Source organism: Vitis riparia, chromosome 1 (assembly GCF_004353265.1).
Source record: "Vitis riparia cultivar Riparia Gloire de Montpellier isolate 1030 chromosome 1, EGFV_Vit.rip_1.0, whole genome shotgun sequence".
In the NCBI taxonomy this organism is placed as follows: Eukaryota; Viridiplantae; Streptophyta; class Magnoliopsida; order Vitales; family Vitaceae; genus Vitis; species Vitis riparia.
The window spans coordinates 10,324,497-10,390,867 of record NC_048431.1 but is presented as its reverse complement, the minus strand read 5'-3'; the positions used below and the strand labels follow the sequence as shown (position 1 = coordinate 10,390,867).

At 32.9% G+C, this 66,371-nt stretch overlaps 5 protein-coding genes across 7 annotated transcripts; 3 read left to right on the top strand and 2 right to left on the bottom strand.

The window, feature by feature from the left end:
* Positions 1-13,695: 13,695 nt before the first annotated feature.
* On the bottom strand, positions 13,696-22,839 carry LOC117915414 (DNA polymerase lambda). 3 transcript variants are annotated; one of them, XM_034831002.1, is made up of 14 exons: positions 22,648-22,838; positions 22,258-22,395; positions 21,403-21,750; positions 21,097-21,190; positions 20,871-21,001; positions 20,098-20,160; positions 19,346-19,525; positions 19,194-19,247; positions 18,350-18,438; positions 17,555-17,645; positions 15,398-15,478; positions 15,138-15,205; positions 14,766-14,850; positions 13,696-14,680 (listed from the first exon to the last, which is right to left on the bottom strand). In XM_034831002.1, exons 1-14 carry the CDS (start codon positions 22,756-22,758, stop codon positions 14,582-14,584), a joined length of 1,632 nt encoding a protein of 543 aa, XP_034686893.1. In that variant the 5' UTR covers positions 22,759-22,838; the 3' UTR covers positions 13,696-14,581. The 3 variants fall into 3 exon arrangements, 2 of the variants coding, with proteins under 2 accessions (XP_034686893.1, XP_034686900.1); XM_034831009.1 differs by lacking the exon at positions 20,098-20,160; XR_004651388.1 differs by lacking the exon at positions 13,696-14,680 and having other exon boundaries at positions 14,827-14,850; positions 15,398-15,465; positions 22,648-22,839.
* Positions 22,840-23,050: 211 nt separating this feature from the next.
* LOC117915405 (DEAD-box ATP-dependent RNA helicase 22) lies at positions 23,051-34,365 on the top strand. Its single transcript, XM_034830991.1, is given in 10 exon segments — positions 23,051-23,449; positions 24,441-24,728; positions 24,903-25,025; positions 25,107-25,422; positions 25,425-25,566; positions 32,041-32,368; positions 33,230-33,382; positions 33,714-33,765; positions 34,005-34,071; positions 34,182-34,365. Coding segments are annotated over 9 exon segments (1,779 nt in total). The 5' UTR covers positions 23,051-23,116; the 3' UTR covers positions 34,049-34,071; positions 34,182-34,365.
* Positions 34,366-48,519: 14,154 nt separating this feature from the next.
* Positions 48,520-50,872, bottom strand: LOC117920122 (UDP-glycosyltransferase 74B1). Its single transcript, XM_034837484.1, has 3 exons — positions 50,808-50,872; positions 49,563-50,304; positions 48,520-49,385 (listed from the first exon to the last, which is right to left on the bottom strand). Exons 1-3 carry the CDS (start codon positions 50,870-50,872, stop codon positions 48,642-48,644), a joined length of 1,551 nt encoding a protein of 516 aa, XP_034693375.1. The 3' UTR covers positions 48,520-48,641.
* A 775-nt stretch (positions 50,873-51,647) lies between these two features.
* On the top strand, positions 51,648-59,713 carry LOC117920108 (serine/threonine-protein phosphatase 7 long form homolog). The gene is made up of 5 exons (XM_034837469.1): positions 51,648-51,925; positions 57,609-58,442; positions 58,554-58,641; positions 58,728-59,129; positions 59,210-59,713. Exons 2-5 carry the CDS (start codon positions 57,622-57,624, stop codon positions 59,711-59,713), a joined length of 1,815 nt encoding a protein of 604 aa, XP_034693360.1. The 5' UTR covers positions 51,648-51,925; positions 57,609-57,621.
* Positions 55,448-57,501, top strand: LOC117920113. Its single transcript, XM_034837476.1, has 2 exons — positions 55,448-56,438; positions 56,510-57,501. The coding sequence occupies exons 1-2, from the start codon at positions 55,448-55,450 to the stop codon at positions 57,499-57,501; spliced, it is 1,983 nt and encodes a 660-aa protein (XP_034693367.1).
* Positions 59,714-66,371: the final 6,658 nt, after the last annotated feature.

Below are 66,371 nucleotides of genomic sequence, written 5' to 3'. Positions count from 1 at the left end.
GTGTATGAATTAACTCAAATGGTTTCGTTGCAATAGATTGGGACAAAAAAAAAGGGAGTGTAGACCCTCAATTTTGTCCCTTTAGCACATGTTTTAAAGTTCATTACCAATACTTTACAGTAATCTCTTGGTAGCCCATAGCTACTCACGCTACTTACCTTTCTTGAGCCACCTCGGAGACTTTAGTTGAGGGGTTTACCCAGCTCCACATTATAACCTTGGCTGCCCTTCAAGTTTAGATTAGGTTTCACTTAAGTGCACTTCAGGTTAGACTTAGTTAGGCCCGCCTAGTCTCACCCTAGGCCCACTTAGGTCCACCTTGACCCACTTAGATTCACCTAAGCTCATTTAGGCACATCTAGGCCCACTTTGGTTTGCTAGGTCCACTTAGGCATCCTGGCTCACCTATGTTACCTTTTAGATAACTCCTATATGACTTGCATAGTTCGCATGATTTGTATTTCTTAACACTTGCATGAGCTTGATTTCTTATTCATTTATCTATTTATTTATTTAGTTATTTATTTATTATATTTGTTTAGCTATTTGTTTATTGTTATCTATTTATTTGTTTTTACAAGATTGCTTGTGATCAATTATCTTATCTCTTTTTATGATTACTATTAAATGTTTTTACTAATATGTACGTTAATAAATTTTTTTAGTAAGTTATTTTGTATTTTATTTTATTTTATTTGGTTATTTTCTTAAAGTGCTTTTAATATATTTTTTTGGTAAGTTAAGTTTTTTAATATATATATATATATATATATATATATATATATATATATATATATATATATATATATATATATATATATATATGTATATTTGTTTATACCAATTTGATAAGTTATTATTATTATTATTACCTTTAAAAAAGTTTGTTAATTTTTTTTATTTTTGAATTATGATATATATAAAATAGAAAAACACTTTCCATAAAAGTTCAAATACCACTTTGCAATTAAAACATCATTTTACATATATCCACGTACATATCCCAAAAGGAAATAAAATATTCCATGAAAAGGATAGGTTGCCATATAAATGGGACAAAAAGGAATAAAGGAAGGACGGTGAGACTTTTTCTTTCGGCATGGAGACTTTTTCTTTGAGGGGAGATTAACACACGCAAGAGTTTTTTGGAGGGAGCGGTAGAGGACTTGAAGGACTAATTGGGCTGCCATTTCAACAGATCAAGAGAGTATTTTTCCGATACAATACAGGTTAGTTTTTGGATTTTTGATACAATATTTCTTTTTAGTTTGGGTTTTAGTTGATTGGTTTAATTAATTGTTTGTGATAAATTCTTTTAAATCTCGATTTCGAACAATCTTTTATTTTTCTTAGATTAAATGTCTCTTTTTTATGATTGCAATTCATTAGTTCTATGCTAGTTTATTTTAATCTACATGAAAGTTTAAATAAAGTTTATATTTTTAGTTTAATTTTAGTTTATTTTTAATTTAAATGACCTATTGATCTTAAATCTATTGATTTAATTGAACTTGTAAGGTAAAGTTAATATTTTTAGTTTAATTTTAGTTTATTTTTAATTTGAATGAGTTATTAATCTTAAATCTATTAATTTAATTGGACTTGTAAGGTAAAGTATATATTTTTAATTCCGATTAGTTTAAATTCTAGTTTATTTTTAATTTGAATGAGTTATTGATCTTAAATCTATTAGTTTAATTGGACTTGTAAGGTAAAATTTATATTTTTAATTCCGATTAGTTTAAATTCTAGTTTATTTTTAATTTGAATAGTTATTGATTTTAAATCTATTAGTTTAATTGGACTTGTAAGGTAAAATTTATATTTTTAATTCCGATTAGTTTAAATTTTCGTTTATTTTTAATTTGAATGAGTTATTGATCTTAAATCTATTAGTTTAATTGGACTTGTAAGGTAAAGTTTATATTTTTAATTCCGATTAGTTTGAATTCTAGTTTATTTTTAATTCGAAGGAGTTATTAATCTTAAATCCATTAGTTTAATTGGACTTGTAAGGTAAAGTTTATATTTTTAATTCCGATTAGCTTAAATTCTAGTTTATTTTTAATTTGAATGAGTTATTGATCTTAAATCCATTAGTTTAATTGGACTTATAAGGTAAAATTTATATTTTTAATTCCGATTAGTTTAAATTCTAGTTTATTTTTTAATTTGAATGAGTTATTGATCTTAAATCTATTAGTTTAATTGGTCTTGTAAGGTAAAGTTTATATTTTTAATTCCGATTAGTTTAAATTCTAGTTTATTTTTAATTTGAATGAGTTATTGATCTTAAATCCATTAGTTTAATTGGACTTGTAAGGTAAAGTTTATATTTTTAATTCCGATTAGTTTAAATTCTAGTTTATTTTTTAATTTGAATGAGTTATTGATATTAAATCTATTAGTTTAATTTGTCTTGTAAGGTAAAGTTTATATTTTTAATTCCGATTAGTTTAAATTCTAGTTTATTTTTTAATTTGAATGAGTTATTGATCTTAAATCTATTAGTTTAATTGGTCTTGTAAGGTAAAGTTTATATTTTTAATTCCAATTAGTTTAAATTCTAGTTTATTTTTAATTTGAATGAGTTATTGATCTTAAATCTATTATTTTAATTGGTCTTGTAAGGTAAAATTTATATTTTTAATTCCGATTAATTTAAATTCTAGTTTGTTTTTAATTTGAACGTGTTATCGATCTTAATTCTTTAGTTTAATTTATCTTGTGAGGAAAAGTTTACATTTTTTAATTCTAATTAGTTTAATTCTAGTTATTCATGTGTTTCTTGAAATCTAAATGTTAGTTTTTGGATGATAATTTTGTTAATTTATTTGATTAGGAAGTCATAAATTTGTTGTCTTAGTGATTGTTGGTCAATTTTTTATTTTATTTTTTATTTTATTTTTTTTTTTGTTTTGAGGGCCACTGGAAACCCATGAAGGTTAGCCTTTACTCTCACCACTTTAATTGACAAGATTTCCTAAAATCTTTATTTTGTGATCTTTGTTTCCTTTTGTTTTGATTGATATTTTGTTTTCTATTTTTGTTATTTTAAAAATTAATTTCCTTTATTTTAAAATAAAACTCTTTTTCTAAAAAAAAACCCTTTTAAGAGATTTTAAAAAAAATTCATTTAAAGCCTCTATAATCAAAATCTCTTTTCTATTTAAAAAATAACATGCAACCATATCTTAATCGATTTGCATCCTTCTCAATTTTCAACAAAAATTTTGGTTTTAAACAAAACGCGAATCAAAGCTTGTGGTCCCAAATAAATGGAACAATTTTAGGCTAAATTCGTGTAAATTAATTTGGGGAATTGGTGAAACCCCTACATAAGAAAGTCTTTTTCAAAATTTATTTTTGCTACCACCCTGCTATTTATTGTAATTATATTTACATTTTTCTTTTTAGGAATTGTATACAAGATATGTATGATAATTAATTATTCCGAATTCTAATAAGTTTTGCTAATTAATTAGATAAGCATGCTAGGATTTATTATTTATTATTTATTATCTAACCCCCATGTCCTGAAGAAGTGCATTAGGGGTTATATATGCTATCTAGGTACGTCCCCAAAATTTCATGAATGTGCATGTCATTGCCCTTGTTTGATGCCATATATACTTGATTGTCTCGATGCTTGTTTGATCATCCTTGATAAAATGCATGTCCTGTGTCATATTTTTGAATTAACCATTGATGTTTTATGATAGCGCTTAAGAAGTGGTTCAGGTACGCCCCCTAACTCTCCTTTATTGTGATTGATCTCCTTATTTAGCATGCTACTTTCTGAAATCACCTAGCTTACTTAGGTATCTACAATTAATCAATTAATTGCCCCATTTCCCCAATTTAGTCAGTAAAGACCTCTTTAGGGCTTAGAGGGGTGCTACCTCCTAGAGGTACCTTCCCAATAAGTAACCTGATCCCCAGACCTAGACTCGGGTTTTTCAAAGACATGCTTTTTCCAAAATTATGGAGTCACATTTTAGGGTTTTTCTTTCTTATTTTATTTTCCCTTTAAAATAAAAATAAAATAAGTGGCGGCTCCAACTTTTCCAAAACTAAATAATTTTTCACAAATAAAAAGCGAGTCTCGTCGATCGAGTGGGGACACACGTGAAAAATGCGGGTCCACAAATTATTTTATTTTTATTTTAAAGGGAAAATAAAACAAGAAATAAAACCCTAAAAAAAATGACTCCATAATTTTTGGAAAAACGTGTCTTTGAAAAAACCCGAGTCTAAGTCCGGGGATCAGGTTACTGATTAAGAAGGTACCTCTAGGAGGTAGCACTCCTTTAAGCCCTAAAGAGGTCTCTACTAACTAAATTGGGGGTAATGTGGTAATTAATTGATTAATTGGGGATACCTAGATAAACTAAGGTGATTTCAAAAAATAACATGCCAAATATGATCAAATTGCCATAAAAGAGAGTTAGGGTGCATACCTGGACGACTTCTCAAAGCGCTATCATAAAACATGAAAGTTAGTATTGAGATACATCACATAACATGCATTTTATCAAAGATAATCAAACAGTCATCAAATATATATCAAGACAATCACATAGGATAGTAAGCATGGACATAGTACGCAACGACAATCATATTCATAGGGTTTAGAAAGTGAGTATTAGGGAACGTACCTGGATAGCATATATAACTCCTAATGCGCTTCCTCATGACATAGGGGTTAGATAATAATTCATAAATAATAAATCCTAGCATGCTTATCTAACTAATTAGCAAAAATTATCAGAATACGGAATAATTAATTATCATACATGTCTTGTATACAATTCCTAAAAAGAAAAAATGTAAATATAATTACAATAAATAGTAGGGTGGTAGCAAAAATAAAATTTGAAAAAGATTTTCTTATGTAGGGGTTTCACCAATTCCCCAAATTAATATACACGAATTTAACCTAAAATTATCCTATTTATTTGGGACCACAAGCTTTGATTCGTGTTTTGTTTAAAACCAAAATTTTTGTTGAAAATTGAGAAGGATGCAAACCGATTAAGATATGGTTTCATATTATTTTTAAAAAAAGAAAAGAGATTTTGATTCTAGAGGCTTTAAATGAATAATAATAATAATAAAATTTAAAAGGGTTTTTTTGAGAAAAAGAGTTTTTGTTTTAAAATAAAAGAAATTAATTTTTAAAATAACAAAAATAGAAAACAAAATATCAATCGAAACAAAAGGAAACAAAAATCACAAAGTAAAGATTTTAAAAAATCATGTCAATTAAAGTGGTGAGAGTAAAGGCCAACCTTCATAGGTTTCCAGTGACCCTCAAAAAATTTGACCAACAATCACTAAGGCAACAAATTCATGACTTTTTAATCAAACAAACTAACAAAATTATCATCCAAAAACTAACATTTAGATTTCAAGAAACACATGAATAACTAGAATTAAACTAAATGGAATTAAAAATGTAAATTTTACCTCACAAGATCAATTAAACTAAAGAATTAAGATCGATAACACGTTCAAATTAAAAATAAACTAGAATTTAAATTAATCGGAATTAAAAATATAAACTTTACCTTACAAGTCCAATTAAACTAATAGATTTAAGATCAATAACTCATTCAAATTAAAAATAAACTAAAATTTAAACTAATCGGAATTAAAAATATAAACTTTACCTTACAAAACCAATTAAACTAATAGATTTAAGATCAATAACTCATTCAAATTAAAAATAAACTAGAATTTAAACTAATCAGAATTAAAAATATAAACTTTACCTTACAAGTCCAATTAAGCTAATAGATTTAAGGTCAATAACTCATTCAAATTAAAAATAAGCTAGAATTTAAACTAATCGGAATTAAAAATATAAACTTTACCTTACAAGTCCAATTAAACTAATAGATTTAAGATCAATAACTCATTCAAATTAAAAATAAACTAAAATTTAAACTAATCGGAATTAAAAATATAAACTTTACCTTACAAGACCAATTAAACTAATAGATTTAAGATCAATAACTCATTCAAATTAAAAATAAGCTAGAATTTAAACTAATCGGAATTAAAAATATAAATTTTACCTTACAAGACCAATTAAACTAATAGATTTAAGATCAATAACTCATTAAAATTAAAATTAAACTAAAATTAAACTAAAAATATAAACTTTACCTTACAAGTCCAATTAAACTAATAGATTTAAGATCAATAACTCATTCAAATTAAAAATAAACTAAAAATATAAATTTTACCTTACAAGTCCAATTAAACTAATATATTTAAGATCAATAACTCATTCAAATTAAAAATAAACTAAAATTAAACTAAAAATATAAACTTTATTTAAACTTTTATGTAGATTAAAATAAACTAGCATAGAGCTAATGAATTGCAATCATAAAAGAGAGACATTTAATCTAAGAAAAATAAAAGATTGTTCGAAATCGAGATTTAAAAGAATTTATCACAAACAATTAATTAAACCAATCAACTAAAACCCAAACTAAAAAAAAAGAAATACTGTATCAAAAATCGAAAACTAACCTGTATTGTATCAGAAAAATACTCTCTTGATGTGTCGAAATGGCAGCCCAATTAGTCTTTCAAGTCCTCTACCGTTCCTCCCAAAAAGCTCTTGCGTGTGTTGATCTCCCCTCAAAGAAAAAGTCTTCCTCTTCCTAGAAAAAGTCCCACCGTCCTTCTTCTATTCCTTTTTGTCCCATTTATATGGCAACGTATCCTTTTCATGGAATATTTTATTTTCTTTTGGGATATGTACGTGGATATATGGAAAGTGATGTTTTAATTACAAAGTGGTATTTTAACTTTTATGGAAAATGCTTTTCTATTTTATATACATCATAATTCAAAAAAAAAAAGTTATTAACAAACCTTTTTAAAGGTAATAATAATAATAATAATAATAACTTATCAAATTGGTATAAACAAATATATATATATATATATATATATATATATATATATTAAAAAAATTAACTTACCAAAAAAATATATTAAAAACACTTTAAGAAAATAACCAAATAAAATAAAATAAAATACAAAATAACTTACTAAAAAAATTTATTAACGTACATATTAGTAAAAACATTTAATAGTAATCATAAAAAGAGATAAGATAATTGATCACATGCAATCTTGTAAAAACAAATAAATAGATAACAATAAACAAATAGCTAAACAAATATAATAAATAAATAACTAAATAAATAAATAGATAAATGAATAAGAAATCAAGCTCATGCAAGTGTTAAGAAATACAAATCATGCGAACTACGCAAGTTATACAGGAGTTATCTAAAAGGTAACATAGGTGGGTCAGGATGCCTAAGTGGACATAGCAAACCAAAGTGGGCCTAGATGTGCCTAAATGAGCTTAGGTGAGTCTAAGTGGGTTAAAGTGGACCTAAGTGAGCTTAGGTGAATCTAAGTGGGTCAAGGTGGACCTAAATGGGTCAAAGTGGACCTAAGTGAGTCAAGGTGGACCTAAGTGGGCTAGGTGTACCTAAGTGGGCCTCGGGTGAGACTAGGTGGGTCTAACTAAGTCTAACCTGAAATGCACTTAAGTGAAGCCTAATCTAAACTTGAAGGGCAACCAAGGTCATAATGTAGAGCCGGGTAAACATCTCAACTAAAGGTGGCTCAAGAAAGGTAAGTAGCGTGAGTAACTATGGGCTACCAAGAGATTACTGTAAAGTATTGGTAATGGACTTTAAAACATATGCTAAAGAGACAAAATTGAGGGTCTACAAGGAGCTTGAGGCTTTTTGCTAGCTAAATTAAAAGTAGTTTTTGGTTTATCAATATTACAAGAATCCAAGTGACCTAACCTCGTGTGCTATGAAAACTATAATGACCGGGTATTTTAAGCCACGTTGTAAATTCTAGTTTGAAAAGTCTTCTTTTGAATGGTGGTTGAAAAGTAAAAAAGAAAAGTGTTTGGAGAACACGTGTTAATTTTGGATTGGTGAAATTTGATTTATTGTGTTGGTTAATTAGGCAAGTTAAAAATTTTGTGTCACGACAGCCTTATGGTAGAAAATTTCTTAGGATTTTAGAAATTGAAAATTTCCGTAAACAAAAAACGAAAACAAGAATGAAAAGTGAATTAATTAAAATTAATTAGAATTAATTAAGTAAAAATTAAATTAAATTGATTATTAATAAAATTGAGAAAATTAAAATTTTGGGTTGGTGTTTAATAAATTAATTTGTGTGTTATTAAAAAAATGAATTGGAAATGAAATAAAACAATGGAATAAATAAAAGAAAAAAAATAAGTAAAAAGGGTTGGTTGGGCTTTTGGATATTGGGCTTGGGTTGTGGCCGGATTAAAGGGCCAAGAAAGTGGGCTTTTTAAAAAAAAAAAAAAAAAAAGGAAAAGGGAAAGGATTTAAAAAAGTGGCAGAAAGGGGAGAGAAAGAGTGCCGACGACTGTGGGAGAATTCTTGTCGTCGGAACTTTGACTGACCATTTGGACTACTGAATGAATTCTGTTTCAGCTCAAATTTTGAGGAGGTGTTCTACTCAACGAGAGGAACGATTCTAAGGTGGCTGATCGTGATTTAAACGATCGAATTCTTAGATTTGTGGTAGGAGAACCTAACCTTAAAACTTTAATTAAATACGTTTTTCCTTGGAAAAAAATTGTAAATCTTGTCATTATGAGTTACGTAGGTAATATTGGTGTTGTAGGAATTTTTTTAGATGATTTGGATTTTTTTTTTTGAAATTATACCACAATTTCAGAATTTTCCAACAATTCCCATAATTTTTAACAACCCAAAACAATTATTTATCAACCAAAAAGAAATTTTTGAAATTACAAAAATTCCAAAAAAAAAAATCCAAATCATCCAAAAAAAATTCATACAACACCAATATTACCTACTTAACTCATAATAACAAGATTTACAATTTTTTTTCCAAGGAAAAACGCATTTAATTAAAGTTTTAGGGTTACGTTCGCCTACCACAGATCTAAAAATTTGACCATTAAAATCGTGATTGGCCATCGTAGAATCGTTCTTCTCGTTGAATAGAACACCTCCTCAAAATTGAGCCGAAACAGACGTCGTTCAGCCGTCCAAACGGCCGGCCAAAGTTCCGGCGGCAAGAATTCTCCCACAATCGCCGATGCTCTCTCTCTCCCCTTTCTGCCACATTTTCAAATCTTTTCCCTTTTTTTTGTTTTTGTTTTTTGAAAGCCCACTTTCTTGGCCCTTTAATCCGGCCACAACCCAGACCCAATATCCAAAAGCCCAACCAACCCTTTTTATTTATTTTTTTTTTTTCTTTATTCCATTTACTTTATTTCATTTCCAATTCATTTTTTTAAAAAAAAACACACAAATTAATTTATTAAACACCAACCCAAAAATTTAATTTTCTCAAATTTATTAATAATCAATTTAATTTAATTTTTACTTAATTAATTCTAATTAATTTTAATTAATTCACTTCTCATTTTCATTTTCGTTTTTCGTTTTCGAAAATTTTCAATTTCTAAAATCCTAAGAAATTTTCTACCATAAGGCTAACGTGACACAAAATTTTTAACTCGCCTAATTGACGAACGCAATAAATCAAATTTCACCAATCCAAAATTAACATGTGTTCTCCAATCACTTTTCTTTTTTACTTTTCAACCACCACTCAAAAGAAGACTTTTCAAACTAGAATTTCCAACGTGGCCTAAAATACCTGGTCATTACATTCTACCCCCTGAAAAGGAATTTCATCCTAAGAATTTAAACGAGCTTACCTTAAAAATCGTAGAAGAGTTGCGGATAGTGTCGTCTAATTTCTTCCTTAGGTTTCCAAGTGGCTTCTTCTATCCCATGGTGTTGCCACCACACTTTGACTGCAGGAATCACCTTGTTCCTGAACCTATGTTCTCCAACCTCCATAATTCGTAAAGGTTCCTCCACATAAGAAGTTTCTTCATTAATCTGAACATCTTGCAAGTCCACACCCTAAGTTGGATCTGGAGTACACTTCCTTAGCATTGACACATGGAAAACATCATGCACAAGGGACAACTGTTGGGGCAAAATTAACTTGTATGCCACTGGGCCAACTATCTTATCAATATGAAATAGTCCCACAAATCTAGGGGCAAACTTCCGTTTTTTCCCAAATCGAAATATGCCTCTTCGAGGGGACACTTTTACAAACACCCTATCCCCTTCCTCAAACTCCAAGGGCCTTCTCCTTTGGTCTTCATAGCATTTCTGTCTATCTTGGGTAGTTTTAAGCTTTTCCTTGATAAGTTGTATCTTTTCTATAGTCTCTTGGAGAATCTTAGGTCCCAACAAACGACTCTCACCTATCTCTATCCAACACAAGGGTGATCTACAAGCTCTCCCATAGAGTGTTTCATAAGGTGCAATGCCTATACTAGATTGGTAACTGTTGTTATAAGCAAACTCTGCCGAAGGTAAGTAATTTGCCCAATTTCTTCCAAAGTCCAAAACACAAGCCCTTACACATGTTTTCTAAGATTTGGATCACTTTTTCTGATTGACCATCTGTCTGAGAGAGCGTCGACGACTGTGGGAGAATTCTTGCCGCTGGAACTTTGGTTGGTCGTTTGGATGGCTAACAACGTCCGTTTCGGCTCAAATTTTGAGGAGGTGTTCTACTCAACGAGATGAATGATTCTACGATGGCCGATCGTGATTTTAATGGTCGAATTATTAGATATGTGGTAGGGGAACCTAACCCTAAAACTTTAATTAAATTAGTTCTTCATTGGAAAAAAAATTGTAAATCTTGTCATTATGAGTTAAGTAGGTAATATTGGTGTTCTAGGAATTTTTTGGATGATTTGGATTTTTTTGGAATTTTTTAATTTTGGAAATTTCTTTTTGGTTGATAAATAATTGTTTTGGGTTGTTAAAAATTATGAGAATTGTTGGAAAATTTCGAAATTGTGGTATAATTTCAAAATTTTTGATATGTGAATTTTTGGGAATTTGTTGGAGTATTTTCGAAAATTTTAATGTGGAAAATTAATTATACTTGATTATTGGAAATTATTAGAATTGTTGGAAAATTCTGAAATTGTGGTATAATTTCAAGTTTATTGATATGTGAATTTTTGAAAATTTGTTGGGATATTTTCGGAAATTTTAATGTGAAAAATTTATTTTATTGGATTATTGAGAATGTTGGAATTGTTGAAATTATTGGGAAATTTTGGAATTGTGGCATTCATTTGCATCATGGTTGTGTGAAGAAAGGATAAAAATTGTGAACAAATGAAATGGAAAAAGAAAGGAAAAAAAAAAGAAATAGTGATGAAAAGTAAAAGCCCGTGTGAGGTAAATTAAGAAAGGAGAGAGATCCCTAGGGTGAAAGACCCAAAAGTTTACCTCGGAAAGACTCCGAATGGGGAGTGTATTTGAGTGCGGATGCGTATCTTTTGGTGAAAGCCCGAGAATGATAGTGCATTGTATGACTGTGTGTTACACGTTCATATGAATTTCATTTAATTGTTGAATATTGTGGAATTGTGTATACTTATAGAGATTAATTTATGTGGCTTGATCAATGTTGTTGAAATCCTTCTTTTGTGTTCTTTGGAAACTTAGTAATCCCCATTATCCCTTAAGTGTTAGACACCCTACTAAGCAATGTGAAATGCTCACCCCTTCCTTTTTACATCTTTTTATATGCAAATATCACTCTTGAGGATCCACAGGTGGGGCAGGGAGGACTTCAGGATGCTCTTGGAGCGGCCTAGTAGCGTGCCATTTTTATTGTGTTTGTGGTATTGGGACTTGTTTTAATAAACTGTGAACTATGGATTTATAATGAGACCCTAATTTGCTTAAGTTGTTTAACTATGAACTTTTATTTTTGGACTGTAATGATAATTAATATATCTTATTGCTTTTGAATAGTGTTTGAGATATTGTTAGTTGATGAGAACTCTATTGTGATGTATGTGTAGATTTTTTTTTTAAGGTGTTTTGGTTGATTGCTAGCGTGAAATAGGAGGAACCCTTAGGGTCAAACCTATGACCTAGGGTCATGGGCCAAATTTTGGATCGCCCGGAATTTGGGCCGTGACAAAAACTTTGGAAGGAAAGGATGCAATAGAAGAAGGGTATGATGGGAAAGATGATTGAATCTTGTACAAGCTATGATCAAGTTGACCTTGAAGGAGGACCTCTTTGAAACTTGATCCTTGACGAGAAATGGGGCGGCATAAAATTCAACAAAAACGTTGTTATCAAAAGATAACTTGGTAACACTAATAAGATTATTTGAGATTTTTGGAGTGTGAAAGACAAGATGTAGAACAAGAAGAAAGCGGATAGTAGTGTTGTAGTATCAGGATGTGTGATAAAGATTTACTTATCATTTCCTATTGTCACTTGATCAAATCCAATGAATGGTGTCACAGGGTCAAACATGTTAATGTCCAAAGTGAAATGATGTGTGACACTCGAGTCCATGCACTAATTTGTATTAGCAACAGTGGTAGGTGTGGCAACGTGATTAGCCATTGCAGGGTAAGAAAATTCTGAAGGACTGGAAAACTAGGAATTAGTTGTGAGTGTGGTATTGAAAGATTTAGGAGAGGGTTGGGGTTGATAGTTTAGATTTGTATGATGAAAGTTGATAAGAGTTGTTTGTCCAAATTTACTACAAATGTGGCACCGAGGCTTTTGGTTTTGGGTTGAAGTATTTGGTTTCCATTAGGCTTGAGGGCCGACGCTACTGTGGTTTGCCTAATATGCTTGGTTGATATTGATTAGTGTTTGGTTGCAAAAGAGGAGAGTATCGGGGTTGAATTTGAATTTGATTGAATGTAGGTTGAGAGGTTGGTCTAGAAGATTTCTCGTTCAAATAAGCCACATGGGCTTGGGCAGAATTAAAGAGAGGAACAAAGTTTTGTTGTTCAAGATGAAAGTCATAGCTAAGTAATAGGCTATGGATTTGCTTGATTGTTAACTGATCAAGTCAGACTTTGAATGGAGGTAACAAAGGGATTGTACTCACGATCTAATCCCACCAAAACAAGTAAATGAGATCTTTTTTTTGGGAAACCAACTTTCTTATCACTACAAAGGCTGTTGTAGATGGATTTGAGCTTTCGTATGTATTCACCAGCTGAGAGATCATCTTTTCTGAGCGTTTGAAGCTTAGTACAAAGCTCGATAACCCACACAATAGAGGAGAGAGTAAATCTGATCAAGGGCGTTCAAGATCTTCAATGCTATTGAATACCCAATGATCCAAGTTATTATATTTTCAGATAGGGATGCATACAACCAGCTCATTAGAAGTTGCTTGTATCGTTGCCAAACCAAGCACTTCAGATTGATGATTTGTTGCTACATCGAGGAATCGAGCAAGGGCAAGACCCATAAATGAAATTGTCAAGTCCATTAGCGATAATGACATTTTGAAGTTGATTCTTCCAAATAAGGTAGTTCCAACCATCCAGTTTTACCATGAGAGGTTGATTCATTGAAGGGAAGGAGAAAGACGATGTGTTTGTTGGTAGAGCAATGGGTGGAGGATGGGTGTTTGATTGAGCTAATGGGTTTTGCGCATTTGTAGTGCTAGCAGAAGATGAATCAGAGGTCCTAGTAACAATTGCCGTGGCCACTTTGATACCAAGATGAAAAAGATAAAGAAAGGAGGAAGAAGATTGACACAGAATAGGAGAAAAAGGATTATGTTGTTACTGCTCTGTTTCTGTGAAAAATACAGAGTAGCTGTTATATATCAAGAAATACAATATCCCAACTAACTAATAATTAACAAAAAACTAATTACATCTTTGGCTTAACATAATCATATCTGTTGGAAGGCCGAGTGATGCAACAAGCCCGCTGAGCTCCTTAGGTTCTCTAGGATATGCTGAATCTCATGGTTAGCGACGGCCAAGCCGGTGATCAAGGCATCTTCATGTGGCTTACATGGATAGGACAATCCCCTTACTGCCATAGCAACTATTGTAGCGGGACTGCATATACCAACACTGAAGTGAAATCACAATAATGGTCTGAGTTGACACGGGCAAGGTACCCTCTCATTAAACACTTACTTGCCCAACTACATCCTAGCATGGGATCCACCTTTGCGCCCGATTGTATCAAGACGTGCCTGCACAAGGATGCCTATAGGGGCCATGCAAGCACATTGAAGAGGGCTCCTTTACACCAACTTAGTATGCTGTGAGAGCAGATGAGAGGATGGTTAGGTTTTTTCAGCAAGACTAAGTTTATGCAACAATTTGGGTTTCCAAACCAAAAGCAAGAAATGCTGCAACAAAGGCCGTATTAAGTTTTGTTTGAAATTATTGGGGAGAACACACACAAAATCCAGAACTTATTTACAAAATTCATGATATTCATAACTTCTCAAAAACTATGCTGCCACCAAGAAATGTGCAAGGCTACCCCTGCCAGGGACTTTTTCTCTCTTCATATTGAGCTGCCAAGTCTCTCCTCTAAGGTTAGCTCTCTCGTGTGTCATGACAAAAAGTCTTCAGCTCCTGAACGAAGCAAGTTTATGTCCGGTATGTACACTTGGGCATTCACTTTCACAGATTTCTTTCATGTGGTTCAAGCCAAGGGAATCCCAGGAACTCGAACACTTCTTGTTCCGTCCTAAAACTTAAACTTGTAGTAGCTCTTGATCCCTGCAATAAAATTGATGTGTGCTGACCACAAATAAACCATGGAAGGAGAGGATTTAGGTAAAGAGAGCCCAAATCAACTTATTACCCGTTTACCACCTGAACCCTGAGTAGCCAGAAACAGCCCTGTATCGTCAAGCCGGTATCCTTTGGATTCTGCGAGTATTCTTAACCTGCATCCAGACATCAAGGTCAAAGTCTAGATCACAAGCTTAATGTTGTGAGAGATTCAAACTTCTCAAGAAATTAAAACCCAAAAAAAAGAGAGGGAGGGGCAGGGGGAAAGAAACTGCACAAACCATCTTAGTAAGCTGGGAAAAAGAAAAAAATTCAATATCCATACAACAGTACAAAAAGTGACATAATATACCAAGAGAGCCATCTTAGAAATGATTTGTAAACCTTCTCCACTTCTAACAAAAAAGACAGATTAGCAGGTTTCAGTAATCATTGAGCATACCTCCTATTTAATACATCATTCCCAGTCCAAGCTATTAGTCCAAATGCATAGATGTTTCTCGGGTATACCTATAACACACAACATGAATATTTCAGTATATTAAGAAAAGAATCATATGCATTTATGCAATTCTTGATGTAATTATCAAAACCTGTAGAGAATCATTGGTGGAACTAAAGATGACAAATATGTAAAAATTAAAAAGTTAATCAGGTATATAGTACCCCATTCAAAGTACAATAGAGAAATCAACAAGCTACCTTCAAATCTATGCGATGTCGCAGTTCTCGAGCAGGATATGTGCAAAGACCAAAATAAGTGTCAACACCTGAATCAGTACCCTGTGGCGTTATCGAATATTGATAGTTAATGGTGAAAAGCATGTGATGGCCAATATAGGCCACAGAAGCCAAGGAAATGCATCAAGCAATTACACAGAAGTTGAGCCATCAGATGAAATAGGAAAATAAATAAAAATTGATGTAAATAGTAATGAAGTCCAGCAGAAAACTATTTCCTCTGCCAGTTACCAAAAAAAAAAGAAAAAAGAGGAAAAGGTGCGGAAATTTTAACATTGAACTCCTTTTCCTAAAAAGACAAACATATCACCTCAATCCTGTATTAGAAGTTATTCAAGTTAAATTGGGTTTTCCCATCATCTTAGCAGCAATAGAACAGTTTCTCATCAAGGACTTGTTTGACAATGTTTACAAGAATAGTTATCAAAAAACAATTTTTGAAAACACTTCTTAAAAACAATTCTCAATTGTTTTTGGAAATAAAATTTTGTTTGGGAACTAAAAAATAGTTCTTTTAACTTATTCTCCGTGAAGGTACTGTGTGCTTACGTACCATGCAAAGGTTTCCATATTCTTCATATTTTCCATAGTTTTTCAGAATATTCTAAAAACACCTGAAACACATCAAATTTGTTCTAAAAAACAACCTAAACATATTTTCAAAAATCCTTTTTCAGTTAAAAATTTGTCAAACATGTTTTTTAATTTTAAAAACAGAAAACCGTTTTCAAGAACAATTCCCAAATAGACCCCTAGACTTCTAATTCCTCTATATCTGTTTCTCAAGTTTTCTTGGGAACTAAATAATGCAAGAGACATAGAACTTTGTAATCTGGGAGAAAACAAGACAATGCATAAATACTTCAAACACATCCTACAAGTTTGGAACTTGTAGTTCCTTAAGTGCTGATTAACCTCATTATGGATCAAAAGGATGATTGGCTGATCAAAAATACTAAAAGGAAAAGATCACATCAGAACAAAAAAAAAAAATTTGACTGATGCTTATGCTTAGTACCTCACCTGGCCACTAAAAGAATTCTCAATCGATTAGGCACATCACTGGAAAGAGTCCAAATCAAATAGAATTTAAGGGACCAATCTCAATCCAGAATGCTCAACAGTCTGTTCTAACTGTTTCAAGTGTTTATTGACCTTAAAAAATTGCATATAATTTTGTGGTTTGCAGGAAATAACTTGAAAAAAAAAATTGCATACTGAGTTTCCTTATCAATTAAAACATTATGAGCAAAGAGGCCAAAAGAGCCAAGTATGCACAAAGTATACAAGAGATGGAAGTAAGAAGCCTTAAAAAGACTGAAGAAACAACAAAAGGGAAGGGAAGAAAAGCACTGGAGCAAACCCACATCTAACTTTGGATCTCTACAAATATAATGACTTTTTATAGAGAGAGCTCATAAGCAAATACTGGTTTATAATACTTATTATACCAATTTCTAATCAGTGGCCACATCCCTCAGTACCACACAAATGGAGGCTTTCAAGTGTTTAAATATTAACATAATAATATTTGCTGATAATCACATTAAATGCTTCAGATGATTATACAACATTCTTTCCTTTCCCTGCAGCAATTCAATGAGAATGAACCAAATTTGCATTTCATCAAAATGACAGCTCTTTTCAATATACTACAGGAGGAAGCAAATGTAACACTAATAATTTTCAGGTACATAACTTTTTTTTTTTTGATAGGTAAAGAGAAATGTATAAATAGAAAAGGGGAGACGCCAAAAACAGTGCCCCCAAGTATACAGGAAGTATACAGAAAAAGCCTAAAGGCTCATCCTAGAGGGAAAGGGAAAAAAACAAAAAACATCACCTACCATTACTTTGAGCCTAACTAATCAATGAAGCTAACAAGAGAATTAGGGTTCATATCTACATACACCTTAGACCAATACCACAAATTACATACAAAAGAATTTTTCAATCTTTGGATAGATAACTCCTCAAACTAGTATTTTAACTTTGGATCTCCGCAAATATAATGACTTTTTATAGAGAAAGCATAAGCAAATACTGGTTTAATTAATAATAGCATGGATTGAACAACAAAGTAAATGAGAAGCAATAACATAAGAAAAACCATCTTACCTCTTCACTGTGAGTACTGAATATCAAATCTTCTCGTAAAAACTTCATATCCTTCAAGTGCTTTACATATCTTGGTAAAAATCCTCTGTGACTGGAAGTATAGAGCAAATTCAAACAGCCTTACCCAGTACTAGAATCATACAAGATGACAAGTAGAATTCAACAAGAAGATTTTCTAACTTCAGAAATGAGAAATGAAATAACAAGCAATCCCAAGATGCAAGAAAATTTTCAACTTCAGAAATGAAATAACAAGCAATCTGAAGATGTTTATGTGTGTATCTTTGTGTGCATGTGAGAGAGACAAACAGTTTATACTCATCAGAGAGAATCACAATGAACTACAACCATGCAGTCACAAACAGTCCAGCAACCAGTAATGAACATGGGTATGCTTTTTGCAGGGTGTCAAGGAATGACATTTGCCTTTGGCCATGAGCTACATTACTGAAGGAAAATTTTCTGATAAGTCTTTGTGGCTTCTATGAATATTATATTCTCTTGGCACCATCACCCAATGGAAGTATGGTTCACCATCCTAAGTAAAGGAGAGACAGACCCATAAAAAGGTCCGTCAATCTCTTAATAATTAACTACAATTTTTCTAAAATTTTGGCTATTAAAAAGAAAAAAAATATTTTTCATTGCTTTATATCAATAAAAGAGGGATAACAAACAAAAGAAAACAACTCAAAACAGGGCAGAAGACAATAGTTGGGAACTAAATCTCTTTTTAAAATAAGATTAAGCTGTAGAAAATAAAGAAGTGTAAACCAATAATAATAGATATAGTACCTTTTTCCATCAGGATGTGTAATTATAATATCCAAATCTCCACAGGAAGCTTTTCCTCGTCTATAGGATCCTCCACATACAATAGACACCTTTAAAGCAGAAATCAGATCATTTGACACTTTTAAAACTGAAATCAGATCATTAAACACTTTTAAAACAGAAATCAGATCGTTAGATGAGGAAACTACATAGTGTTTTTACTGCATGCAAGGTTTATCTCATTATGAATGGCAATGGCTGTTAAAAAATTATCAGTTGATCTTCATGGACCACACCCACACTGATAAGAGCTGATAGGGCAGCAATTTTAGACCTAAACATGCAACTATAAGTGGATTGAACTTATCAATGCTTCTTGAACCAATCCAACCGCATGTACATAATATATGTAATCTTATAACAAACAAACATTCATCCATGGTTCCTTATTTCAACAATACAAAAGGAAATTGTTCACACTACGTATACATCTGATTTATCCGAATTTGATGACATTATAACTCAAAATTATGCAATCTTAAAATATTTCAGGTTCATTATGATCTAAATCCAACAGCTTGGACTCAGACAAATACTTACATACCAAATGTAAATAGATCTGCTCTAAAACATGCCCTAGGATGACAATGCAAGAGCCACAAGCATCTAAAATTTCAATGTCCAATATTACTTTATTCAAGTAAGGTATTCAGAGAAGAATCACATAAACCTACAAAGAAGAGGGGAGAAAACAAACATAATTTATCATAAACAATACAGCTTTGGGCAAAGAGAATATCCACAACAATGATCTGGTCTTAAATATATTAATATACTAGTTCAGTGATATAATTATAGTGCTTACCCCAGGCAAAACCTCTTCTCCAGCTTTCTGCAAAAGAAGTTCCATCTCTTGGACCTGTGCAATAAAATAGAGTATTTAAATGTATATCAACATTAATTTGATTAAAGTTAAGCATTGCTAGGTTTAACGAAGCAGAACAACAACAATCAGACCTCATGGCGTGGAACCCTCTTCTTGATATCATCAAAATATTTCAACCCTAACTTCTGTGCGTTTGTTAGTGAATCCTCATTCTTCAGATCATCTAGCGTACGGTATCCTTTCTCATATAGTTTCAGTGCAGTGGCCGGACCAATACCCCATACTTCCCCAAATAAATTTATTGTTCGTACCTGCAGACATTCAACAAAAAACTGATTAAACTGACAGTAATAAATTGTGAAGATTTCAGGACATTTAGCTTGGATGTTAGTAGTGGTCTCCGATTTTACATAATTTGATGATTCAAATATATGAAATTTGCTTTATCCCAAAGATGATTTTTTTTTTTCCTCTTAATAGATTATATGTTTATCTAATGTATAATAGATATTTCACTTGTGTACAGAAATAAAAGGAAATAGGCATTATAGCTTAAGAATTTTAACCTTTAAAAGTAGAGCAAAGAGAACTTAATACATTGCTATTGTGTTCAATAAAAAGAGCCCAACATCAGGTTTCATAAAAAACTACCATCTTGCACAAAGAGAATCATATGAAATAAAAAAAGGCTGCAACAAAAAGAAAGAACCAGGAAAAATGTTAAAAGCATAGGCCCATCAATTATTAGCAAATAAAACTGCACTCAAATCCAAACAATAAAAATTCCAGCAATTAGATGAAAAAGGAAAAATGCACATTCCTGATATAGTATTTGGCACTAGAAGATGGTTGAACTCTATATTTACTGAGAATCTTGAAAGACCTTTTCATCTGTCTCAAAGTGCTCTAACTTCGATAACTTTCCGGTAGTCACTATCTCTTGAATCTGCAAGCAAACACCATTAGCATCCATAATCTTTTACAAGTGATTATAAATGGAATGTGTGCGTGTGTGTGTATCCAGTGCATTTTGGAAATCCATATTTTTACTTCATTTGTTGACCCTTATTAGATTACATCTCCTATGGAGAGCTTCACGAGTTATATTGTTGAGTTTCAAGGGCTTGTAATCAATTCTTCAGAATATATATATATCCTGTGCATTTGCAAATCCATATTTTTACTTTATTTGTTGACCCTTACTCGATTCCATCTACTATGGAGAGTTTCATGAGTAATACTGTTGAGTTTCTAGGGATTGTAATCAATTCTTCAACCTACTGTTTTGGTGAATGATGCATGTTGCATTGCTAAATCTATCCAACAACTAAGAAGAGAAATCAAGGTTGTGATGAGACATGACTCAGCATGTACATCTCCTGGTGTGTGTGTGTGTGTAGAAAAAAAAATCCCCAAAACAGAAGGCAAAGGATCAACCTACTATATAAAACCTAAATAAGAAAAATGTATGAAAAGAAAGAAGACAGATTAGCTTAATTGCTTGAATAAAAGAAAAGGCTTTTAGGTAGCATACACTCTCATGCATTAATAATATAGCTCAGAGCTGAAGATGGAGGGAGAAACTGAAGATGACAAACCAGTTACTTACTTGAGGCAACACATGTTGGATATTAATTTAAACTTATGCACACTTACATGATCCTGCATTGATTTTCCAATTGTAGGCAGGTCCTTGACCTGGTCTGCACTTTCAATTTTAAAAGGCAACTTTTCAATAACTCCTATAGCCTTGTGATAGCTAAATGATCTCCTGTCATCACCCAGCGCTTTCAAAGAAAATAACCACATCATTTCAGTTTCCCCAGACACTAACTGAATAAGACTACAAACCATGCATATACAGGAATAGATTAAGTCTCACCTCTGTATATGTTAATAAGCTTCCCAAATATCTCAGTGATATTCTTGTTCAAGTCAGGAGGACTATATGGCAAGGATGAGTCCAATGTGCCCACCTGATTAAAAGATATAGTAAAGTATTCAGCTGAAGGCTTTAAGCATGAGTAAGATGTAATAATTTTTAGTGCTATTGAATCATCTATCATCCTCCATCCCCCAGATACTTATGTACCATGGCAATGACTTCCGAGAAACAGAGGGAGAATTGAGGATATAATAAAACACAAAGGGAAGGAAGTAACCCACATTAGTGGTTACTGAATCTTACAGCCTTATTTGGATCACCAAGGGTATTTGAACCAGAATTTTCTGGGCTTGGAGTGCGGAATGATTCATCAGAACCTTGGACAGTATGAGATGTCTCATGTGCAGTGCTATTTCTTTTGTTTTCCCTGCTTTCCTCATTCATATTTTTCTCTGGAGAGGATTTCATCCTTTTGTTTTGTGGTGCTCCATCTTCACGGGAATTGTTTAACTGTGATGGTTGAGGAAAAATTTCTGAAGTGTTTCCTGGTCCATCTTGTACTTCTGAATCAAATTTTAGATTGTACGAGTCCTCAGATATCTTCTGTCCTAATCTCAAACTATCCTCTAGCCACTGGTATTGTAGAACATTCTGCAATCAGTAGTGAATATCAGCCATTAAAAATTTGGAACAATTCCTAGAGAGACCACCAAGCCTGTAGAATATTAACTTAAGAATAGACACCCAATATAAAACTCGAATCTTACATGATTTTTCAATTTTTCAGAATGTTGAATTCAGACATAATGATGATATAATTTAGCCAGGCCGAAGGAGACCCAAGTAAGTACCAAATGTCAAGAGAACTCAAGCTGGGCTATATATTATGGGTTAGCCTAATTGTGTGAAAGCTAATCTCTCCCTAACCCAATATTCTGCAATAATCCATCCTTGAAATCCACTCTTAACGTTTCTAAGTTAGGTGATATTAAAAAATTTGCATCATAAAAAAGAAAAGAAAAGGTCATCCAGAATTATTACTATAGTTTTTGAATTAGAAGCGAGCCTTTGAAATTCAAATTAATTCACATGGAAAGCACAAACATGGGAACAAGAGAACAACTGCATAGAAACAGAATGGAAGAACGGGAGTCTCACTCCTTGGAAGCGCTCCAAATGCTCACGACCAACTTGTCGGAGAAGGGCATCCCTATTCACAGCAAAAACATGAGACACCCTTCTTGATAGACGGTCTGCAATGGTAGCCCCCATTTGCACCAGTTTCTGCTTCCAAATCTTTAGCAAAATAAAAAAGATAGAACAAATTATTCTAATTAAATTAATGAGATATACATAAAACAGTAGACAAAAGCTCCATTGATATTTAATGGCATCAAAAAATTGAATCACTTGCGTAGAAATGAGAGGCAAGTGGACCAAGAACAAGAGAACAATTCTAGGTAACAATCATCTAGGTCGTTGATTTTCGCTTTGAGAAGATGAAGAAAAGCAAAGGCGGAAGAAGAAACTGAAGGTTGAATGAGAAACCTCTAGTCGACGAGTCTGGACTCCATACTCGACCAAGAAAACGACCATTCCAGCGAACATTCCGTTTGGATCGGAAGTGGGTGCTCGACTCTTCTTTGCCTTTGGCGCCATTTTCTGGGTGCTCGTTCTTCGACTCTTCTGCCACGCCACGGGGAAGGCCCATATAACCGACTCGGAATGTGCCGCTAGGCAATTTAGGATCCGATGAATGTTTATTCAGATTTTCTTCAAATTTTTATTTATTTTTATTTTTCACTAAAAGATAATTATATTTAAAAATATTTATTTATTTTTCTGTTCAATTCGGATGAACCAATTATCATATCACGTGATAAATATTTTGTACCACGTGCCTTCCCAACGGACCAAAATTAAGGTATCAGCTGAGCTGAGTGCGTGACAGCGTGTGAGGGTTTTGAGTCTAAAACCCTGAACCCTATCCATCTTCAGAATCCAGAAGAGAGCATAGATGATTGTCCATCGCTGTGCTTCAATGCTACATTTCAGCAGATTATCTTCTCCTCCTAGACTTCTCTCCCCGTTTAAAAGTTGCTATTCATCCCTCCTCGATCGTTCATCATCAGCACCATCTTCTTCTTTGCGAATTGGCCTTTATTGGCTGGACTCACCACGCCGCCGACGGACTAGGGCGTTTGGAACCGCCTCCGCTACCGCCCAAGATCGGAATGGAGCCGAAACGTTCTTTGCCGACCAAGGCGTTTCGTGGGCGTCCCTCGGAGTATCCGACCGGCTCACCCGTGCTCTTTCCACCGTAGGCATCGAAAGACCTTCTTTGGTTCAGGTGTGATTCATTGCCCTCTTGCTTTTCATTTTACGTTTTCCTAGTGGTTTTTAAAACCGTAGTCTTCCATCTGGTTTATGAGAAAACAAGGGAAAAGAAAAGAAGATTAAAGTACCAATAATCTTAATCCTATGTTTCATTGTCTTTAAGAAAAATTCACCTGGACAGAACTGAATGGTTGTATCAACATTTAGGCTTATCTGCTGGAAGTTTCGGTTTTTCCTGGCCTAGAATAATGGTAATTTAAGGTTTAAGGTTTTAATTATTGCCATTTTTACATTTTCTCGGAACTCAAGTCTCGAACTATGCAGCAAACAAGGAGTAATAACTTGATTCGAAGAAATTGGAAGTTTGATGTGGTTGTGGTGTCAGGAAAACCCAAGCAAGAGGAAAGGATGAATGTCATTTTTAATGAGAAACAATAATCATCAATACAAAGGTTATGTAGTGGAACATGTATGGCCGTTTGAATGCCCCTTGACTTTGTTTGAAATGGGCCTCCTTTTTTTTTTAATTATTAATATTTATATTTTTGGGCATGTCAATTAGCTTATTTGTTTTCTTAATTAGTGTTTATAATAAAGGGATCTTAGGATTTTAAAAAATGACTACATAAATATTCTTCAGAATGTCACTCTACAGTTTATCTTTTTCTATACTGGCTCTGCTACGTCTGATGGATTTTGAACTCCAAATCCTATAACGCCAAATCTCATTGATAGAATTTCCATGGGATGTTCAAACAAGACATTGAAAATAGTATGGATTGACAGGTGTTAATTTATTTGTTCATATTTCTTTATTTTTCTAATTTTTAGGTGTTTTTTTTTTTTTTTTAAACTGCTGCTTGCATTTGTAAATTTCACCTGAACATTTACCCATTTGAATCATGTTTTCTATTGGGCTTGTTAAATAGAAGGCCATGATAAATTTACTTTCTTTTGAGATTTTGCTGTATGATAATTATTGAGATATTTGATTTGCATTCTAGGCTGCTTGTATACCCTATATACTTTCAGGCAATGATGTGGTAGTTGCAGCAGAGACTGGTAGTGGTAAAACGCATGGCTACTTAGTTCCACTAATTGATAAACTATGTGGCACACCCAATGATTCTGCGGATGCTTCAACTGATCAAGAATCAAGACATCTGCATCAGCTTTGTCTTGTTCTTTGTCCAAATGTGATGCTCTGTGAGCAAGTAGTTCAAATGGCTAACTGCCTTTGTGGTGATCATGGTGAACCACTTCTACGAGTGGTAGCTGTTTGTGGACGACAGGTATGGATGTACTAATTTTTCTTGTTCTCAACCTAGCATTTTGTTATTTTTGTGATAAGATTAGAGTTTGTATATATATAGAAAGAATGTTACCTGGATATGTCTTTATATACTTGCTAGGTTTCCTCTCGTACATCCTTCTGGGGTTTGTCTAATATGACACTTTGACTGCAGGGATGGCCAGTTAATGAACCAGATATTATTGTTTCAACACCAGCTGCTTTTCTGAATAATCTTAATGCAATTGACCCAGAAAAACAGCGTCGTTCCAATTTTCTGCGTGGTGTGAAATGTGTGGTAAATTTTTTCTCAGAATCATCCATGTTTATTTTGGTTATTTGAGAAATCACAGACCTAGTTTATTTATAACAATGGCAGGTGTTTGACGAAGCAGATATGCTTCTTTGTGGGAGCTTTCAGAATCAAGTCATCCGTCTCATAGATATGCTTCGTTTTGATGAAAAGATATTGTCTCGCATAAAAAAATCGGTACCTGATAAGCCAACGGAATTGGAATCTGATTCCATGTTGCATTTTTATTCTGAATCTGAAAAAGATGAGGAGGAAACAGAGGAGCAAACTGAAATCATCTCAGATGAGGAGGAAAATGTTGAAGGTGAACCTGTTGTTGAAGGTTTCACAGAGGAGATTGAAGTTGGGTCTATCAAGAAAAAAGATTGGAGGAGAGTGAGAAAAATTATGAGCGTAGTAAACAGTACATTTTTGTTGCAGCTACCCTTCCAGTTAATGGAAAGAAAACTGCTGGGGGAGTCTTAAAACGGATGTTTCCAGATGCCCATTGGGTTAGTGGAGGCTACCTACATTGTCACAATCCCAGGTGCTGCATTTTTTTTTCTGGTTACCATTATTGTTAATATTAATTTTTTTGTTCCCTTGCTAGTGAATTGCTGGTTCATGTTCCTTTCAGAGCATGGTTAACTAATTTATGCCAATATGCTTAGTTACTAATTTTAGAAAATCAGGTTCAAAGTTTGTGTATCGATAAAAAGAAATAAAAAAAAGGATTCCTATGTAAATCCTAAGTGATATGAATAGACTAGAATTAATAGCTTATCAAAAGAAAGAATAGACTAAGTCAGTGTTATTATGAATTATTATATGTAGGACTTCTTTCTCCATCAATCCATCTTTGCTCACTTAAAAATAGGGTTAAAGTACATTTATTTTATGCCATTTTGTCATGGGTTCTACTATTTTCTTCATCTTTTATTGTTTCATAAATACCAATCTTAATAACATGCCATTCTATTACTTATATTATGGCCAAAAGTATAATAGGACATGTACACAAACTCAATAACATATTTAACTATGTGCATTCCATATAATATTTTTTAAAAACTCACATGTCTACCATATTTCAATGCCTGAGTTTTGAGAATAATATTACACAGAGAACCACTTGCCATAGTGATCTGGATATTCCACTCATGAATATTGTAATTCTTGTTTCCTCCAATTAGGTGATATTGCATTATACCTCTTCTCCGTCAGAAATTTTTTAAAGATCCTACACTTGGCTCTGTCAAAGTTTTAAATGAACAAATTTTGAGGCATTTGGAAATCAGTGAAGCCTAATTTTGAAGATTATCATGTTGCCATAAGCTAAACCTTCTGTGAAATTGGTCCTGCTTAAATAAGATTGATATGAAAAGTTTTCATAGCAGGAAATAGTTATAAATTTATGTTGTAGGCCATGGACTAGGATCTTGACATGACATGTCATTAAAAACCTGATGTCAACATAGCAAGGATATGCTCCACACACACACACCAACACACAATCAAACATATTTGTATATAAAAGGGCCCAGGATTTTGATAATTAGCTATACATTTTTATTGTACTCACATTTTTTTGATAGGAAAACAAAAAGATATATTAAAAAGCACCAATCAAAAAGGGGGATGCATCCTATGTACATAGGGTGTATACAAGAGGAGCCACCAAGACAAAAGAGAAGTGGCATCGAAAACAAGAATAACTAAAAACCACTCTCCACAGTTCAAATCATGAATAAAATCTAACAAAGAACATTCTCTTCACAACAGGGTTGTAGACCATTCCATGAGACCTAAAAAGGGTTTCTTTAAGCTTAAGGTTATTGAGTTCTTCCCCAATGAAGATCCTTCTATTTCTTTCCCAACCACACACGCTAAAACAAAGACAGAGGAGCCATACTCCACTTCCTCCTTTGCCTTTTGTCCATGCATTTCATCTTCAACCTAAAAGGAACTTTTTTATAGAATCTGGAAATACCCACTGTAGTCTGAAGATTGCTAACAACATGTCCCACATATTTCTGGTTCTGTCACAATGGGTAATAATGTGGTTTGTTGATTCTTTACCATACAAAGACTGTTTCTATTGGTCATCGGGTCATCTTCTCCTCATAACAACATCAATGACAAGGATTTCCACTATGCAACGTCCCAAGCAAAAAAGGACAAATTCTTGAAGGGGCATAAATGCCCCACATTTCTTTGGCAAGGAATAGGGCTTGATTCTCATCATGTAAAGTGTTATAGAAAGATTTCACCTGGAAAGTCACCTTCTCCCCCCAAAGTAAGCTATCCTCCCCTGATTCTGGCACTCTCACCTTGTGGATTAGCTCCATAAATTGCATCACAGCTCCCCTCCCAGTCTTAAATGGTTTTCCGAACAGGAGGGACTAAGAGCCTTCTCTATTGCCACCCAAAAGTCAGTTACTATCGCATTCCTATTAGAGGCCATCCTGAATAGCTGAGGAAATGCGTATTTCAAAGGGAACTCACCTACCCATTTATTCAACCAGAATTTGGTTCTGAGGCCATTCCTAACCAGTATAGAAGTCCTAAGGCTGAATTCCTTCCATCCTCTCCTAATTGCTTTCTATACCAGTCCAAAAACTTCTCTCACCTCTAGAGTGCAATCCCCCCTCCACCATTGCATAATTTGCCTTGGATTTTCTTCCTTCATGGGTTATTACACTCAAGGGTATATCTCCACAACCATTTCCCTAACAAGGCTTTATTAAGAACATTCAACTTACTAATCACCAATCTTCCATTCCTCTTATCTTTGCACATTGTTCTCTAATTGATGAGGTGCATTTTTTTCCTTTTTGGGCATCACAAAAAATGGACATTAATATATGGGAAGGCTTGAGAGGGTACTCTATGAGGGTCAATCTTCCTCCCTTTGATGAGGTATTGCTTCTTCCAAGGGGCCAACCTCCTTTTAAACCTCTCCTCAACTGAATCCCATACTACATGAGTTATGAGATGCTCCCAATGGCAGCTTAATATGGCTTGAAAGGTGGCTCCCAACCTTGCACCTGAATGAAGAAGCCAACATGTCCAAATCTTCCACTTCAACAATTAGAATTATCTCACTCTTTTGCAAGTTAACTTTCAAACGTGACATAAGCTCAAAAACATGTAGGACCCATTTCCAATATTTTAGCTGCTTAGCATTCGCCTTAGTTGCAAAAAATAGATGTTAGATTTCCAACCCTACTCCCCTTCAACCTCAAAGCCACTTAAAAAACCTTCTTGAAATACCTTAGAAATTAGGCAATTCAAAGCCTCCATAACTAGAACAAATTAGTAAGGGGATTGGGGATCCCCTTGCTTTAAACCTCTATTGCTTTGGAAGAATTTTGTTGGAGAGTTGTTAACAAGAATTGATATTCTTAGTGAAGAAATGCGGAAGCAAATCCACCTCAATCATTTTGGACCAAACCCTTTTTTTCCTATGACTAAAAGGAGGAAGTTCCAATTTATGTGATTGTAGGCTTTTCTAAGTCTAGATTACCTACCAATCTCATCCTAAAGCTTTTTTTTCTCGAGTCTGTGGTCTCATTAGTAATCAAGGCTGCATCAAGAATTTGTTTACCCTCCAAAAATGCATTTTGATGCTTTGACCACCTTGTTAATCACCTTTTTTAGTTCATTCACAAAGGCCTTGGCTAGGATTTTATAGAGGCTCCCAACAAGGCTAATAAACCTGAAATCCTTCATATCTTCAGCCCCTTCCTTTTTTAGGAATAAGAACCAAAAAGGTGGTGTTGAAACTCCTCTTGAAGGTTTCCTTTAAGTAGAATTCCTTGAAGACCTTGCTATAGGTTGACAAAATTTCCAAAGCGCTAAGGAGAAGCCATCTAGACCTGGTGCTTTATCTCTGTCTGACTTTGAAAGGGAGACCATCACATCCTCCTCCTTGAAAAGGTTTTTAAAACATTCCTTATCTGAGCTTTCAATGCACTTGAATAGATCTCCCTTTAGCTTATCAAAAATAAATAAATAAATAAATCTCCCTATAGCTTAGATTTCTTGAGATGGGCATTCTCCAACTTCGATTGAAAATAGGTCAAGATTCCTCTCTTTAGTTCTACCTTCTCTAAAAGCCAAATCCCATTCACTTTAAACTTGCTTATAAGATTGGCTTTCTTGTGTTGAGGGAGAAAGCATTCAAATCCAATGAAGGGTCCTCACCTTCCGTGTTAGTAACAAGGCTAATAACACTAGGCCTAACTAAGATAAAAAGATGGTAAATGGTTTGAGACCTAGCCTCACTCATTTCAACATTCTTAGACCTAGCCTGATAGACCACTTCATTTAGCCTTCCTATAGTGGACCAAAATTATTGGTTTGGCCTACTTCTAAGCAAACCACTTATACCATACACTCCTTAGATTCCTCTGACTTCCTGGGTTCCTTTAGTGCTCTTTCACAATAAGACCCATAGCCCTTAGAAATGTCCAACCTCTCATTTATATATGGCCCATTGTCTATGTGTTCCAGAGATTTTCCTCTACAAGTTCAATAGGCTAACTCTACTAGGCCATTTGCTACTTTGGGCTAACACTTGTAGCCCCTACCTTCCACTTACCCACTGCCTTAACCAACTCTTTTAAAGACCTAATGAGAGGCTATCAAGTCTCATCCACCATCAAAAATTTAGAGAAAGTTGCAGGGGCCGATCCAATCTTATCATACATCTTCTCTAAGTTAGCTATATGCGCTCCTTTTCAGCCATTCCTCTACCCCACTCACATCAAGGCACATGAATCAACCTCTTCTTCAATCTCAAGACATCCTTTCTCTTTCTTGAATGGCTTTGAAGGGGATCTCATTGTTTCCATTGCCTCTGATAGAGAAAACCATACTATTTTTTTCCACCATAATGGAATAGAAAAGGACACGAAACCTGCAACCACCTCTAGCTTGCTTGGCACCTTCCTGCCACAGTCTTTTACAAGGATTCTTGCCCATGACAAATTCTGACTTATCTTTTGTATCTTCATCCACTGCCATAAAACCACCACAGGCATCCCTTACTTCCTTGAAAAACTGTCTTCACCATAGTTGTAGCGGCAACTCTAGAATTCTCTCCCAAGATTTTATCTCTTGGAAATCCACCTGGGAGCATTCCACTGTAGGAACCCACCAATCTAAAGCAAACAGTTTTCCTTTGAACACATGAGCACCAGTTTCCAACACCCTACATACTGCCCAATGGAAGGCCAACTCAAACAAAAATGGCGAGTCATTAGGATGCGTTTGGTTTAGAAAATGTTTTCTAGTTTTCATTTTCTGAAAACTGTTTTTATTTCTTTTCTTTTTTCTTTTTTTATTTGCTTCAAAATGCATTTGATTATATAAAGCGAAAACTGTTTTTAGAAAATGAAATTTGCAAAATCTTGTTTGGTTTTAAATTTTCATTAATGTAAAAAATGGTTGAAAGAAATATAATTAAAATTTTGTATAATACACATGTGATGTTACAAGATATATTACTATAGAGGATGATATTACTACATTTTTATGATCTATATACTGTGATTTATATTTATGTTGTCATATCTTATTATATATTATATGCATTATAATTCCTTTGAACACATGAGCACCATTTTCCAACTCCCTACACATTGCCCAATGAGAGGCCAACTCAGGAAAAAAAAGTAAAAATTGAGTCATTTAGGTTGTCTGGTTTGGAAAATGGTGTCTAGATTTTGTTGTCTAAAAACAATTTTTATTTCGTCAAAATGCATTTCATTAAGTAAAGTCAAAAATGTTTTTAGAAAATGAAATTTGTAAAAATCTCTAAAATTTGTAAAAATCTTGTTTGGTTTTGAGTAAAAAATGGTGAAAAGAAATATAACTAAAATTTTATATAATGCACATGTCAGGTTATGAGATATATTTTTATACAGGATAATATTACTACATTTTGTGATCTATATACAGTGATATTATATTTATCTTGATATTATATTCATATTGTTATATAATATATATTACCAAGTATATGTGTTTGTTCACTATTTTTTTTCCTTTATTTTTATTTTTAAATAGTTTAATAATATATTCTAATGGGGTTATAATTAACCGTCTAAATTATTCTAATATAAAAATATATCAACTTGTAATATTCCATAGTTTAATAAATAAACAAATTATTTATACTGTATTTTAAGAGAATATTTGTTTTCAAATATATATGATATAATGCTTTATTTATATTAATATTTATTTCATATTTGTAATATTCACCTTCTTTTATATTATTGGTCCTAGAAGTATTTTTTTTTTTTCATTTTTTGGGCTCAATTGTCCAGAAAATGAAAATGGAAAAAAACTGTCCAAACATGTGGACTTGGTTTCTGTTCTTTCTATTTTTTTTAAACATGAAAACAAAACAGTCTAAGTCTAAGCAAACAAGGCCTTGATTTTGCCACTTTCACTGCTTGAGTGTTTGAAATCCAAATCAAGACCTTAGGGCAGGTTGTGTATGCAGGCAGCTGGGGAAGTATTTTGATAAGAGCGTTTGTGCAGCTTAGTGACAAAGTTAGCATTCACTCCAAAAAACTGTGTGGCCACTTAATGGAGAAATGCTGAAGGTTACGGCCATAGCTAGTCTACTACCTGAAACCTTAATGTTGTTTCACAAGTGGTGATCAGTTTGACACATGGTAGTGGCCCTTGCTATTATTATTATTAAAAAAAAATGAAAGAGAACTATTGTTTCCAGTATGGGTAACTTAACTTTCTTCGTCAGTGATGCATGAGATTGTTACCTTTAAATAAAACCCCACTAATCATTGTTTCTAATGTGGGTAATCTGACTTGCTAATGCATGAGGCTGTTACCTTATATATATATATATATATATATATATATATATATATATATAGTTGTTTAATACCATTAATATATTAGGATCCACTGCATATTTGCTCCTTTGATGGTATAATGGATTTGATTATGCATTCATGTTAGTAATGTGCTATTTCTTTTTCTCCAGATTGGAGCAGAAGTGGATTGAAGTCACAGTTGATACACAGGTGGATGCTCTCATAGATGCTGTGAAACAAGGGTTTAGATCTAAAGTGTTAGATTCTGGTGTTGGTGTGAGTCGAACCATGGTGTTTGCAAACACTGTTGAGGCTGTTGAATCAATCTCAAAGATATTACACAGGGCTGGGGTTGAATGTTTCCGTTACCATAGAGATAGCTCTTTGGAGGAGCGCGCGAAGACTTTGGTTGATTTTCAACAGAAAGGTGGTGTTCTTGTGTGCACTGATTCTGCTGCACGTGGTCTTGACATTCCTAATATTTCGCATGTGATTCAGGTGTTTATCTTCTCACCAATTCAGTTAGGTTTCCTGTTCCATGTGCTAGTTTTATTTTGTCTAACAGGGGAGAACCCTGGCGATGTCAAAGCTTCTAAATGAAGAAGGAAAAGATAAGAATACACATCTAAAAGATGAAGTTACTTATTCATGATGAAAACACAAATATGAGAATCTATGCTTAAGGATATAATACTAAAATAGATATATAACAACAAATATTTAAAAAACATGATGGAAAAAACGAAAACCTTTTCCAGAACCGACAAAAAAAATGTAAAAATTAAAGTTTCTGAATTTTAGAAAATATAAATTTTCCAACAATTAGGGTTCTGATGAAGTGCAAATTCTAAACAGACCTCCTTGGGAGTTGGTAACAACCTTGGATATAGAGGGTTTTAATGTAAAGAAATGCTACAATTGGGGAAATCATCAAAACTGGCAGAGAGTTCCTAGCACAAAGGGTCTTCCTAAAAGTAAATCTTTATCTCCTGAGCTGGCATCAATGCCCATAGGATTGCTTGCTGTTCAGGGAGCCCTGTGACATTCCATGATGTTGGTCTGGGGTCTCAAGACTTTGAACTGATAGAGTGACAGCCATATTTGCTTGAGATTTTAATGTACCACAAGCCACTATGGAATCTCCTACTACAACAAGATTAATGGACCCAAGGTCTTGGGGTATGGTGTTATAGGCCAGTGAACTAGACAAATCTTTGTGATCTTCCTGTTGGTGACCTCTGATTCTATTAGAACAGTATTTTGTAGGATGTACATTGTGCTTTAATTATTGATGATATCTTGTCGTATTGTTGATAATGTTAGATAAACTAACTCTGGGAATCTTTTCCTCTGGTCTAGGCAGACTTTGCAACTTCCGCTTTAGATTTCTTGCACAGGGTTGGTCGAACAGCTAGAGCTGGTCAGTTTGGGCTCGTCACTAGCCTGTATACGGAATCCAACAGGGATCTTGTTGCTGCAATTCGCCAAGCAGATAAACTGGGTCAACCAGTGGTAAGCCTTGAAACTCTGCAATCTTGGAATTAAGAGAAAGTAATTTATCTGAAAGATGGTTTTGTTTCTTAATACTGGAGTAAAAGAACCTTCTCTTTTCCGGGAAATAATTTTCTTGTAAAGGAAAGGTTGAGCATTTGATGCTTAGTAATATAGAACTCTACTGCAAGTGAGTATCGTTACTGCTGATTGATTATATATTTATATTGAAATGAGAGTTTGTCAGTTATAGACTGGATAAATGTAATCATATTTACTTGAGCTTTGGTTACTGATGAATCCCTCTATGTGCACTTCTCTAGTGATGTGTAAAAACTTATTGTGACTGCAGGATGCAGCATTTAGCAGGAAAAGGAGCTTCAGGAACAAACTTAAGAAGAGAGGTAAAGTTTTATCTTTCTTCACCAAACATTTCAATCATTTAAATCTTAATATGAGCTTGGAAGATGCAGTTTTGAGTAAAACATCCAGCCACATGGACTTAAGTACACTGGGATTTTGTAGTAATTTAGAAGTTGCACCAAACTTCAACACATAACGCAGAATAATTTCTATTAAGCAAGTAAATATGGATTCATGTTATCAAATTTGAGCTCATGTAAATTCTCATTCTTTTTTGCAGGTACCAACAAATTGGGAGATGTTGAAGAGAGAGTTCTAGCATAAATTGAATGTGTACAAAGAACTTGGTACGCAAAGATAAAATAACTCGTATCACTGAATAATTTGTATAAAGCTGACACATAAGGATTTGTTACTAAATTTGTACTAATGCTGTTGTATTTTTTGTGGGTTCCAGCAAATTGAGAGATGCTGGAAGAGAGTTTTCCAGCCCAAACTGAAAGCACATGCCAGCTGATTTTTATTTCTCATAGTAATGTACATGTTATTTTTCTAGTTTCTTTGAATTATGTTCCCTCAGATCTTTTATACTTTGTAGCAATAGAAATGTTAGTTTCTTTGAATTATAATATCTTTTAACATGTATGTGGCTTTGATGTTAAAATCAATGTCTTTTAACATGTACTCTTATCATGCAAAATCAATCCCTCAGTCAGGTGCACAATGAAGCAATTCCCAGGGTTCCATTTAGATTATGTAAAGCACACTAGGAAAGGAAAAAAGTAGGTAGAAGAGAATTTAAATCCTCTTATTTAATTTACAGTGAAAAATACAAAAGAATATATAATAAAGATATTTAAAGATCTAGTTAGTCTCAAATTCTTAATATTTTATACAGAAAAGAAAAAAAAAATTAATTAAAATATTTAAAATGTATGTATGCAGTGTTTTGCCCTTTGATATCACCGAGTGAAGACTTCTGGGATGTTCCTCCAATCAATCTTTTAGTGCAAGCACAAATATATGGGGTTAGAGTGGTTTGAATTCGCTTGTCCCTTTTGAGGGTGCTTACCTAGTTTTTATGGTGTTTAGAAGGCACTTGCTAGGTGTGATTGCGCCACTTATGTTGCTGTACGTTGTTGATTATGGGGCCATTGTGGTATTTAATGGTTGTTTTGGTCGAGGGTCAGTCATTATGTGATTATGGTTGTGTGATGGCGATTCTTCAGCCACTATAACTATGGAGTGAGTTATCTCAAGTCTTCTCATATTAAGTGAGACGTTGATCATCTCATAAAGAGGATGACCTTTCTTCTTTGGTTGCATGGCTAAGGTCACCAATGTGATGGATGTTGCCTTTGGTCCACTCATTCTTGGGTTGATTCATGTGCATAATTTGACATGTGGCAGCTACTTTATGCATCCCAACAGCTTCCCCCCGTTTTTCTTGCATAACTAAGTTATGAGTGGGAAAATTGAGAAGGACATGAGCAGAGGTCCGAGGCGACACATCAATTCATTAATAGTTGCCATTGATTATATCGACCCGAATGCATCCCCACTTGCTTGACGAGATTCACTTTTATTTGTAAAAAATTTAGTTTTGGAAAAGTTGGAGTCGTCACTTATTTTATTTTATTTTAAAAAAGAAAATAAAACAAGAAAGAAAACTCTAAAAAAATAACTCCATAGTTTTTGGAAAAGTGCATCTTTGAAAAACCCGAATCTAGGTCCGGGGATCAAGTTACCTATTAGAAAGGTACCTTTAAAATGAAGCACCTCTCTAAGCCCTACAAAGGTTTCTATTGACTAAGTTGAGAGAAATGTTTAATTGGTTGATTATAGATACCTAGGTAGGTTAGGGTTAGGTGAAAAAAATAACATGTCAAATGAGAAAAACCAATCATAATCATGAAGAAGATTTAGGGTGTGTACTTAAACTGTTTCTCAAGCGTTATCATAAAACATTAAAGTTAATAATGAAAATAGTATATCATCCAGCGAGCACTTTATCAGAAATAATATAACAATGAAACAAATTTCAAGACACCTAAGCACTATCAAGCATAGACGCAGTTCACAATGACAAGCATATTTATAGAATTTAGAAGGTGGGTGATAAAAGACATACCTGGATAGCATAGATAACTTATAATGTGCTTCCTCAAGTCATAAAGGGTTAGAATAAATAATAAATAATAAAATACAAAAATTCTAACATGTTTGTTATTTAATTAACATAACAAAAATGATCAAAGTATACAAAATAATCAATTATCACATACATCCTTGCATATAATTCCTAAAAAAGTAAATAGATAAAATTACAATAAGTAGTAAAGGTGATAGCAAAGATGAGTTTTGAAAAGATTTTATTATGTAGGGGTTTCACCAATTCCCCAATTGATATACATGAATCTAGCCTAGAATTATCCTATTTGTTTGGGACCACGAGTTTGAATTCGTATTCCACTCAAAACCAAAATTTTTATTGAAAACTGAGAAAGATGTAAACCAACCAAAACAAGGTTACATATTATTTAAGAAAACGATATTTTGATTCCAATGACTCTAAATGAGTTTTTAAAATAGATTTTAATGAGGCGTATTTTGGGAAAATGTTTGTTTTTAAAAGGAATGACATTATTCACAAACGACAATACTCAAGTATAAAAAAAATAGGCAACCTAAAGGAAGACAAAATCACAAAATAGAATTTTAGACAACTAAGTCAACTAAAGTGGTGAGAGTAGAGCCAATCATCATTATTTTCTGATGACCTCTAGAAATTGAATTTGATAAAAGATGATCAAATTGATAAACCAAAACCTTTTAGATCTTACAAGCATTGGAACTTTAAAAACATTTAAACTTAAGATAAAATCAATCAAGCGTTAATATTATTTGACTTTTAAAACAAAACTAACAACACATATCAACTAATATTGACGATTTTAAGTCATAAATATAACAAGATACAATCAAGTAAGCTAACCAATTAAATAAAAGAAAACAAACACATAAACTAAATAAAATCAATTAAAAACTAAAATTAACTATTTTTAAACACGAAATGATGACATGAGGATGGATTGAACTAATTGACTACGATTCTAAAGCATAGAATTAATAGAAAATTGAAATTAACAATCTTACAACATGAACCAAATAGTATGAGACCAATCAAACTAATTAAAATTCTAAAAAAAAAAAAAACTATCAACTAAAATAGGATCAATTAAAACTAGAGTCAACAAAAATTTTTTTTTTTAAACATGAATATATCAACACAAAATGAAATAAATTAACCAACTTAAATTCTAAAACTTATAAACTAAAAAGGATGAATCATGAATTAAAATTAACAAACTTAAGATATGAAAATAGGAGCATGGAATCAATTGAACTAATAAACTAGAATTTTAATAACATCTAAACTAAAAGATGAATTGAAACTAAACTAAATGAAATTATGAATTTCCCAACTAAGAACAAAGCAAAACTAATACTAATCAAAATTTTAACTTTTAAACTATCATAAAAAATTATCCAAATACTTAAAAATTCTAACTTTTCCATTATCATCAAGAATTATCCAAACCAATACTTAAGAATTCTAATTTACCAAACTAAAAATAATAAATAGTAACTAAATTAAACAAAATCATAACTTTCAAACTAAAATAATGGATCAATAATAATTAATTAAAAAAAATAAAACTAGGAACCAAAAAAATTAATCAATAAAAAATTCTCAAATATATCATGTTGTTACACAATTAAATGGATACCAAAATTTGGAATCATAGAATTTGAAAGTAAGGTAGTGTTTGTTTTTTTACTTAATTTTAAATAGAACCTTAATACTTAATAGTATTAAATATTAGGTTGTTTGTTTTTGTAATATTTTATTTTTATTAAGTATTAAAAAGTAAAAAAAATCAACATGTTATTTTTTCTATTTAGAAAAAGCTATATATTTTAGTTTTTTCTATTTAGTAAAAAGTTTATAATAAGTCATGAAAAAGTAGAAAAACAAACAACCTAAATTCTAAAATTAAATTGCTTTCATCAAAAAGCTAAAAAAACAAACACCACCTAAGTCATTAATTAAAATATACATGAAATAATCAATTTGTAATAAATAAAAAAAATCATAAATTGAACCTTCAATACGCAAACCAAACAAGTAAATTGAAATTAAATTAAAACAAGACCGGTACACGAATTTTATTAATAGGATTAATCTAATAAACTAAACTAAGATTATAAAAATTCCTTAACTAGAAACATAATAGGACAAAACAAAATCAAAATTGGTTTAAAAGAAAAACGTAAACTTACACTTTCACAATTTTCCTTCCTATATGGAATTTTGTGGCCCTCTATTCCGAATTAGTGTGCGGCGTTCAGGTGGCGGAATTGGCAAGATAGTATGGATCTCCAATGGCAGTAGTGTGTTACCGGAGATGCGTAGGTGAGGAACAAGGTGCTGCGGCGACACGAGCAATGGATGATCATGCTTCGAAACCCGATCTGCAGCTGTCTAGATGGAAGACTCTCCCATTTGCCTTCCTATTTCAGTCACCGAATATCTTCCATTTACCTGAACTAGAATCACCCTCTCAAAACTACCGTGCTCCTATCGCTCCTTTCATGTTGGAATCGTTGCGCGTAACGGACTCTCACATTCGAGGGTCTGAGGGAGCTTTTGCCACCATTTCGGATGAAGAACGTCAGTAGCCACAACTCCAGTCAATCAACGCATCATTGGCATCTTCGATGAGAGAAACTAGACTCAAGGTCGTCCCCAAAAACTCATATTTCTTTCCCCTCCTCTTCTTTCCTGTTTCTCCACTCCTTCCTCTGGATCTCTAAATAGTGCGGTTGCACCTTCTCCACGTTCTAGAATGGTGCTCGGCTGATCTTTTTTCATTTTCTTTACGGTGCAGCTGCACCTCTCTACTTGTCGGAATCAATGGGTTTATGCATTGTGAATGGATTGGTGGTGGGTGCAATCCGTGGAGGTCACGCGACTGTAGGTTGTAGCCTGGAATTGATGCTTCTCGAAGCCTTTTTATGGTGCGGTCCAACTCTCTCTTCTTTCCCAATCGATCTCACTCACGCTCCCAATCGTGCTCGGTTGATCCTTTTTCCCGTTTGGTGCTACCAATTTTTTTCTTTTCTGGATGTGTGCTTCCTCCCGGCCTTCTCTTCGGTGCGGCTGCCAATTTTTTTTTTCCCCTTAATGGTGCTCAACTCATCCATTTTTCAGATCATTTTCTTCTTCTTTTTCTTTTTTTCTTGGACACAGCCCCCATTTTTTGTCCACATCCATGTTGCACCCTTCTATTTTCACTTGCCAAAACTAGTCTTCTTAATCTTCTTCCCATAAACATCCTATTGACTCCACTAGCCTGGATATGACACCTCACCAGTCCGAAAATCATTTTTCTTTCCCCTCAATCGTGCGGTTGCACCTCCCCATTTTCCTTGAACACAACCTCACTCTCTGTCTACATACACGTGAATGTTTCCTTTTCTTTTGCCCCCACAGCTTTGGTAATTCATATTTCAGAAAAAAAAAAAAAAAAAAAAAATGGCATCCTCCTCACGGACTGATTCTCCACTTTCCAAAAAACACCACCTCTTCTCTAAAACCTTCATATCTCAAAGAAGCAAAATTCTCCATTGATAAATCTCCCTACAAAATTCCAAAGTTAATAGGTTAAATTAAATAATAAAAAAAAACGTGTTTTAGAAAATGAATAAAAAATATTGGATTGACAAAAAATGTATATTTTATATAATTATTAGCTTAAATAAAAGTATTTGATGAAATTATTAGATTAAATTAAACAGAAGTATTGTACAAAATTATTAGATTATATTCAAAGTGTTTTACAAAATTATTAGATTAAAATAAATAAAAATATCTTACAAAATTATTAGATTGAATAAAAGTGTTATGAAATGATAAAAAAAATACACAAAGTAATATACAAAATGGCTAAATAAATAATAATAAAAAGGAAAGTCATGTAAGCCATGCAAAAATGTGAGCCATGAAGCCATGCAACCATGCAAGATGTGCCTAAAAGGTGACCTAGGCAAGACTGATAAAACTAATTGGGCTAGTCATGCCTAAATGGGCCTAGAAAAAGTCTAAATGTGCCTAAATGAGCCCAAGTGAACTTAAGTGGGCCTATATGAACCTAAATGGGCCTAAGTGATGCATAATGAGCCAAATGAGCCTAGATAGGCTTAGGGTGGTTAAGTGGGCCTAAGGTTGCGCCTAATGGGTCAAGTGATCCTATATGGGCCTAGGTGAACCCTAGATAGGCTAAGGTATGCCTAATGGATCGAGTGTATCTAAATGAGCCTAGTATCACAAGATGCTTCAAATGACCCTCCCCATGGGCTTATATAGGAAAAGGGAAGCTTTTGGAGACTCCTGGAGCCATCTACACTAAGCCATTGGTGGGAAGAGTGTGGAAGGTTCTAGAAATGCCTAGAGATGTCCACACATCTCTACACTATGGTGGAAGGCATGAGAGGAGTCCAAGGCTTTCTAGAAGATACTAAAGATCTCTTGTATATTCTTGTACATAGGGTTGTACATAGAATAGGGTAGGATGTTCTAGAATATTCTTGATTTGTAAGAAACCCTCCAAGGTTCCATATAGTTCCATTGGTGCCTATAAATAGGTGAGGCCTTCATTTGGCCAGGGCACCCCCCAAATCACTTTCTAACCAAGCAAGTGAGCTTCCAAGCACTTGTAAAGGCTTCATTGAGTAATAAAGAGCTTCCATTCTTTAAGGAGTTGCCTACTAAGCTTCTTAAGCTTTCGAGTCGCAAGTGTCTTAGCCGAGCAAGCTAAGCATTGGGGATCAAGGCTGACTTAGCAAGATCAAGCGTCTTGACTTGCCTAAGTGCCTCACGAGCTTAGTGAACGACTAAGTCCGTGACACTAGGGTGCCTAAGTGGGCCTAAGGTGATGCCTAATGGGCCAAGTGTATCTAAATGGGCCGTTTAAGTTGGCCTAAGGTGGTGCTTAATAAGCTAAGTGTATCTAAATGGACCTATGGTGTCTAAGTAGATTTAAGGTGGTGCCTAATGGGTCAAGTGTATCTAAATGGGTCTAGAGTGCCTAAGTGGGCCTAAGGTGGTGCCTAATGGGCTAAGTATACCTAAATTAGGGCTTCCAAAAGTCACAATGGAGTTAGATAAATCCCTCAACCAAAATCCCTAAGGTGGATTAGAAAATATAGGCTACATAAGTAGGGATGGGCCACCAGGGAATTGCTGTAAAGTACCGAACAAATACCTAATAGGACATGTGCTAAGAGGACAAAATGAAGGGTCTACAGATTAATTTGCATTTTAGGGGTATTTTAATAGTTGGACTTGGAGATCCTACAATGGTTATATATTGAGGTACCAATGATGTTTGGGAAACCTTTATCACTAGTTAACTTGATTTAATCTACGTTATATACCCTAAAACCAAATCTACAAGATGAGTGAGACCTTGAATGTTCAATAACCTAAAACTCTAATTTATTTTATTAAGATAATGGTATTTAATGACCTAAATTGAAAAGATACATTAGGTTTCAAATGCAATTTTGAGTTATAAAATTCAATTTAATCTTGAATGATCTTAACCTTAAAAACTTAAGATTAAGAAAATGAAAACCTTGCTCTCTCTTAAATCTTGATTTTGAAGTTGAATTATCAATATTTTAGATATTTTAATGTATTTGATTGGTTAAGTTTCTTTGATTAGTTTTTAGATTTTTGAATCCATAAAAATCATTTTTTTTTTAAATTTAGGGTTAAATATTAAATTCACTCTTGATAACACATTTTACCAAGCTTTTAGCCGATCTTAGAAGATGATAATACGGACACTACAACTTGTAGTTATCCACTCTCTAATTTTTCTTAGCTAGGATAGCTACGTACTTGGAAAAGTTTAATTAATGAATAGAGAGCAATAATCTTATCAAGCCACTATCTTGTATGGGATATCATAGTGTCTCTATTGAATATCTATTTTGTTATGAATTCATGACTTAAGTCTTCTATGCAACTCCTAATGCATCCAAATCATGTACAATGTAAGAGATGTAAGTTAGAATGCTTATAAAGAATGATCATGGAACATGGATAAATAAAATTACAACTAGAATATAATTAAATTAATAATAAATTTCAAATCTGTTACATCATGTCATGCTTTTAAGTGCTCTATCCTAATGGTATGAACTTTTAACCTTGAGAGAATATTGAGTTTGTGTTGATCCAAAGGACATATGATTAGGAAAACTATAGTCATAACAATTCATTTAGTGGAGTTTGATATATACTCCTTAGAGTTAGAGTACGTCAATTGATCACATAATAAATAGCTTTATAATCCATAGAGAGACAATCTTGATAGGTTGATAGCATTAACTTGTTAGATTACAAACATCGGCTCATTGGGAGTTTGGATGCAATGGATAGTAGGTCATTGACTCGAACTTTGCCTCATTGTATTTTCATAGGATATTGGAGTATAGTTGATTTTCTTTGATGGAGTATTGAATCAACTTTAGAATGGGATTTTAAGGGAATTAGTATTTTTTTAATAGGTCTTAGTAGTCCTTACTCAAGCTCTAAGTTCATGGTGGCATGTTTTACTTGAGGGATTTGAGTTTCTAGTTTATAAGTGTGCATAAGAGCATTATAGTAAAGTACAAGGTTGCACTAGATCTTATGAATTGCCTTTCTATATCAAGCTAATTAATTAATTAGGGCCCAATTGAGTTGAATTAGGTGACCCAAGTCCAATTTGGATTCAAGTACTTAAGCCTATAAAGAAACCTATAAATACCCCTTTAGGGGTTAGGACTTCAAACTTTTACCTCTTGTCTTCTAGAAAAAGTTTTCTAGAAAGAAAGCTTAGATATCATCGAGGAGGAAGAGTAGCCCACGCTTTTCTTGAGTGTTTCGATCCATGTGAAGAAAGATTGGGTGAAAGAACACCGAGTAGACGAGATCTATAACTTCTTCAATGACTTCAATGGACTTAAATTAATCTACAAACATCTAAATCATATGTATGAGTTGCTTTTTCTCTAGATCAATTAATCTTGCTGGTTTTTATAACCTTGTTTTTCACTTTGATTGGATCTAAACAAGTCTAGATTTAAGAGACATGCAGCCTATCCAATCCAAGGACAAGGAATAAAGCAATTCGGGATTTCGAACACCTCTTTCTTAGGATCAATGTTCTAATACATATGAGAAGAAAGATTGCATGAAGGCAGTATCATGTGCCTTAACAAGGGGTAACCTTATGCATGCAATGCTATGTACTAGACTAGACATTTGCTTTTTGTAAGAATGGTGAGTAGATATGAATCCAATCCAAGACTACAACATTAAATGACAGTCAAACATATACTCAAGTATCTTCGAAAAATGAGAGATTATATGTTGGTTTATCATTATGATGAGTTAGTACCCCTTAAGTACGTAAATTCAAGTTATCAGCTTGATAGACTCTCACAAATTTACCTCTGCGTTTATGTTCACTCTAGGTGGTGGGGCTCTTAGTTGGATAAGTGTGAAACAATCTTGTATTGTTAACTTCACTATGGAAGTCAAGTATGTTATCGTTTTTGAAGTAGTAAAAGAAGTCATCTGGCTTAGGAAATTCCTAATGGGACTTAGGTAGTACCCTTGGCTATATCATCCTTCATGTTGTTTTATAATAACAATAGGGTAATCACACATTCTAAAGAACCAAGAAACCACTAGAAGGATAAACACATAGAGAGGAAGTATTAGTTGATAAATAGTAATAAGAGAAGACATGATTGTAAAGAAAATTACTTCTATAACGAACTTGATAGATCCTTTTACTAAGACTTTATTTACAAGAGTCTTTTATAGTTATAAGAATAGTACAAGTGTCAAATGTATTCCTAGCATGCTTTAGGGCTAGTAGGAGTTTGTTAAGATAAAACCCTAGAAAACATGATATGATGCAATATATTTTAGACTTATTAATAAACTTGTTTATTTATGATTATGATTCTCTTTATTATCCTTTTTACATTAATTCTTTATCTGAGTATTCATATTCATATTACTTGCATTATACATGATTTAGGTTTATTAAGAGTTACACAGAAAATACAAGTCATGGATTCCTTGCAAAGTGACAAATGGTTCACAAGCAATTCATAAATTTAGGCAATCCAATAGGGACTATAGTACACTATCTTCAAATTGAAGGGATGACTTATCTTAATTATCAAGATAGCTTTCCCATGATGAGTATAGTAGTATGTATGATTACATATTGGACAAGACTTATGGTAAATTATGACATTAACTATCAAGTTATCATTATTCACGAAGTTACTATATTGTATAGACTCTCAACCTTGAAAGGATATTGAATCTGTGTTGAAATCAATAAAAGGTTTTGTCCTATGGGTGAGAGCCTAAGGTGATCACATATTCCCTCTATATTGGATCACTATTGATAGAGGATGGTGATAATAGGTATTCTCAATAGAGACACCATGATATATCATAGGATTGAGACAGTGAGTCCCCTTGAGTGATCCTAAGGGCATGTGATAAGGAAAATTATGATTATAGTAATTCCTTGGGTGAAATTTGATATATGTACTTCGTGAGTAGAGTATGTCGGTTGATTACATAATAAAAGGATCTATAAATCAAGATTGGAAAGGTAATCTTAAGAGGTTGATAACACTACCTCATTGGATTACAAACATCAATTTATGAGGGATTTGCATGCAGTGGATAGTAGGTCATAAACCCAAGCTTTATCTTATTATAATATCATAGGATACTAGTTAAATGTCAATAATGCAATGCTCTAAATGATTTTTGTTATGCTTATCTTTAAGGTTGTAATAGTTATGGTATGGTTTTCATGGATTGGTCTTTGCATAGTTATTAAGAGGTTGTGTCAATTTCATAGTTGATGTCAAGGTCGTTCTTCACGTGAGGGGTCGTATTTTGCAAGTGGTGATCATCTCTTATGTGAGGACAATGTGCTACAATGTAATGGAGATAAATGTCTAATCCTATTTATAATTTTGTAACATAGTGGGCCCCTTAATAGTGTAAAGGAAAATGTCGTGTGGTGGTAGTACACCTTTCATGTTAGCTTGACACATAACAAAGGATCTACGTGTCTCTATATCTTCTCCTGATTTTCTAGGTTCTTTTGATGAAATAAATAGGAAAATTGAGGTGGTGAGTTTTTCACCTCTGAATGGCATCTTGGGTAAGTTAACTATCACTTGCCTTTATAAAAAGAGGATTGATTCTAAGTAGTTTTGTTTTTCTATTTTCTTTTTTTCTCCATTCTTGAATTCTTATGGTAATGACAAATTTTAACGAAATCAAGAAACACTATAAAGGGTGATAATTTGTTACATCCTCTTTCAAGTATGATTAAATTAGGCCTCATGTTCCTCTTGTGGATCAAAAAGACAAAGGGGTAAGGGAGCTTAGGCCGATCCCTTTCCAACGATCAAATTAGCCATGAATCAATGCGATGATAATGAATAAAGATAGAATCCTCTAAATGTGCCTTGTTATCTAGTTGGTTTCCTTCTTATAACTCCTTTTGGTAGATTGGTTATAGGAGGGTAGCAAAGAACATACCCACTAGGCAATAATTAAAATGATTTCCACTATAGTTATCTTCAAGGCTCCAACTGTTATGAAATGATTACGGTATATAAAGGATCATTTGTTACCTAATTATTTAGGAGGTTGTGTCTATTATGCAATTAATGTAGGGACCATTCTTTAAGTGAGGGTTTGAATTTCGCGAGCAATGATAGTCTGTTATGTGGGGACGACTTATGCAGTGATGTGATACTAACGATAGTTTAGTCATATGTGTTATGTTGTAGCATGGTGAGCCCCTTAATAGTGTTATTACAAATGTCGTGTGGTTGTAGTCATCGCTCCTATTTCATATATATTTCGCTCATCTGTGTGAATGTATATCCCTTGATGCTTCATGCATTCCTTAATACCATTGATCAGATTTAATTAATTTATTGATGGCTAAGGTTTCGAAAAATTGAGTTCGAGAACTTAAAGTATAAATTTTATTACCTGTTCACTCTCCCTTGCTAGTGTGAATCCAGAAAAAGGAATTAGCAATGCTTAGACGTAAGCGCTCGCCGACCTCACCCCTGTAAATTGAACATTCCAAAAATCTATGAAAAATTATTCTGTTGCTCATCCTTGTCATCCCACAGTCCCTATATTTGACTTCAATCTCCCAGTGGTGGAGATTATATTTGACTTGGGTGTGGGAGCGGAAGAGTTTCCGTTGGGCGCCTGATGCCCATGTGGCGATAATTGAGGGTAATTGCTGATACGACGACACCCCAGCTGAGGTGGGGTCACCTGGATGAGCGTGGCTTTGGGTGCTTCTCTGTCAAACCTCACAGCTAGGATCAACAGAATTTAGGAGCTCAGAAATCCCAAGGGGGAACCACGTAGGAATTCGAGAATTGTTTGTTTTGAGTCTTTGTCATGTCCCGGTTTTGGGATGGCAGCAACCATGAGATGGCTTGAGACTCTGTGATTTGTTGGACATGGATGGAGTGATGTGACTGGGCATGGGCTGAGTGATCGGTTGGACATGGATGAAGTAATCTGCCTGGACGTGGTTGCAGCCTTTTATCATGTGGTAGTGAAGAGCCCAACAACCCAAGAACATTGAACCATGTAAGTTATGGCTCTTCTTTGGCACTTTTTTTGTGTAGGACCATAAAAGCACAGACCCTTCAATCCTGAATCATCCTGAAATTTTTTGTGGCTGCTATCCGCCTACCTAAGCCCTTTGTCTATTTAGCCTTTTATGGCAAAGATTCGACAGAGTTTTTCCAGAATTTATTTCTGTATCTATAGTTCTTTATTAAATTAAGGCTATGTTTGGTTCCAGAAAATTTGAAGGAAAATGTAAGGGAAAGAAAATATAAAGGAAAAGTAGAAGGAAAGAAAAAGTGAAGGAAAATAAAAAAAAAATATTAAAAGTTGATAAATTATTTTTTTTTATTACTTCAAACTCATTTTATTTATTTTAACTCATTAATATAAAGATTAAATAATTTAAAAATACATAAACTTTTAATTAGTTTTAATTATATTTGATTTTCTTTAATATTTTTTTATATGACAATCAAACATGAAAAAATCATTTTCTTTTACATTTTTTTTTCTTTCCTTAGTATCGGGAACCAAACATAACCTAACTGAGACATCTTTAAAATTTTGTACCTCTTCTTCCAATCTTGTTTACAAAAAAAAACCAATTTTTTTCCCATTTTCGTGGAACATTTGGTACTGACCAATTATTATGAGTCTCCAACATTGTTTGGGGATCCTTCATTTTAGGTATCGACCTAAATTTTAAATCTAAATCTTAGTCCACAACCTAATGTTTGTACGGCTTAATGTATTTTCTATTTGGGGAGGATAGAGATTGGAGTGGAGCGCTTCACGAATATTGAGCAAGGATACTTCATTTTAGGTATTGACCTAAATTTTGAATCTAAATCTTAATCCACAACCTAATGCTTGTACAACTTAATGCATTTTCTATTTGGGAAGGAGAGGTAAGAGATTGGATTGGAGCGCTTGATGAATATTGAACAATGATAAAAATATCGAGTTATATCATATATCGAAAAAGGTGAATATGATATATAAGTTAAATATATGGTTTGGCAAAAATATCGATAGCACTCACCCATAAACTAGTTACTGGTACATCCGTAATCATGGACATATCAACGATACAAGTAAAATATCAACTCTAAATGAGAAAAAATCGGTAAAAAAAAAAAAATTAAATTATTATAAATAAATTCATTTTAATTATCTTATAATTTTTATGTTAATTAAATATAAAATCATAAATAAAATTATCAATATTTTTAAATAAAAGTATTTTGTGTCAAAATGTACTAATATTTTTAAATAAAAATCATAAATATATCTAAATCACATAATTAGTACATTTGAAATAATTTATTTTTAAATTAATAATTTTATTTATTTTGATATTCAAGTATAATAATAGTATATTGAGAATAAATTAACTTAGTACGTTTTTAAATTAGTATATCATTGAATTTAAATTAGTATATTTTTAAAATTAATTAACATATTTTCAATAGATGTAAGTAAATTAACTTAGCATAATAATATATTTGAATTATATAATTAGTATATTTGTAATAATTTAACTTCATAATGAGTGTATACTTACAAAATTCACATTTTTTATCGATCGACACGATATAATTAATTTTAATATCACAAATCATATTATACATATATCAATTTCTTCAACAAAACAACTTTAAAATGTCTATTATACTTCTAATTTCATTTTTAAGAGTTTTTTTTTTTTTTTTTACATTTTTATAAGTTTTGATTAGTTTTTGATTTACTAATATTTTGTTTCAAAATATATGTCGATATATTTATGATATAACCGTAAAATCTAAATACCGACATATTTATGATTATCAATATTTTCATCATTGATATTAAAATATGTATTCACGTGCATATTGAGTACCTTTGTAAGGAGTGGAGGAAACATTCACTGGCGAGTTGAGGACGGACAAGGACAACCCTATATCCTTTTGTAGACATTGTTTACATGGATTCAAATAGGGATATTCTTGACTAACCTTGTCAATGATTAAAACAAAGCCTTAGAACATAGCCAATAAAATGCTAGCATAGACGATAACAAACAACAAATTACAATGAAAAATTTAGAGGAAACCACACAGTAAAAAGAGAAACAGACTAGTCCAAACAATGTTCCTATCTACTGCCCATTCAAATACTTTCTCCTTTCTTAGCTGCAGACATCAACTGCTCCACAAATTGTTCAATGCATTGATCAGAGCTCCCTCCTTCACTGATGGCTTCCTTGGCCAATCGCCTCCATTTACTGGCATTCCTCTTGATCTCTTCGCTTCTCTTCCCTACCATTACTTCCTTCAAGCACATTAAGAGTTCTCCTCTCCTTACAATTCCCAACTCATCCTCCTTAGCTCTCACCCCCACTTCCCAAATCTCCTCCACAAACTTAGCATCAGTGTGTTGGTCAGTCCATTGTGGCACTCCCACCATGGGCACACCCAAGCTCAGCCCTTCTAGCGTTGAATTCCACCCACAGTGTGATACAAAGCACCCGATGGCTTCATGTGCTAGCATTTCCAGTTGGTTGCACCATGTCACGATTAGACCCTGCTCCTCTGCTGAGTCTATGAATCCTTCTGGCAATTTACTTCGTTCGGACTCCTTCACCACCCACAGGAAATGTTGCCCACTCGCCTTCAATCCCCACGCGATCTCTTCCATTTGTTTTGCCGACAGTGACACCATACTTCCAAAGGAGACGTACACCACCGACTGGGGTGCCTTCGTTTCTAGCCATTTGATGCACTTGTCGCTCAGTGGCTTCCATAGACTCGCTCCATATCCTTTGTCCCCATCAATCCGGCCATCCAGGTAGGCTGACGGCACCATTGGACCGACCAACATCCCTGGCCAGAGCTCTGATATGGATTTTGCCGCCTTTCTCCATCATAAACATACACAAACCAGAATATTAGCCCTCAAAATAAGATATTAACTCAAACAGCTCTAGTATATTTGCTTCCAGAGTATCCAAGTATTTTATTTGTTCCCCTTTAAGCAAATACTAAGCATCCTAAAATTGACAGGTTAATGAAAGTTAATAATAGTATGTACCTCGCCTTCTAATTCCTCAAAGGAGTTCCCAATTACCCAATCAACCTTGTCCAAATTAGAATACTGGCTCAATTTCATAGTCAAGTAAGCCGGGTAGCTTTCTGGGAACTTAACAAAAGTTGGCAAGTCTGGGAAGTTCAATGGAGGCAAACCAGGCAGCAACAAGGGAGTGTCCTCTAGCTTCACCGGCAAAGTAAGTAGGCCATGGTGTATGCGGCAGAATATGGCGCACACGGTGGCGGAGTTTGTGAAAAACGCAGCTCCGTGTATGCCATGTTCCCTGGCAACATCTAGAGCCCATGGGAGAAATGAATCGTATAAAACACAATTGATTGGGTGGGTAGTGTGTTGGTGCTTGTGGATGAGTTGGGACAGAGTTCTGGAGCCGTTGGCCTTGAATGCCTTGAGGTATACATCCTCCTTTCCAGCTTGAGCAAAACCACCCTCATCGAAGCCATCAGAGATGGGCTCCACCCCAATATTTGGTACACGGATGGAGTTGACTGTGTAACGGGTTGTTGCTAGTGTAGCTTTGACACCCTTCGAGGCTAGGCGTTTGGCGAATTGGAGGAGAGGATTGATGTGTCCTTGGCTGGGGTAAGGTACCACTACTACATGACCTCTGTACTCCATTTCTTTTTCTCCTTTCTGCTGCTGTGTTTCATTCCGCCTGCAGTATCCTCCTTTATAGGATGGGATCAGTTGCGGCAGCAGTTCAATTTTCTCCTCGGCCCAGAAGGGCCTGATCCCGTGGGATTAGGGATGGCAATGGGGCGGGTCATTTTGAGTACCTGCCCCGCCCCGAATGGGAATATTATTTTCCTAAACGGGTATGGGACGGGTTTGGGATTTTTTTTAAACCCAGGGCGGGTTCGGGTATTGCCCCGCCCGCCCCGCCCCGATTATATATAAATTTAAAATTAAAATTTAATTTAATTTAAAATTTAAAATTATTTTAATTTAATTTTTATTTTATTATTTTTAATATATAGATAATAATAAATTATTTTTAATAAAATAAGTTATAAAAAATATAATAATTTAATTATTTATAAAATATATTTATTTTAATATAATTAAAAATTTTAAAAGTAATTTTAAAAAAAATTAAAATTAAAATTAAATAAAAAGTTAAACGGGGCAGGTATGGGAATGTAGGATACCCGCCCGCCCCGTTTAATTTTTTAAATGGGACGGGGATGAGAATTGCTTTAAATAAACGAGGCGGGGTTGGGAGGGGGGCACCCTGCCCCGTTGCCATCCCTACATGGGATACCAATGTTATTGAGCACATTTAACTTGTTGCCCATTTGGAGTTTTCAAAAAGAGAAAAAAAAAAAGAAAAAATTAATCTTACAAAGTGATGCATTGGTATGGAACAAGCTTTTTCATTTATTTATTTTTATATGTGACATAACCTGCATTGACATATTAAGTTAATTTTTAAAAATATTTTAAACTAATGTTAGTACTTTCAGGCCTTAAAATAATTTTTTAGAATAATTTTTTAAAATTATTCTCTAATTTTTATAAAATAAAAGTATGTTCAAAAACCTAAATTATTTTTAATATTTTTAAATATGTTTTTAAAATAATTTTTATATTTGACATTTAATTTTTAATCATTTTATATGTTTATATAATTATTTCTTAAAATAATCATCAAAAAACAAGTAAAAATAACTAAAAGAGAAAATAAAAAAAATAATTAAAATATTCTTTAAAAACACTCTAATTTTATTTTTTTCTATTCTTACTAACAAAAATTAAAAAAATAATTTTTAATTATCAAACGTATTTTCTGTATTTTTGTTTTGAAGATGTAAGGATGAAAAACTATGAATAAGTAATTAAATTAGTTATATCTTATATCTTAAAATACTTATAAAAACATATGACAGCGTTATTCATATTGACATATGAATGATAATTTGTTATAAAGATTAAAGACTACAGATATGGAAAGGTCAGAAGGACGTGGGCGGATTCGGTGGAATCCTTACTGGTGGCAACTGGTTAATTTTGGAAAGCGGTGGCCCTGACTTTAGGGGGATCTTGATAAATATACGGCAATTAGAAAAAGTAATTTTTAAAATACCGTAGATTGGAAAATAATTCCAATTCTACGGCACTTTTTAACAGGTAGGATGACACGTCGGATAACCCATTTCCTCAGCCCGTTTTCTTCTTTTCTTCTCTACTTCAAAAATCATTTTGTCCTCTGCCCCAAACTCATTTTCCCGCACGCCGATTAGGGAGGGGAGATCCTTACCGCCGATTAGGGAGGGAAGATCCTTACCTCAACGCCAATAAGAAGGAACTGAAGTGGAGATCTGAGAGACCATTGCCCTCGGTTTTTTTTTGTAAGTTTTATGGTTATATTTGGTGGTGTGGTTGTGTTTGGTCACCGAGAAAGTGTGGGAAAGTTGAAAAAAAATAAAGTTTTTGTTTTTTTTTTTACAATGAAACAGAGTAGACTAAAAATTATGGAGAAAGTTTTCATTTTTTTTTTATTTTTGTGGTTCGACTTGTTGTGATTCTGTTTGGTTGCCAAGAAAGTATGGGAAAGTTGAAAAAAAATAAAGTTTTCATTTTTTTTTTACAATGAAACCGAGTAGACTAAAAATTATGGAGAAAGTTTTCATTTTTTTGTGGTTCAACTTGTTGTGATTCTGTTTGGTTGCCAAGAAAGTGTGGGAAAATTGAGAATTTTGTTTCCATTTTTTTTTCCGCCAGCTCGGATACAATATTTGATCCAATTTTTTTTTTTTTATATAAAAAAACTATTTGGTAATCTGATAATGATTTGCAGGGAAAGGTTGCGTTTTTCAGCCTGGCTCAAAAATCGTGGATTTAGGGTTTGTGAAATTTAAATTCAATGGCACAAAAGCAAAGAGACCCCTAGAACAGCTCCAGAAAGCACAGAGAGCAAAAAAACAAAAGCATTTTTTTTTTCGTTGGGGGTTTTGCAAGAAGAGAAACAAAGCAATTCTTCTATCTACCCACTTCACCTTGTCTAAGAATCCTTTTTCGGCATCATCTTTTGGTGTATGTTTTGGTTGTGCAATTCTGTTCTTGTTACATTGGTTGTTATGGTTGTTTGGTTTATACTCTTTCTTTGCAAGTCCTAGTTGCACAATTTGTGGGAGGATTCAGGGAGCACATTAGAGGTTTGTTTGGATCTTGAAAAGTATGAGGGGAAATAAAGGCGTTGAAAACATCTTGAGGAATGAATCATTCTCAATTAGTGTTTGGTATTTTTTTTTTCTTCCTGTCATCCTTTAACATCCAAGAAGATCCTTGTAAACCAAAACTTGCTCATTTTCTCTCCTGCTTGGAGAGGTGAATAATTCAGTAATTGTAACTTGAGTTAGGTGCATCAAACAATCTTCAAAAGAAACATCACAATTTTGTTGTGGAATTGGAGTAAAAGTAGCTCGTTGTTATAGCTCTGTATTCCCTTATTTTTGCTTTGTTTCTCTTCTTGTGAAAGAGAGGTGAGGAGAAATTTCTTCATGGATATACTCTCTTTTTATTTGTTAAAATTAAAAATATATTTTTACTAATCAATTAAATGAAAATTTTAATTTGATAAGTGTACATTGATTAATTTTAAAATCTATTTAATATTAAAATTATGATATATTTTTACTAATCAATTAAATGAAAATTTTAATTTTAATTATAAAATAATTATAATTAATTTGTTATTTAAGGTTTTTTTTTAATATTGTACTTATATCCTAACTTTTGATATATATTTTTTTAGTACATATCATATATCATAGGGCAACTTTGTCCTAGTGGAGATGGGAATGCATGTTGAACCTTTTGTTGGGGGTTCAAATCCCCTCAACAACAGCGAAAAAAGCTCAATTTTGAACGTTAACCACGATATAAAATATATAAAAAGTATAAATGTACTCAATATATTATAAAATAAATGATGATAAATGTATAAATTTTTATATATCAATAATATTAAAAATACTATGAATAAAATTATGATATATTTTTACTAATCAATTAAACGAAAAATTTAATTTCAATTATAAAATAGTTATAATTAATTTGTTATTTAAAGTGTTTTTTTTAATATTGTATTTATATCATAACTTTTGATATATATTTCTTTAGTGCATATCATATATCATAGGGTAAGTTTGCCTTAGTGGAGCTAGGGATGCATGTTGAACCTTTTGTTGGGGGTTCAAATCCTCTCAACAATAGCAAAAAAAACTCAATTTTGATTTAAAATCTATTTAATATTAAAATTATGATATATTTTTACTAATCAATTAAATGAAAATTTTAATTATAAAATAGTTATAATTAATTTGTTATTTAAAGTGCTTTTTTAATATTGTGTTTATATTCTAACTTTAAATATATATTTCTTTAGTGTATATCATATATCATAGGACGAGTTTGCCCTAGTGGAGTTGGGATGCATGCCTAACCTTTTGTTAGAGGTTCAAATCCCCTCAACAACACCAAAAAAGCTCAATTTTGAGTGTTAACCACCAATATAAAATATAAATTTGATATTATTTATAATAAAAAATATAAATTTGATAAGTGTACATTGATTAATTTTAAAATCTATTTAATATTAAATTTATGATATATTTTTACTAATCAATTAAATGAAAATTTTAATTTTAATTATAAAATAGTTATAATTAATTTGTTATTTAAGGTGTTTTTTTAATATTGTACTTATATCCTAACTTTTGATATATATTTCTTTAGTACATATCATATATCATAGGGCAACTTTGTCCTAGTGGAGATGAGGATGCATGTTGAACCTTTTGTTAGGGGTTCAAATCCCCTCAACAACAAAAAAAAAAGCTCAATTTTGAGCCACTTATAATATAAAATATAAATTTGATAAGTGTACATTGATTAATTTTAAAATCTATTTAATATTAAAATTATGATATATTATAAAATAAATGATGATAAATGGATAAATTTTTAATATATTAATAATATTAAAAACACTATGGATAAAATTATGATATAATTTTACTAATCAATTAAATGAAAATTTTAATTTCAATTATAAAATAGTTATAATTAATTTGTTATTTCAAGTATTTTTTTTTAATATTGTATTTATATCCTAACTTTTGATATATATTTCTTTAGTGCATATCATATATCATAGGGCAAGTTTGCCTTAGTGGAGGTAGGGATGCATGTTGAAATACTATCTTTTTTTTAGCATGGATATACTATCTTTTTATTTGTTAAAATTAAATAATTTATTTTGTATAAAATGAATACATTAACTTGAATATGATACATTAAAATAAATTTAATTTGATTCAGACTTACATATATTTTATTTGATTCTTTTTAGGTACATGAATGGATAGTTTGCTTACAATTGTGTGTTACAAGGATGGTGAAATAATTGATGGCCCAAATGGGGTGTGTTACAATTGTCCTCCTAAAAAAGGTGTTTTAGTGAACAATTTGATCAAATATGATGAGTTGGAGGATAAGTTGTGTCATGTTATGTCGATTGATCGCGCTGATACCATGTTATCCATGATATTTCGGTATCCAATTCTTATGTCGATTGGAAATGGGAACATTAACTATATACAATTACCAATTAAAGATGATGATGATGTAAGGTTAATGTTTCATGTTGTAGCACAAATCCCACCGTCGAATACTATTGAAATGTATTTGCAGACACGTCCAAGGGATCATTCATCTGAGTTAAGTCCATCATTTGATCAAGAAATTATGGGTCATGATGTGGAAATACCTGCAAAGGGGAATTCGGCAGTGCAGATTGATGAAATGGATGAGAATTTAGCACACAATGACGAAATGGGGGGAATTTGGCAGTAGTAACTCAGTCAGTCATGGGAGCGACAAACAATTATGTTGACATCCCATTTACAAATGAAAATGATGATGTGGAATTTTATGATGAGGACGAAATTAATGAGATGCATTATGATGATGAACCTCCAACAAATAAGGTTTCTTCAGATGATGGTGAGCATATTATGCCTTCCCCAATGTTCAAACAATTGAATTGGGATGCAATAAATAGCATGACTGCTGAGCCTTTCACACCACGTACCGGATTGTGGAATGAATCCAATGAGTTGTTTAAAGGATTGAGATTTGAGAGTAAAGAAGACTTGCAATATGCTGTAAAACGTTATGCAATATGTCGGAATCAACATTTGGTGGTTTGTGAATCAGAACCACAATTGTGGGCAGTGAGATGTAAGAAGTGGCAGGAAGGATGTAATTGGAGGCTTCGTGCATGTCGTCGTAAAAGCCATGGAATGTTTGAGATAACCAAGTACGCAGGTCCTCATACTTGTGTTTACCCTAAATTATCACAAGACCACTCTCAATTGGACTCTACATTGATTGCAAGAGAGATCCAAAATGTAGTTCAGAGGGATCACACTACCTCTATTGCTACATTACACCAGATAGTGAAGGATAAATTTGGATATGATGTCCATTATAGGAGAATTTGGGAAGCTAAGAGAAAAGCAATGCTTAGAGTTTTTGGTGATTGGGATGAATCTTATCAAGCATTGCCGAAGTGGATGAACATCCTTCAGCTAACTAATCCTGGAACAAAGGTTGTTTGGAAGACAATACCTTTAGGAGGGATTTCTGGGAACGTGCGGTTTATGCGTGTTTTTTGGGCATTTGGGGCAAGTGTTGAAGGGTTCAAGCATTGCAGACCAATTATACAAATTGATGGTACATTCCTATATGGAAAATACATGGGGAAGCTTTTAATTGCTACTTCAATTGATGGAAATGGTCATGTATTCCCCTTGCGTTTGCAATTGTTGAGGAAGAATCACAGGATAGTTGGTCTTGGTTTCTTATTGCATTGAGGCATCACGTCACTCAAAGAGAAGGAATATGCTTAATTTCAGATCGCCATGCAGGAATAAATGCTGCTGTTAGAAATCCATTAGTTGGATGGAGCCCCCCTCATGCGCAACATCGATACTGTCTTAGGCATGTAGTGAGCAATTTTAATGACAAATTTAAGAATAAGGTCTTAAAAGAGTTGGCGTATAGAGCTGGATGTCAACATCAACCGCGGAAGTATGAGAGATACATGGAGGAGTTAAAACGATTGGATGAAAAAAGTGTGGCTTGGTTTTCAAAGTTAGACACTCAAAAGTGGACTCAAGCATATGATCTAGGATATCGGTATGGGTGGATGACCACAAATATTGCTGAGTGCATTAATGGGGTGCTTAAGGGAGCGCGAATGTTACCTATCACTGCACTTGTTCAATTAACTTTTTATCGATGTGTGTCATACTTTGAGACTCGTAGAGCAGAGATACGTGCTAGAATGGCAGTTGGAGATGTGTACACTGCATATGCAATTGAAAAATTTAGAAGAGCCGAGGCCAAAGCTAGTGGACACACTGTCACCATTTTCCATCGAATTCATGAAACATTTGAAGTAATTACAGCTCTCCATGGGTTTCATATGGATAAAGGACGTAACAAACAAGTGGTTAAGCTTAATGAAGGTACATGTAGTTGTAATAAGTGGCAATCATTTGGCATTCCATGCTCACATGTGCTAGCTGTTTCTGCTCATATGAGGATTGATAGTTGGCAATTAGTTGAAAAATACTATAGGCTGGATGCCTATGCCAGTTGTTACGCTCCTGAATTTCATCCCATTCCTCATGAATCTTATTGGCCATATCCTGATTTTCCTATTCTCCACCCTGACCCAACTTCAATGAGGGATAAGGGGCGTCCTAGATCATCAAGGATAAGGAATGAAATGGATTTGAAGGAACCAAGCGTTAGGATTCGATGTGGTTTATGTAAAATAGCGGGCCATAATCGTCGCAATTGTCCCACAAAAGATGGAGGGCAATCCTCCAACCCCCTTCCTCATGACAATTAAAGTATGAAAGATTATCCATTTTGATAATATGATATTTTTATGTAATGTCTGTAAATTTGTAATCATACTAATGATAACAAGAATTAATGGTTATTTGGTATATGTAGGTATCACCGCACGATGGAGCCGGGACCTTTGGATCCGACAGTTCTACATGGACAGGCCAGACACAGGTCATCTGTAGCATGGACAGGTGTAGACTCTAAGGAGCTTCATTGTAGACGGCGTGAGGCGATCTTCCATCGCACCAGTGTCCTCGACGAGCGTATTATTCCGTTGTTGCAGCGGGCAGGCTTCTATGGTGTTGCACGCTTAGGATTCATTTCCTTGGATTGGCATCTTATTACTGCATTTGTTGAGAGATGGCGACCTGAGACTCATACCTTCCACTTACCTCAGGGGGAGTGCACGATTACACTACAGGATATTGCCATGTTGATTGGACTACCAGTAGATGGAGATGCAGTTACTGGTAGCACATGTTTAGATTGGAGGCGTGTATGTTATTCTCTATTAGGACTCACTCCTGGAGATACAGACATAGATGGCCAGCGCCTTCATCTTACATGGTTGAGTCAGAGCTTCCCTACTTTGGCACCAGATGCTGATGAGGAGTCTATTCAGCGTTATACTAGGGCTTATATCTTACAGCTCATTGGAGGTTTTCTATTTTCAGGAAAGTCTAGCGATAAGGTGCATCTTATGTTTTTACCCCTTCTAGAGGATTTTGAGGTTGCTGGTAGGTATAGTTGGGGTAGTGCATGTTTAGCCTGGCTTTATCGACAGTTGTGTCGAGCCTCTCATATTGATACACATGATATATCTGGCCCACTGATTTTGCTCCAGTTATGGGTATGGGAGAGGTTCCCATTTATTGCACCTCATCGTTTACGTGTAGCTCCACATGATGACCAGCTGCCTCCACCTCCATTGGCCATTCGGTATATATTATAAAATTACGACAAATTTTACTATTATGAGGATACATGCATAAACTTAAATTCTAACATTTTTTATTTATTTAACTATGCTTTGTTATTTTAATTTTATAGGTGGAGAGATGAGTTTCGGACTACTTCCATTAGCATGCACGTCTTAGCTCAGTATAGGCACCATCTTGATCGACTTACAGCAGATCAGGTGATAAAAGTGTGATTCATTTCTTATACTTGTTTCTCTAAACAAATTTTATACCATTGATTATATCTAACGTTTCTTGGGTACAGATTATATGGCAGCCTTATGTTGATGACATGAATGTTGGTCTTCCTGATTATTGTACTGCTGGGAAAGATATATGGTGCACTATCTCACCTTTGATATGTTTCCACATAATTGAATGGCATAGACCTGATCGAGTATTGCGGCAGTTTGGTTTTCGTCAAGGGATTCCTCAACCATGTGATAATGAGTCAATCTTACACAAGTGTGATTTGAGAGGTAGACATGATGTTGATTGGACTACTCGACATGGAGACTACATTCGACGTTGGAGCTCTAGGCGTGAGCATATTGCTAGAGGCGAGATGGCTATAGGTTCATTAGGGTATCATGATCCATACATGGTGTGGTATCGCTCCATTACTATTCGGTTTCTTACTCGGACTGGGTCCTTCCACGAGCTATTGGTAATTTTTATGTTTTATCTTTTTATTAAAGTTTATTTTATTTTTATAAGAATTTAATTTAACTCTTATTTGATTTACAGACTACCAGCATACACCAGATATATGATATTGCACCTCCAGATGATTTTCGCATTCGCAGGCTATGTACTACTGTATTAGAGGCCATACATGAGATGGATCGCTTAGATGCTCCATTTAGTGTTGATGCTACTACACAGCTCCAGCCTCCATCAGGAGATGTACGACCTACACGACGAGGGCCTCGTACGAGAGAGATTAGGCATACACCAGTTGTTCCCCGAGTGCGACCATCGACTGACATTAGTCCACCTCATCAGCAGCCGACATCATCCATTACTCGATCAGGAGGTGTACGGACTAGAGGGGAGGGTCTCATACGAGGAGTAGTCCACCACCTCATCAGCAGTCGATATCATCCATCACTCGATCAGGAGGTGTACGGACTAGGGGAGGAGGGCCTCATACGAGGAGTAGTCCACCACCTCATCAGCAGCCGATATCACCCATTACTCGATCAGGAGGTGTACGGACTAGAGGGCGAGGGCTCATACGAGAGGGACTAGCCATACATCTGTTCTTAGAGATGCACCATCGACTGACATTAGCCTGCCACCTGTTCAGGAGACTCCTATTACACCTATGGAGGTGCCATCCACTCCACCTGTAGTACCACTTGTTGCATCATCACCACCATCGATAGAGGCTTCTTTGGTTCATGAGGAGTTAGTTCATATAGCAAATGATGATCAACAAGGACAAGAGACTAATCGTGGTCGAGGACATGGTCGAGGACGTGGTAGGAGACGTGGTCGTGGAGCTCATGGAGGGTTACATGTTAGCCCCATAGAGCCACTAGTGGAGCATGCACATCATAGACGTCCATTACGGAAGAGGAAGGCTCCTTCGTGCGGTACACATTGAGGATGTTACTACATATGACTTATATTTTGGATACTATTAGTATTTTGCATATGATTATTTTGGACAGATACTCAAGATGTATGTTTTTACTTGTTATATTTTGGATTAACTAACTTTTTATTAACGTAAGTTCTATAGTATTCTATCTATTTTGGACTTATTTTACACAAATAGTATTGTTACTATTTTGGAAAGGTGTTGTTATTCTCTATTGGTTTACTTGTTTTCATTGGTTTTGGATTGAATGTGAAAATACTGATTATAATGTATACAGGTGATAAACTTTGCACATTTGGTTGTACAGTAGGTAATACTAATTAAGAGATAGAATTTTTTTTTCTTTTGTGGAAGGTGTCTCTTGAAGAGACACCTTCAGTATAAATTCGAAATTTTCTACTATGTATGGAAATTGTGGAAAGTGTCTCTTCAAGAGACACTTTCAGTATAAAGCGAAATTTTTTAACAAATAATGAAAATTGTGGAAAGTGTCTCTTGAAGAGACACCTTTAGTATAATTTTATTTTTTGGGAATTGTAGAATGTCCCTTTTCAAAATTCGTGAAAAATTGTTGAAAGTGTCTCTTCAAGAGACACTTTCAGTATAAACCCAATTTTTTAAAAATGATGAAAGGCGTCCGAATATAATTTCAGTTTTTTGTGATTATGGAAGGTGTCTCTTCAATAGACACCTTCAGCATAAATTCAAAATTTTCCACTGTTTGAATGAAAATTGTGGAAAGTGTCTTTTGAACAAGCACTTTCAGTATAAACTCAATATTTTTAAAATTGCGGAAGGTATCAAGAGACACATTTCACAATTCCCAAAAAATGGAATTATATTGAAGGTGTCTCTTGAAGAGACACCTTCTATTATTTAAAAAAATTGGGTTTATACTGAGACACTTTCCACAATTTTCATACATTAAAGAGAGACATCTTTAGCTTTAAAATCATTTCCACAAATAAAATACATATTGGATTTTGTGGAATTGTGTAAAGTGTCTTTCCAAGAGACATATTTAGTATAAATCTAATTTTTTGGAATTCTAGAAGGTGTCTCTTCAAGAGACACCTTTGGTATAAATTAAAATTTTTAGGAATTGTAGAAGGTGTCTCTTCAAGAGACATCTTTAGCTTTAAAATCAAATTTATAAGACATTCAAAATTTTCAAATTGTGGAAAGTGTCTCTTCAAGAGACACCTTTAATGAATAATGGATTTTTTGCCACGTGGAAAGTGTCTCTTGAAGAGACACCTTTAATGAATAATGGATTTTTTGCCACGTGGAAAGTGTCTCTTCAAGAGACACCTTTAATGCATATTGGATTTTTTGCCACGTCGAAAGTGTTTTTTCAAGAGACACCTTTAATATAAATCAAAATTTCTGGAATTGTAGAAGGTGTCTCTTGAAGAGACACCTTTAGCTTAAATTCAATTCTTTCATGATTTTGAAAATTGTGGAAGGTGTCTCTTCAAAAGACACCTTCCACGTGGCCAAAACTGCCGTAAATCTGTCAATATTTTCAAAACTACCATTTTTTAATTATAATTTTTTAAAATTGCCGCAAAAGTTAAAAAAGCCCGACTTTTTAGGAGTTGTCGACATGTCTATTGATAAAAGGCTTCCACCAAATTGGCCTACTCTCAACCACGAGTAACACATTTTCTTGTACCTAATTCCTAATAATACCTCACCATTTTAAGCTAAATCTTGATCGCTTAGAGATGGCTAAAAGAATATCCATGCCAATATGAAAATATTTCAAAAATATGTTTTAACAAAATCACCACTTAAAATTTTCCATTGATGAAAAAATAAACGACTGTCAATGTGAACGAGAGGGAAGTATGCATCCCATTTCAAGTCGATTACTTTTATTTGAAAATTATGGTTCTCTTTCTCTCTCCTTTTTGTAACACTTTATTCATAAAAACCACTTTATTAAAAGCATGTGGTAGTTGTCTAGGATGATATATTTTGAATAAATGATTTGAGTTCATATTGGCCTTTACCATAAAGCATGCAATCATATTCCCATCTTAATATAATTAAGAACTAAAGTCAACTTTAATTTTGGACTCGTATTAAAAGGGGAAATTGCAAGTTTAATTTATTAAAAAATTGACCTGATTTGATTTTACACCGGCTCCACTTGAATTTCTGACTTGGGTTTTACGTCATGGAACAAAGCGACGAATTTTTCCTTAAGAGATAAGAAAATTGGATTGATGATATTTGGTAAGTTAATTTAATAATTTAATAATTCATTACATAGATTAAACATTTGATTAAATAACTTAATATCATAATTTAAAGTAAAAAAACAATTTTAAATATTAAGTTAAAATAGGTAATTTATTCCTAATCTCATTTTTTTTTATCGTGTTTGTCTATGTTTAATGAGAATATATTCTACAACCATGACTTTAAATATACAATTATTTTTATAGTAAATATTTTGTAGTTATTTTATACATCTATAATATTTATAATACTCTTATTATGAATGTTTAACAAATAAATTTATTGTTTAAAATTAATGAAAGTATAAATATTGGTTAAAGGCACTAAATATGTTAATTTAATAATTTAGAATAAATTTTACGTTAATTGTATCAAATAATCTTAATACTTAAATTAAAAATTAAATAATAAGTCTTATGTCATCAACTTAAAATTAACTTAAATTATTAAGTAAAAAATATTAAGTTTTATCAAACATCATCTCACTCTTGGTATCAAAGTTTATATATGCATAGGGCGTGAATAAGTAAATCTAATTTTAAACTATCTTAAGCTTAACTTTCTTAAACCTTAATTCTCTAAGTATATAAATCAATTCAATGGCATCCATGAATATGAGAGATACAAAAAAACTAATAATGGCATAATAACAAATTGACTATACATGAAAATTCTCTATAAAATCTTAACCGAAATCTTTGTATATATAAAATTATGGGTCTATCATTTGCAAATTAAATTCATTAAATCTAAAAGAAGTGTATGGTTTTACCTTATTGAGAAGTCACCTTCTCATAAGAGATTTATACAAACTAACAACACCTACACTACTTCAAGTCTTCCACACAATACTTGACTTTGTATTGAAGCACCTTGTATTTTTAACCAAAGCACTTTCAAGAGTTTTCTTAAAAGAATTTTGAGAGTTTTAGATGCATGTTAAAGTAGTGTAAAGACAATGTTTTGGATATTTATACGTATTAAACCCTAGATTTGTAGATTGTGTCTAATTAAGGAACTGTATTTTTAAAAAATAAATAAATAAATAAAAGTTGAAAATTTTAAAATAACTTTTTAGGGGGGGAATTCGTAAGACACTTGAGTGTTCTCTAATGGAGCGTTGGAGCATCCCCGGTTGGACGTTCAAGCATCCAACAAGGTCTTTTGGTTAACTCGAGCACCTCAAACCATGTTCAAGCTTCCCTAACTCACTTTTTAGCCTTGACTCAATTCAAAATTAAATATAAGTATTATTACTATTATTTAAATTCAAAATCTAAAACTTATCTTATATGTGCCTTCATCTTGAAATTCTTCAACTTGTTCTTTCGATCGATAAGTCCCATTTGAAATAGGCAATTCCAAATTAGTGGAGCAAAATTACTAATCAAATTAATGCATTAATAACTTTGCCTTTAAAATTTTAGGACAAAATAAAATATTATAATGAATCTCCCAACCTTTCAAACCTACTTTCTTTAATCTAACTTAACCTTTTCTTCACCAAAAACACATTTGTGACATAAATGACACAAACAAGGCAACTTTTAGGCTATGTTTGGTTCCCGGAAAGTACAAAAGAAAGAAAAAAAATGCTAAGAAAAATGATTTTCTCATGTTTGATTGTCCTATGAAAAATATCAAAGAAAATCAAATATAATTAAAACTAATTAAAAACTTATGTATTTTTAAATTATTTAATCTTTATATTGATGAGTTAAAATAAATAAAATGAGTTTGAAGTAACAAAAAAAATAATTTATCAACTTTTAATCTATTTTTTTATTTTCCTTCACTTTTTCTTTCCTTCTACTTTTCCTTTGTATTTTCTTTCTCTCGCATTTTCCCTCAAATTTTCTAGGAACCAAACATAGCCTTAGTCATCAAAACACAAAAGTGTGCAAGAAAAAATGTAACATAAAAAAAGACATATCCTCTCCAAGATGTATACATTCTCTTTTATTACCAAAAAAAATGAACAAAGATGAGTGTGTTGAAATACCCTAAAATCGATATTGAATATTATTTCAAGATAAAGCAATAAATCATCATAAATATTCATCAAAATGATAGCCAAGCAACATAGTGAATCCATCAACCCAATAAATAAAATTTTTCACTCATGAAAAAATAAAATAATATAATTGTTTATGTGAATAGCATTGTCACGTCATTTGTACTAGTAGAGATGTTCATGTCAAAGCAATGAGAACGGATGTGAACGGAGGCAAAGTATGTGTCCCAAGTTGGTTACTTTTATTTACAAATTTTAGCTATAATATCATTATCTATCCTTTTTTTTCTCTCTCTCTCTCATTCTTTTAACACTTTGTTCATAAAGCAACTTTTTTGTTGTTAACACTTTGTTTATATAGCCAACAAAAAATTATTAGAAGTGTTTAGTTCTTATCAAGGATAATATATTTTGAATGAATGATTGAGTTCATACTAACCTTTACTATAAAGGATGCAATCATCATTTCCCTATTAATATAATTAAGAACTAGTACAAAATTATGTAGGCTCCTAATGAATTTCTTATTTGGGTTTTAGGTCATAGTACAAAATTGCAATTTTTGTCTTTAGGAATCCTTACAAAGAGATAATAAAGCATTATATCTAATGTTCATCGAATTGGACTGACAGTAACAACTATTTGGTAACTCAATTTAATAATTTAACATAACTTAATAACTTAATTTATGTCATTAGATAAATTAATGTTTGATAACATAACTTAATATCATGAATTAAAGTAAAAACAACTTTAAATATTAAGTTCAAATAAGAAATTTATTCTTAATCTCAAATCTCTTTTATTCTATTTGTCTAAGTCAAGAAGAATATATTCTACAACCATGATTTTACATTTACTAATCAATTTTTATAGTAAATATTTTTGTAGTTATTTTATACGTACATTTGTAATACTTTAAATATGGATATTTAACAAATAAATTTTTTGCTTAAGATTAGTGAAAGTATAAATATTAGTTAAAATTAATGGAGGTAAATATGTTAAATTAATAATTTGGAATAAATTTTAAGTTAACTTTACCAAAGAACATCAATACTTAAGTAACTAGTTTTATTGAACACCATTAACTCTTAGTACGAAAATCTATATATACATAAGGCATGGATAAGTAAATCAAATTTTAAACTCATTTATAAAATCTTGAGTTTAACTTTCTTAAACCTCGAGGCTATGTTTGGTTAACTGAATATAACATAAGATAATATTAAAGAAGGGATATTATATTATATCTCATGTTTATCATTGATGAGATATAATAAGTTATTCAATCACTTATCATATTTTATATTCATCCAAACATAAAATAAAATAAGTGGTTTGATATATTATCTACCTTTTTTTTTTATATCATTTCTACATGAAGTATGTGAATCTATACTAAGATGTGAATATCCATATCTTATGTATCATAAATTTAATTTTTTTTTTTTATCAATTTTAAATTTTTTATATTACTTATTTTATAAAATAATTTTTTTATTATAAAATTAAATTTATGATTAAAAAACTAAAAATATATTTATAAAAAATATTAATATATGCATAATTTAATACACACACACACACACACACACACACATATATATATATATATATATATATATTGAATAACATTATAAACAAATTATTTTATAAATTTAAATATTTTAATCATGAATATTGTTAAATGTAAGATAAATTTCATTTTTTTAAATAGAAAATATTGAAATGTAATATAATTTTCATTTTATATATATATATATATATATATATATATATATATATATATATATATATATATATATATATATATATATTTTATATTATTTTTTTATTCATTTCACAAAATTAAATATAAACATAACATAACATATTCTGTTTAGGAATGACAACAAGGTGGGTTCGGGACGGGTCGCCCCCATCCCAACCCCGCCCCGTTTATTAAAAATAATTCTCATCCCCGCCCCACCCCGTTTAGCTTTTTTTTTTTTTTTTTTTTTTTTTTTTTTTAAATTACTTTTAAAATTTTTAATTACATT

Bases quoted from the DNA above. Each gene is read 5' to 3' on its own strand.
- LOC117915414 (XM_034831002.1), bottom strand. From the start codon at position 22,758: ATGGCGCCAAAGGCAAAGAAGAGTCGAGCACCCACTTCCGATCCAAAC. The intron at 15,479-17,554 runs GTAAGATGGTTT...ATAACGCCACAG, and splicing joins TCAGTACTCACAGTGAAGAG to GGTACTGATTCAGGTGTTGA. The intron at 14,681-14,765 runs GTAATAAGTTGA...ATTTTATTGCAG, and splicing joins AGGGTTCAGGTGGTAAACGG to GGATCAAGAGCTACTACAAG.
- LOC117920108 (XM_034837469.1), top strand. From the start codon at position 57,622: ATGGAGCCGGGACCTTTGGATCCGACAGTTCTACATGGACAGGCCAGA. The intron at 58,642-58,727 runs GTGATAAAAGTG...TCTTGGGTACAG, and splicing joins ATCGACTTACAGCAGATCAG to ATTATATGGCAGCCTTATGT. The intron at 59,130-59,209 runs GTAATTTTTATG...TTTGATTTACAG, and splicing joins GGTCCTTCCACGAGCTATTG to ACTACCAGCATACACCAGAT.
- LOC117920122 (XM_034837484.1), bottom strand. From the start codon at position 50,872: ATGGGCAACAAGTTAAATGTGCTCAATAACATTGGTATCCCATGTAGG. The intron at 50,305-50,807 runs GTGCCCCCCTCC...CCACGGGATCAG, and splicing joins AGGGATGGCAACGGGGCAGG to GCCCTTCTGGGCCGAGGAGA. The intron at 49,386-49,562 runs GTACATACTATT...TGATGGAGAAAG, and splicing joins TTGAGGAATTAGAAGGCGAG to GCGGCAAAATCCATATCAGA.
- LOC117920113 (XM_034837476.1), top strand. From the start codon at position 55,448: ATGGGAGCGACAAACAATTATGTTGACATCCCATTTACAAATGAAAAT. The intron at 56,439-56,509 runs GTTTCTTATTGC...ATCGCCATGCAG, and splicing joins TCACAGGATAGTTGGTCTTG to GAATAAATGCTGCTGTTAGA.